The 72,089-nt window shown below is 33.9% G+C and overlaps 4 protein-coding genes across 6 annotated transcripts; 2 read left to right on the top strand and 2 right to left on the bottom strand.

Moving 5' to 3' along the window:
- The first annotated feature begins 28,672 nt into the window (after positions 1–28,672).
- On the top strand, positions 28,673–31,126 carry LOC133822053 (probable serine/threonine-protein kinase PBL28). Its single transcript, XM_062254256.1, has 7 exons — positions 28,673–29,226; positions 29,307–29,494; positions 29,634–29,832; positions 29,922–30,085; positions 30,185–30,289; positions 30,605–30,727; positions 30,817–31,126. The coding sequence occupies exons 1-7, from the start codon at positions 29,157–29,159 to the stop codon at positions 31,060–31,062; spliced, it is 1,095 nt and encodes a 364-aa protein (XP_062110240.1). The 5' UTR covers positions 28,673–29,156; the 3' UTR covers positions 31,063–31,126.
- On the bottom strand, positions 29,678–33,587 carry LOC133822054 (GCN5-related N-acetyltransferase 5, chloroplastic). Of its 3 annotated transcripts, none has more exons than XR_009887797.1 (4): positions 32,731–33,587; positions 32,045–32,317; positions 31,499–31,624; positions 29,678–29,813 (listed from the first exon to the last, which is right to left on the bottom strand). XR_009887797.1 is itself a non-coding variant. In XM_062254257.1 (3 exons), the coding sequence occupies exons 1-2, from the start codon at positions 33,459–33,461 to the stop codon at positions 32,065–32,067; spliced, it is 984 nt and encodes a 327-aa protein (XP_062110241.1). In that variant the 5' UTR covers positions 33,462–33,587; the 3' UTR covers positions 31,422–31,624; positions 32,045–32,064. The 3 variants fall into 3 exon arrangements, 1 of the variants encoding a protein (XP_062110241.1); XR_009887796.1 differs by lacking the exon at positions 29,678–29,813 and adding an exon at positions 30,241–30,998; XM_062254257.1 differs by lacking the exon at positions 29,678–29,813 and having other exon boundaries at positions 31,422–31,624.
- A 22,054-nt stretch (positions 33,588–55,641) lies between these two features.
- LOC133823623 (uncharacterized) lies at positions 55,642–57,639 on the top strand. Its single transcript, XM_062256484.1, has 2 exons — positions 55,642–56,724; positions 56,866–57,639. Exons 1-2 carry the CDS (start codon positions 55,642–55,644, stop codon positions 57,637–57,639), a joined length of 1,857 nt encoding a protein of 618 aa, XP_062112468.1.
- A 4,254-nt stretch (positions 57,640–61,893) lies between these two features.
- On the bottom strand, positions 61,894–64,165 carry LOC133822052 (xyloglucan O-acetyltransferase 1). Its single transcript, XM_062254255.1, has 2 exons — positions 63,696–64,165; positions 61,894–63,578 (listed from the first exon to the last, which is right to left on the bottom strand). Exons 1-2 carry the CDS (start codon positions 63,919–63,921, stop codon positions 62,473–62,475), a joined length of 1,332 nt encoding a protein of 443 aa, XP_062110239.1. The 5' UTR covers positions 63,922–64,165; the 3' UTR covers positions 61,894–62,472.
- Between the last annotated feature and the right edge of the window lie 7,924 nt (positions 64,166–72,089).

The following is a 72,089-nucleotide window of genomic DNA, read 5'->3' as shown; positions in this document are numbered from 1 at the left end:
GTAACTATTTTGTTATATATAGTTATGTTAAAATAAATTTATTAAATAATTTTTAAAATATAAATATATGAAAAATTTTATGTGTTTGTTGATTATTAAGTTTTTAGGTTATTAAATTTTTTATTGATTTTTTGTTTAGGTTATAATTAGTGGCGCATTGAAGTTTTTTTTATTTGTTTACCAATCATTTACTATTATTAGATATTTAGTGATATTTGTTTAGTAATATTTAACATATTAATTAATTTAATTTCATAGGTTGTGATTTTGGTAGTGAGATTTTAGAGAGTATTTTGCATCAAAATTCCTATATCAATCACACATTTGAGGTAATTAAGTTTCTAAAATTACAATAATAAGTTATATATTGCTAGATATTTAGTGATATTTTATTTATTATTTATTAATTTAATTTTATTGGTTTGTGGATTTAATAGCAAATTTGATTACTAAGTGAAGTAATTTTCCTAGCTTTTGGATTATTAATTGCAAGAGGTACATATATGTAAAATCCTTTTTTGGCTAAACTTTAATTTAGACAAAATATTTTAATTATTTAAAGAAAAATCAGTGGCAAATCTCCTTGTTGATATTCGGTTTTATTAGCAATATTCTCAGCTGATTTTGTAATGTGAAAAGATCTCTTCATGTGAATATATTTGTTACCTTTTTTATCTCAAATAATCAATTTTTGGTAACAATATATTTGTGCAAATATCTTGAGATTATTTTCAGGGATTATATGGGATTATGGTTATCCTGGAAATAAAGAAGGTGTCGAAAATGAACATGGTCAAGAGAAATGACCATGTTTGTTCTGCCAGATCAAACTGTTCACGTTGCTGACTCATCAGTTTCCTTTTCTGTCGACTCAAAATCCATCTGGCTGGCTGTTTTCCTAAATCAAAGGAATTCGCAAATTGATTTCCAAGATACCAAAAAATCATGGCCTTGGACGATTTCCCTTCCTATAAATACCTTGCCAAGGCCTTTGGATTTTTCACCTCTTCCATTTTTGAATATTTGTAATCGTTATGCTATTTTGAAGAGTGTGTTTATTTGTAGAGATTAAGTTTGTTCACCTTAATCTTTGTGAGAGTGCTGAGTGTACTTGTGGATATCTATCTAGTCCATTGTAAACAGATAGTGTCTATTGTGAACATGTTCATAAGGATCTTTGGGAGAGGATTCGATCTAAGTCTCACTTCGGGAGGAAGTGTGCACTCGCTGTTCTTTGAAGGGAGTTCAAGAGATTCAGCGTTTCATCAAACCAGATTCGTAGAGAAGAGTACAACAAGATTGCGGCAATAGTTTAAGATGGAGTCTTACATTGTTTAAGTCAATGCTTTTGTACACTTTGTTTCTTTACTAATTGGTTTATTCTCTGGGCGTGGCCCCAAGGAGTAGGATATCCGAAAGGGTTTCTGAACCTTGTAAAAATTCACTGTGTTCTTTAAATTTTGCACTGTTTAATTTTTGTGTTCAGTTCTGTCGTGACAAGTTCGGATTCTGTCTCGACAGAATTGCTTTCTGTGTAAACATCTAATTACCATTCCGCATTTTAATTAATTCATTGTTTAATTAATCTGGTAATTATTAAAAATGAAATTTCAATATATATTCTCTTACTTCTACTTTTAATATTATTAAACAAATGTTAGAGGAGTTTGAATATCTTAAATATTCATCCATAGTGAAGTAGGTTCTGAGATTAAAATTGTGTGCTGCGATGATAACGGAAGGTTGAGAACTTGTATATTTTAGTGAAGTAGGTTCTGAGAAATTTGGTTGTGTGCTGCGGGGCTATAAGGAAGAAAATTATTGTATGCTGTTTGAATTGTTTGTTTTGCTATTCACATGCAGATGGTTAGGTTACTATTATAGGGGAAATGTTGCCCGATTTTATCTAGGATAATAAACTATTAGTTTAATATAGACATCCTATAAGGAAGAAACTTATTGTATGTTGTTTGAATTGTTTGTTTTGATATTCACATGCAGATGGTTAGGTCACTATTATAGGGAAAATTCTGCCCGATTTTATCTAGGATAATAAATAATTAGTTTTATATAGACATACAACTTTATCACGTTCTTATTTAGTGTTGTTTCTTTACTTTTCCATAGACATAGGAGAATATATGGATAAACAGTGGATGTCAGCGAATAGGTTATGTTATCCAAAAGACAGGCACGGGTGACGTGGCAGACTTTTTAGCACGTGGCTGACACCTAGCAGAAGGTCCGCTCGACCATCGACCAGTAAGATTCTCCTGGCGTAACGTTTGAAGTTTCCTTACGACCAGCATGGTCGTACACTCCGCATATTTCAAGATGATCTTAGGTAAATCATAATGAATTTCGAGATTATCTCCGATGATTCCTGATTATCCGATTAATTAGGAGAAAATATATGTAACAAATTCATGTAATCCTCCTTGAGCCTATAAATAGAGAAAGATAGCTCAAGGAAGGGACTTTTGGCTATTGGTTGATTAAAGTTATACACTTACAAGAGAATTAGAGCTATTGTATTACGATTGTATTGTTTATCTCTCTCAGGTTTGTGAAACTCAGAGAACCCTAGTTCTTTGATCACTCCTTTGAGAACTCATATCAATAATAGCTTCAGTGGACGTAGGTCATTACCAGTTCTTGGGGCCGAACCACTATAATTTACTGTGTTCTTTACTGTTTTTGTCATTAAATCTATTCCAACACATCTATCCACATCAAACATTTGACTCCGTGTCAGTTGACCAAAATGAGGGTCAACAGGTTATCTACGGAATATAGGAACAAGGTTGATTTGTTCTTAAGGTTTTGTTCGAAAAATGTGAAAGACCCAAATTTTACTTTTTGTCCATGTCTTAAGTGTGGAAATGTTAAAAAGATTAAAGAACACTTATATTTCAATGGGATGGACAAGAGTTACACAATTTGGTATTACCATGGGGAGATAGCTCTGATTGCTCCAACTCTGCCAAGTAGACCAAAAGGAGTGAGGAGGAATATAGTGGAGGAGAACTGGGATCCATTAGATGAAATGATTGACGACGCACATTATGGATCAGGAGTAGACCCAAATAAATTTGAGACACTACTTAATGATGCCGAGAAACCAATTGACCCTGGTTCTACAAGATTTACAAAATTATTTGCGCTTCTTAGGTTGTACAATCTAAAAGCTAAACATGGTTGGAGTGATAAAAGCATTACTAATTTATTTAGTTTTTTGAAGGAGTTATTGCCTGAAGATAATGAAATTCCAATTTCATTTTATGAGGCAAAGAAGATGATATGCTCGTTGATGCTCTGATTGAAACTATAAATGTAATCCAACTTGACGAAAAAATTCTGACCAAAGTTGTAAAGGTCGGTAAAAATTTAGAAGCAACAACGAAGCACACACTGGTGGAATTTTTGAGAAAGAACCAGGAAGTTTTTGTCTGGTCACATAAAGACATGGCTGGGATAGATCCTGCAGTCATTAGCCATGTCCTGAACGTTGACAAAAGCTTTCCACCCATGCAACAAAAAAGAAGACTGCTCGATAAGGACAGGTCGAAAGCCTTAAAAGAAGAAGTTGAAAGACTGAAGGAGAATGGGTTCATCAGGGTGGCGTTTTATCCATCGTGGGTCTCTAACCCAGTTCTGGTTCCCAAGCCTAACTGTAATGCCCCAAATTTCCTAATAAGGTTTAGGACCTTGATTAGGAGGCCGGGAGGGCCATAATTGATTTATTATAGTATATAATGATTATATGCATGTTTACGTGAATTATATTATTATATGATGGTGAATGCATGCATATGGGCTCATATGTTAATTATGAGGGTAATTTGGTAATTTGGCCACTGTGGGCGTAATTGTATATTTTGGGTGCATGGTTGTGATTAATTAATATAGCCACATTATAAGGTGGATTGGTTTGAGCTAATCGACATGAGACGATCATGTGATGTAAGTGTTCGGTCTAGTCATAACGGGTTTAAGTTCGGGGCTCAGGGTGAGTCTCGGGGTGAAATTAATGATTAGAGCATTACCGGGAATTAAAGGGTAATGGGATATGATTTATTGGTATTTGGAAATATTGAGAGTAGCAGGAATTGGAGAGCGTTAATTATAATTAACGAGATAGGCGGGAAAGGACGGTTTTACCCTCGAAAGCTTTTAGAGGGATTTATTTGGCTTAGGGGCATTATGGTCTTTTGACCCTAAGGATATATATGACATGAAGGCTGTAGAAAATACAGAGTTAAAACAGAGCCTATCCTCTCTTTCTCCCTTCCTTCCCGTACAAGTCCTCCTTCACCCTCTTCTTTAGGTTTTGAGAGCCTATCTTGAGGAAAAAAGCTAGGGAGTCAAGCTTGGGGAGGTTTAGCTTGAGTTCAGCCATTAAAGAGGATTCAAATCGTGTTTGAGGTAAGCTTCAACCATTAGTTTCTGGTTCATACTCTGTTTTGAGTTTTAGTTTTTAACTTGTGAATCACTTGTGGAAAGTTTGAATTAATTGGGTTTGGGTGATGTTTACTTTGGGTTTTGTTGAGGCTGAGTTGTAGAGGATGTTTGGTGGTTAAATTGGGTGTTAGGTTGGGGTTTGGGACAAGTTTGAAGGCTTGGTTCCAAGGGAAAACGCAGGGGAGAGTTGGCTGGTGCGTTCTGGTTTCTTGGCTGATTTGCGAAATGAGTCGCGGCCTGTCTGTGGTGTGTCGCGGCCTGTGTTGGCTCTAAAGGTGAAAATGGCTCTGTCAAGAGGGTGAGCCGCGGCATGGCTGTGGTGATCCACGGCCCATCAAGGCAGATTTGGCCAAAAATGGGTTTTTGGCCTAGGGATGCTAGCTTAAGGCCTCGGGGTTGATCCTAGTACCCGGTTAAGTGGGGATTGATGTCCCGGAGGCTAGATATTGGTTTGGGAACTTATGTTGACCATTTTTATTGATGGTATCTTATATTTGGTTATGACTAGGTGACCGCTAAAGGACTAAAAGTTGATCGTTCTCAAGGGTCGTTCTTTTAATCGTTCTAGCTCAACTTTGAGGTAAGAAAGCTGCACCCTGTTTTTATGTGACATGCATGGCTATTATGATGCATGTTGGTTGATTTATGGGCATGACATGCATGGTTATTATTGATGCATGTCGGTTGACTATTATGTATGACATGCATGGCTATTCTTGATGCATGTTGGTTGACTAATAAACGTGACATGCATGGCTGTTATTGGTGCATGTTAGATTGCTGGATATATTGCATATGATGCTTGGGAAACATGTGATTAGGACATGCTTTGTATACTGGGTATGATATTGTTCAGAGCTTGAGCCTCTGTGGTTGTACATGGTCCTAATTGTACTGGTATATGTTTAGTAAGCATGCTAGATACCTTGTTTATGGATATTGAACATGTGATATATGTTTGTTGGCATGGCTTACCTGTGTATGGCGCTGACTTATTAGTCAGAATCGACAATGGTGTCAGATCCGTCTGTGAAGCTGTGACTTATTAGTTAAGTTCACCACGGGCTGAGCACTGGTCGCGTTTTACCGACCCAAGGGTCAGAAGTGGCAGTGCGTTGTGAACGCCGGGCCGATTAAAGATTAGCTCTAATCAAGGCCGGCATTGAATGACTCATATGGGGTTTTAATGCTGGACCGACCGAAAGGTCAATGAGAACTATAAGCGCTTGCCTGGTCTAAGACCAGATGACTATAGCCAAGGTATATGACCCCGGTGACCGTTTGTCACATGGCTAAGGGACATTGTCCATAGTTTCGACTCTAGAGTCGTGAGGAAGGTTATGTTGGTGACTAATCAGCTTGCACCTGTCCTAATCGAACTTATGAAAGGATCATTTATTAGTTAAGCCCTGGTGACCCTATCGTCACATGGCTAGAAGGAGCGATGCTCATTATTGTGACTTTTGGCTATTGTCACCTATTTGCTTGGACTGATAGTCCTGAATGATTATTATGATCGTTGTTGATATTATATCAAGCTTTATTTGGTTTTCTTGCTGGGCTTCGGCTCGCGGGTGCTACGTGGTGCAAGTAAAGGAAAGAGGAAGCTGGACCATCCTTGAGTTGGAGAGCTTAGGTGATGACATGTACATATGCAGCTGCTCGTCCGCCACGGCCGAGGTTTAAAGTGGAACTAGGGTTAAACCCTGTTTTGCCGCTTAGAACGGCTTGTTGTAAATATTTTCTGTAATAAACTCTGAAATTATATTTTCGGGATCCCAATGTATATATTAAACGTTCTAGTGAGACATTACATCTTAACCAAAATTTTTAATCCCTAAACTGCTAATCATACTTAGTTCACGATTTTGGCCAAATGACTCGGTTAGCGAGTGTAGCACTGTTTACGAGGCACACCGTAACGGTCTCTGGAGTTTTGGGCGTTACACTAACGGAAAATGGTGAACCTATGTGGATTTCACAAACCTTAATAAAGCCTGCCCAAAAGATTGCTTCCCACTCCCAAGGATCGACTAGCTGGTCGATGCAACTGCAGGACATGAGATCCTCTCTTTCATGGATGCATACTCAGGATACAATCAGATCAGTATGCATCCCCCTGACGAGGATCACACTAGCTTTCGGACCGATACAGGGTTATACTGTTATAAAGTAATGCCCTTCGGACTGAAAAACCCTGGTGCGACTTACCAGCGATTGGTTAACCACATGTTTAAGGAGATGATCGGAATAAACATGGAGGTGTACGTGGATGACATGTTGGTAAAGTCAAAGAAGGCAGAAGGACATGTGAAGGATTTACAGGAGTGTTTCAATGTTTTGAATAAGTATCAAATGAAGCTAAATCCTCTCAAGTGTTCCTTCGGAGTAAGATCAGGAAAAATTTTGGGATTCATTGTCAACTCGAGGGGAATCGAAGCCAACCCCGGAAAGATCAAAGCCTTGATCGACATGAAATCGCTGGTGAAAATCAAAGATGTACAAAGTTTAACTGGAAGGATTGCCGCACTCAGTAGATTTATTTCAAAATCGACGGATAAATGCGTCCCTTTCTTTAATCTACTTAGAGGCAACAAGAAGTTCGAGTGGACTGGAGACTGTGAACAAGCTTTCCAAGCCTTAAAAGCCCACATGGCACAGCCTCCTGTTTTATCAAAGCCTATAGATGGAGAAACTTTGCTCATTTACCTGGCGATCACTGAATATGCTGCTAGTGCGATGCTAGTACGAGAAGAAGAGGGCGTACAAAAGGCAGTTTATTATGTTAGCAAGAGGTTAATCGAGGCCGAATTGAGGTATCCTCCCATCGAAAGATTAGCCTATTGCTTAATTTTGGCCTCAAGGAAGTTACGTCCTTACTTCCAAGCCCATCCCATCACAGTCTTAACTGGCCAGCCCCTTCGGCAAGTTCTACGAAAACTAGAGGCTGCTGGGCGTTTGTTGAAATGGGCAGTCGAACTCGGGCAGTTCGATATAACATATTTACCACAAGCAGCAGTAAAAGGACAAGTCTTGGATGTCTCCTAGGGACTTCCCACATCTGCCATTGGGAGAGGTGAGTCACTTCCCACGTCTCCCAATGGGAGACGTGGGAAGTCTCTCACCTCTCCCATTGGGAGATGTGAGATATACACCTACAATGACCCTAGCAACTGTTGGATTAGCTTATACAGGATCTTTATTTATTTTCATGTATATCTAATATTAAACAAATTAATACGAGATAGCCTAAAACATGTTTCTAAAATTGAATTCAAAGAGAAACAAATAATATAATACTTACAGTATACGCAGCGGAATTAAAGAGTCATTCCTTCAGTTTCTCTAACTCTTGTATCATTTCTGTCGCAGAGTACTATCAAGAAACTGAACCAATCTTCTATTTTCTTCACGATCTTCCAATGTATCCTTAGAATCACCTAGACTAGTGTGGGCAATTCTCAACACATAAGATAGATATGGAGAGAATAAGAGAAAATAACAAAGAGGTTTAGAAAAGGACTAGTGTATAGAGAGAATCTAAAATTATCAGAAAATCTGACTTGTGACTTCTCAAACTTCTTTTATAGACTCAATTAGACCATTTAATTTAATTAAAAAATCAATAAAATAACAGCCATTTTGAAGCACTAAGTCGAAATTATCATGGGCTATAGGCCCGTGAAATTTCCCATTTGATTATAAGCCCATTGGACTTAAAATCAAGGCCTGTATTATTTTCTATTTATTTAATTAATTATTTATTTATTTAAATCCTTTATCAAATTAATTATTTATAATTTGAACCTTGATTTAAATTTATTTATTAATTTAGATACCAATTTATCTTAATTAATAAATCTGCCATAAATTCTCTTTTCTTCTCAAAATTACACAACTCTGTGAAACTATCCAAAATTGACCTGGTCAACTTTGATAATTCTAATTGATAATTAAATCAATTAATTGAGACTATCTAGATGATTTTATCCAAGGTACAATGGGGACCATGGGCCTATGAAATCAAGCTCCAATAAGTTATCATAAATCTAACAAATAAATTTACTAACTTATTAATTCCTCGTGACTCCACTATAGACTCGGAATTGCACTCTTGAATTCATAGAACGCTCTATAACAAATATAGATACGCTATTAATTATCCATTGTTACAACCATAATTGTCACTCAATCCTCTATAGACGGTCTACAATGAGACAGAACTAAAATATTGTTTTACCCCTCATTGTATTTTATCCTTAAAACACTTAGTTCCTTGTAAATGATATTTCAGTAAACTAATTTAATTACTGAAATAAGATCTCTATCATTTAACACCTTGAACCAAACTAAAAGGAAACCATCGTTTCACTTCTTCATCAAAAGTTATAGATGTTCATATCTATGATTAACACTCCCACTCAATTATACTACCGAGTTCCCAAGATGTAAGTATGGGCTAGTCCGTAGGGTAAGCTGGTAACGAACAAGTCAAAGAACTCAAATAATACAATCAGTTAGAATACTAACCACTCAGAATTGAGATTGAATTGACCTATGGAAACTATATGATATGACTATAATAGATAATAACGGTATGTTTACTTATCTTATCAACTGTCAATATCGGTCCTGTCAGATGTAACAAATACATCTGATCTTATCTACTTTGCTAATGTTCTGGAAAGAACATAACACTGTAATGTGTAAGTAGATCATATCGTAGATTGGCAAGTCAGTGTAAATCCAGTGCACTGACTAATCTTAGGACTAACTTATTTTGAACATATAATCATATTTATATTCCACTGTGATTACGTCACTATAAATAAGATTAGCTATATGCTCGGGATTTAATAGAAGTTTATATTAAACAAATAACCATGAAAATAAAACATGTGAGCAAAGTGATTGACCAAGTCAAAAAATGATTTCTATTCTTTTATTGATAATAAAATGAGATTACAAAGAATTTGGGTTTTAATTAGGGCATAAAACCCCAACAGCAACAACGTCTCCCCAATTAGGAGACATTGTAGACTTTCAATGTCTCCCAAATAAAGTCATAAAACCCTTATTTTCTTGTAGTGTCACTCAAATAAAACCAATCTCCATATTTATTTAAGAGCTTTCTTATCCTATGAACAAAAAAACTCATAAACAAAAAATAAAATCACAACATATCTGATGTCGTCGTCACCTGGTCTCCCGTTGCCAATGGTCTGCGTTATACCTCTGCCCAGCTTCTTATCTTCGAGTCCTGATCATATGCAACCTAGAATCCCTATCTTCGATGTCGACAAAAACCACAATGGATAATTGAAGTCGATGCCCTAAAAGACAATGAAGAAGCTGAAGGGTCTCAAAACCATTTCATGCGGTGATAGCCGGATTCAAAGGGTCTGAAGCACAGGGATTGAAAACGAAAAAAGAAGATGACCAATAGGATTAAGAAATCGCAATGGCAGAGAAATTCGGGGGTTGATGGCTAACAAAATGGCAAAGAGAAGTAAAGGACAAAATTACCTGATGCCTCTTGGCCTAGATCCGTCGCCCATAGTTGTGATGCCATCAATCCAGTTGTGCTGTCGTAGTCTATCAACAAAGAAGAGAAAGATAGATGGAGAGAGAGAAACCATTTCAGCAAGCATGTTCGGAGTTAGAAGATTAGGCTTCATTGGATGTTCTCGATTCTAGTATGTCCACATGAAGCTCAGGGGCCTGGATCTGGGGTCCGTCCACACGAAGGTAAATGATATGAGGAACAGGTTAGAAAGAGGCTGGGCAACGGGGCTGGGGAACACGAAGGTAAGGGTTCACTGATATTTTTTTCTCATTGGTATTTATGGGTTTAATTCCAGATCTGAAATTGGGTTAGGGGATGAAGGGAATGGGGAGACAGGGAAGAGAAAGACCGGAAGTGAGAGGAGAGAAAGAATATAAAAATGTATTAAATTATTTTTTAAATTGTAATTAATTAAGTTTTTAAATTTTTTAAAATTTTAATTATTATTATATTTTGATTATTGTTTTCAGTTTTTTTATAATTTAATTAAGTAATTCATAAATGCAAGAGTATTTGATCATATTCAAAAAAGAGTTTGATCGAAATTGGGCTCAGTGTATTATTTTGTTCCATTTTGCAAAACACGAGATCTGAATTGTCATTTAACAAAACAGATGGTTCGATCGGTAACTTTTGCACAACACAGGATCCAAAATGGTATTTACCCATAAATAAAACACATATCAGAGAAGAGTAATGATGTGTGCACCCAAAATATACACCCAAACATTATACACACGGATGTGGCAGTTTATGTTAGAGAATATATATTATTGCTCAATGGAAATATGGAAAAACCAATATACAACTCTATGCAAAAATACAATAGAAAAGGTAATTGATTAAATAAATATTACAACTCAATTTGCTCAAAATACAAGTAACCAGAAAGATGTAGAAGAAGAAGATTACAAACTCAAAACAATAATAATATAAGTAAATAAGATCAACAAGATCAAAAGAATGAAAATAAAACAAACTCTCACACAACCAATGTGTAGAGTAGTGGGGATCACCAACTTGAACGAGATTCAAGACCTTTGTCCAAAAGTTTATTTCCCCCTATTCTCTAAGCACTAAGGGATCTCTCTAAGAAATAACTCTCTGGAATAATCAAGCCTCAAGGTGAATTTTTCAGCCAAGTGCTTTGTGGATGAAAAAAATGGTGTGTCATACAAGTGAGCATTAGGCTCCTATTTATAGAGTTTGAGATACCCTTTGGATTTCAAATTCCACCAACCCCCATGGTTGTTACCAATGTTTAATTGGATGAATATGGAATTAAAATTGAGATTTGGGAGTTATTTGGGTTTTTAGAACCGTTCAACACATTTGGAAAAAACTAAAAATTTGGCCTGAAATGCACCTGTGGCCGCAGCCAGGGACATCAGTGGCCGCGGCCACAGCCCATTTTCAGCACTTGAAAATGTGTTGTTTTTCCAAACGGTTCCAAACTCTCCCAAATGATTTTGTAACTCCCAAAACACATTATTGGGGTTAAAATCATATCTCCAACAACCATATTTCATAATGGCTTTATGAAATCCAATCTCAAATGTGTAACATATAATATACACATTATTGGGTAATATTTGGGAGTTACAAATTTGTAACTCCAAAATATGTCACATTTTGGCACACACATGTGTCCAATTTTGTGACTCTCAATAATATGTTACAAGGTGTGACAAATCTCATTTTGTCACATTATTTAATCTAATATTATATTATATGAAATAATATAGCATTCCCCCACTAGATTAAATAATCACTTTTTGTAACACTTATTTAATCAATCAAACATTATATTAAAATATAATAGTTTAGTCTAGCCAATCACATTTATTAAAACTGGGACCCACTGTTTTAAAAAGGTCACTGTGTGTAATGTTTGGATCACATATCATTACTCATCAAAGAAACCTTTTGATTTTCATTAAGTTTATATATGGCTAAGGTGACGTACGTACGTGGAGGTGGCAATGTGTTATATTATTTCATATAATATAATGTTAGATTAAATAATGTGACAAAATGTGATTTGTCACACATTGTAACATAGTATTGAGAGTCACAAAATTGGACACATGTGTGTGCCCAAATGTGACATATTTTGGAGTTACAAAATCAGTTACAAATTTGTAACTCCTAAATGTTACCCAATAATGTGTAGATTGCATGTTACACATTTGAGATTGGATTTCACAAAGCCATTATGAAATATGGCTGTTGGAGACATGTTTTTAACTCCCATTAGGTGTTTGAAGGTTACAAAATCATGTGGGAAATGATTTGGGACGTTTTGGAAAAGTGACATTTTGTGCTGAAAATAGCCTGTGGCCACGGCCACTGACATTCCCTGGTCGCGGCCTGGGGGACGGAGCCAGTGGCCAGTGAAGCTTACAACCAATTTATTTTTTCAGTTTTTTTCCAATTTGAACGATTTTAACATCCCAAGTAACTTCCATGGTGTCTAAAGTTACTTGGCTCTTTGTGTATAGAATGGATAAATCTATACATGTTTGGTGTCTAAAATTATTGTTTGTAATATTTTGGTTCAAGAAAGAATCAATTTAAAACGTAAAGGAGAATTTTAGAAACAAAGAGGTTTCTAGAATTGCTATTCAAGAAAAATATTTATCTTGGATATTGAAGTATAAAATAGTGGAGATGTTGACTATGGTCAAACTCACTATTTTAAAGGAGTAACTATTTTAATCAAACTATGGCTAGCAACAAAGTTTGAATAAATTAATGATAGTGTTTAAGTATGCATACATGAGAAAAGAAATAACTCAAATGGAATCATTTCTACATCTCAAAGAATGGGACTTAGAATCCCTAAAGAGATTCACGATTGATGGTAACCTATCTTAATACTAGTAACCAAACTAGTATTAGGTTCAATAGGTAATAACAAGTCAATCAAGTGAATAATAGTAGTACTAAAATTTTTCCCATATGAGTTATGAGTACTAGTGTGTAACCAAAATGAGGGTTAAAACCGAAAGGTTTTTTTAATAGAACTCGGTCTTAAAAAGACAAGTATTTTAGGGTAACAAAATATTGTAAGAGTTCTACCTATATAAACTTAGGGGTGGTGTCGCCCCTCATGAGAATTGGGAGTCATTCTCAAGAAAAGTCTATGAATGGAATGTTCGCATGTCCATTAACGGTGCAAAAGTGAGACATTGAGGTCTCAAGTGAACATAGCAAATGTGTGTGTGTGTGTGTGTGTGTGTTATCACCGGTTTGTTATCAAGAGATAGTGGTTCAATGTTTCAGCAACCAAAATTTTCAACAAGCTTTGTGATAATTACAATAAGGTAATACTCAAGTCAAAAGACATTTTACTTTATATACCAATGCAAAGGTTTCTATAGAGAGTGATTATTTAATCAAGTGGGGGAATATTATATTTTGATATAATGTTTGATTGATTAAATAGGCGTTACAAAAAGTGATTATTTAATCTAGTGGGGGAATGTTATATTATTTCATACAATATAATGTTAGATTAAATAATGTAACAAAATGTGATTTGTCACACCTTGTAACATATTATTGAGAGTCACAAAATTAGACACATGTGTGTGCCCAAATGTGACATATTTTGGAGTTACAAAATCAGTTGCAAATTTATAACTCCCAAATATTACCCAATAATGTGTAGATTATATGTTACACATTTGAGATTGGATTTCACAAAGCCATTATAAAATATGGTTATTGGAGACATGTTTTTAACTCCCATTAGGTGTTTGGAGGTTACAAAATCATTCGGGAAAGGATGTGGGACGTTTTGGAAAAATGAAATTTTGTGCTGAAAATAGCTTGTGGCCGCGGCCACTGACATTCCTTGGTCGCGGCCTGGGGGACAGAGTCCAGTGGTTGCGGCCATTGATAGTCCTGGCCGCGGCCAGTGAGGCTGACAACCAATTTGTTTTTTCAGTTTTTTCCAATTTGAACGGTTCTAACATCCCAAGTAACTCCCAAATCTCCATTTTAATTCTATAAACATCCAATTAAACATTGGTAACAGCCATGGGGGTTGGTGGAATTTGAAATTCAAAGGGTATCTCAAACTCTATAAATAGGAGCCTAATGCTCACTTGTAAGGCACATTATCTTCTATCCACAAAGCACTTGGCTGGAAAATACACCCTAGATGCTTGATAATTCCATAGAGCTATTTCCTAGAGAGATCCCTTAGTGCTTAGAGAATAGGGGAAATAAGCTTTTGGAGAAAGGTTCTGAACCTTGTTCAAGTTGGTGATCTTCATTACTCTACACTTTGGTTATGTGAGAGTTTGTGTTTTTCATTACTCTTTTCATTATTTTGTTCTTCTTGTTCTTATTTACTTATATTATCATTGTTTTGAGTTTGTAATATTCTTCTTCTACATCCTTCTATTTACTTGTATTTTGAGCAATAGAGTTGTAATACTTATTTTTTCTATCATCTTGTCTTTTGTGTTATTTTGCTTAGAGATGTATTTTGGTTTTACCATTTCCATTGAGTACAATATAATATATTCTCTAACACAATGGACATTGGGTTCATATTTGTTTGATTTCATTTCATCAAGTTTTTTTTAATTAATTCTATTTTTCTAGTTTTTGAATTTTGGAGTGATAACAACAGATTATATATTATATGTTTAATGTAATATTAAATATTATACCTAGATTTTAAATTTAAGTTTCTTGCTAGTTTTAAAAAAAACAATTTGTTGCTAATTGACAGTAGATTATATTATATGTTTAATATGATATTTATCTAATAAGTGAATAAGTTATAAAACGTATGATTTTATTATTTTTAAATAATTATTATTGTAAAATATCTCAAAAATATCATATTTTAATTTGTTTAATTATTTATTATTTTTAAATAATTATCATTGTAAAATATCTCAAAAATGTCTTATTTTAAATTTTTTTAATTATTTATTTTATTTAAGGTTAAATGATGTTTTTAAACTACCGTTAAATATAAACATATTCTGTTAAATATAAAAATATTCCGTTAAAGTTAACATTAAAAAATAAAAAACTTTTCAAACTAATAATTTCCGTTATTTACACATTTTTTTCACATAGAAGGGATATATATTATTCAAATCAAATTTATTTAGAGTACCGCATACAAATATATGATATAAAATGAGGAAATGTAAGCCATTATTATTTGACAAGGCATACTAGTGGTCGTAGCTAATTGTTTTATGCCTGCTTTCCAGTGTAGACATCCAACTTGTTGAAGCCGTCGATTGCATATTCCCTGATGAGGGTTGGATCAGGACTATCATCAGCAAGCTTCTCATACTCACAGCTCCATTTCAGCAGACTTCCTTCATCGGCCTTGGGAACCACTTGAACACTCGCCTTGAAACTTTTGTAGTACTTTAGCAGATCTCCATCCATGATACTAAAACCATAAATCCTCTTTTCCTCATCAACAATTTCAATCTTCTCTTTCGAACTCACAATCGGCGAACCTCAACCAAAAAAACAAACATATTTGAGGTTAAATAATTACCTACTTTTGCGGTACTACATATATAATCTAGGTACTAATGGCAATGATATATATGGGATAGCATTTTTTGCCGTTAAGAGTTGCAAACTGTTCATCCCACAAATCGTGCAACGACTCGGATCAAAAATCAATCTTGTATAGTGCTTTTAAGATTAATTAACCGAAAATAGTCACTAAATACATTTAGTTTAATATATTACTCATTTTTATAATCACATTTCTCATAATAGCACTTGAGAAAGTATAACAGTAATAGCAACTATAATACTGGGTATAAAAGGAAAAATATTCAAAATATGGTTACAAACGAAAGAAAATCGCTTAAAATGGGTACACTTCTTAATTATTACTTAAGAAATTATAGAAAATGACCCAAAATAAAGACTTTAAGAAGCTAATGTGTCCTCATTTTTAAAATGGTAGAGAAATGACCATTTTACATTATTGATTACCTAAATTGTCATTTTTTATAATTTATTTATTTATTTAGGAATGTATGACTTTAATATAGTGGTATATGTATATTAGTTTTGTTTAATTAGTTTTTATTTTAAAGTTATATTGATTTTTTAAGTTTTTTTTAGGTTATTGGTATATTATTTTCCAATTAGTGTATATGTTTTTTGTGGTATTGCATATAATTTTTTTTGTGATATTTAGTTTCTATTTTATAATATACATAGTGGTAGTATATAATTTTGTATTATGGTATATGCATATTTTAATGGTAGTATATAACTTTGTTAGCATAGTACATATATTTTTTAGTAATAATTTTGTAAGTTTTGATGGTATATTATTTTTCAACTCAATAAATATATTTTGTGGTATGGTATATCATTCAACAACTCATAAAAAACGAAAAAAAAATCAAAATAACTTTTAAATAAAAATATTTAGAATAAAATAGTAATTTGTTAAAAGGCATATTTAGTAATATGTGATATTAAAGAAATTATTATATTATTTTACTATAAAATTAAAAATATGAACATTTACTTAATTTCACACACTATTAATATTCATTTTCGACCGTGCCCCATTATTACTTTTTATTAAATTTCTTATGAGAAGAGCAAGGAAAGAGCCCAAAATTCTGTGTTTTTCTTAGAGTCCAATTATTTTCAAAGTTGGCCTCTTCGGATCAAAAGATTATTAATTATTAGAAGATTCATCAAAAACTAAACCAAAGTACTTAATTTAAAACATTAAATAACCAAATGTATTCCTTTTTAAAATATATATATATCCAAATCATAGGAAACCTTTTTAGCTGATCTAAATTAATGGATTAATATTAATATTAATATTAGATTAATAATTAGTAAAAAAAACATGTAACATATATAAAGTTATATTATATATATATATATACCTTCTCCATATGTAAGGAGTCTAACAGAGCCAGGATGAACCCCATCACCTTCCAAAACTTGAACACTCTTGTAACTACCAGGAGGAAAGGCCTCTTGATAAACATAGATGAAATCCCTAATTGATGCCCAAATCTTATCTGCCTCAGATTTGACATTAATATCAGCATGAAGCTTTCCAGTTGCCATTTTTGTGAAGAAGAAAAAAAGGTGCAAAAGAGAGACTAAATAATTAATTAAACCAACGAAACCCTTGGTTTGATCATTTCAGAGTACTCAACTCTTACTATATATAGTGAAGGTTTTTCTTGTTATTATACTCTTGATTAGAGAGACTTTGAATATTAGATTCAACTCAACTACCATGTGAAAATTTAGAGAATCAAAATATTGTACATGTCACATGTGCACAATTTGAAAAAATAAAAACATTTACAAGTTACCAATTATATAATTGATGTTTATCATAAATTTATTTTTAAATATGAATCCAAAGTCCAAACACTATAATTTAAAGATTTTAATTTAGAAAGTAACATGAGAGAGGCCAGATAACTGAAGGTAGCTAGCTATTATATTCCACTAGTATTTAAATTTTGCTAAGAAATTCATCATGTGTATAACATGTTACCCATTTTTAAATATTGATTATTTCTAATATATTTTGTTAAATTTTTTTCTAATTTCTATTTGTCATTTTTCATATTTAACATTCTCATTTATAAAATTTTAATATTATTTCTTTATTGATAAACATATTTTACATAATTGATATAATTATTTTTTATTTTGTTAATTATAAAAAATGTATAAGATAATAAGCATTGACCTAAAGTTAAGCTAAGATCGTTTCCATAATATATGGCTGGGAGCCTGGCATTATCCAATGTATAATATATATTTTTTTATTTTAATGTCTAATGTTGTCATTCAATTATTATAGTTATACACAATAAAATATGAATCACATTAGTGTGTATAGTTTATTGTGTAATATTCTGTCATTTGAATTATTACAAATGTGAGGGACACTCTTCTAGCAAAATTGGTGGTTAATAGCTATGGTGACGTTTTATAATATGTCTAAAAGCAAAAGAGGAGCGCTGTGGTAACCTCCTATTTCAACATTTTAATCAGCTTTCAAATACATATGTCGGAGTATTTTTTTTTTTATATATATATATAGCAGTGTTTGTTGTAAATTTGTAGTTACAACAACTTTCCTGTAAATTTTTTAAAAATTCTAAATAGTTTACAGTGACGAAAATAGAGTTCCTGATTTCTTTATATTCTGATTAACCACGCATGTTCGAAAAAATACAAATTTATTTTCGATATTGTAAATTATTCGGAATTTTTTGAAAATTTGCTGGATATATATTGTAACTACAACAAATACTGCCATAAAAAAAATTGTAAAAAAATACTTTGACACGTATTTTCGTAGACGAAATTTGACTAATAGATTGAAATAGAAAGTTGTTATTAGCACTCCTCAAACCAAAATAGTCCAAACTATGAAAATAGATTTATATTGTCATGGCTTCTTATATATCTAATATATATAATAAGTGTGTAGGTAATGTAAATTTTTGGTTTTAACGGTTTTTTTTTTTAATATTAACTTTGACGGAATATTTTTATATTTAACAGAATATTCTTATATTTAATGGTAGTTTGTAAACCATTAAACTTAAATAAAATAAAATAAATAATTAAAATATGATATTTTTAGATATTTTACAATAGTAATTATTTAAAAATAATAAATAATTAAACAAATTAAAATATGATATTTTTGAGATATTTTACAATAATAATTATTTTATAATAATAAAATCATACATTAATTTTATAACTTAAATAAAATTTAATTAAACTTAAACTCACTTATTAGAATAATATCATATTAAATATATAATTGTTAGATGAGCTGTTCTTAGTCTGTTAGTTAGTTACATATTGTAACCATTTCTGTTATTGTACAGATGTATCTGTTATCAGTTATCACTTGTATATATATATAGAGCTTTGTCTCTAGCTGATCAATATATGAGATTTATTTTCATTCTGTTATAGTTTCCTTAACATGGTATCAGAGATTTCACTCTAATATTTCTTCTTGCTTCCGCTTCTCTCTAATCTTGTTCTTCTTCTCCTTGTCAATGGCGGCTTCTGTAGATTCTCCAACGACGGACACGGCGGCGACTACCAATCATTCATCCTCCACACATTCTGATCTGTTTCATCCAGTTGTGTTTTCGCATAAGATCTCAGTCAAACTGGATCAACATAATTTTCTGTTATGGCGTCCTCAAGTTCTCTCTACAATCAAAGGTCACCGTCTTCATGATTATATCTCCGCTGACCTTGTTCCCCCTGCAAAGTATCTTTCTGACGCCGATCGCATTTCTGGCACGATCAATCCACGTTTCTTGGAATGGGAGGTTCAAGATCAGCTTCTCTACTCCTGGTTACTTTCGTCCATGACAGAAGGTGTTCTAACTCGTGTTGTTGGCAATGACACGTCTGTTCCTGTTTGGAAGGCGGTTGAGGTATATTTTGCTACTCAGACTTCTGCCAAGATCGATCAGTTTGTCACTCAGCTTCAAAATCTCAAAAAAGGCTCGCTTTCAATCAATGAGTACCTCCTTCGTATCAAGTCTGTGGTGGATCGTCTTGGTTCTGTAGGCCACCATATCTCTGTTAAAGATCATGTTGCAGCTATATTCAAAGGTTTGCCATCCGATTATGATACATTTTTCATTTCTGTCAATTCAAGAAATACTCTATATACTGTAGCTGAGATTGAATCTCTGCTCTTGTCTCAAAAGCATCGAATGGAAAATCATAATAAAGATTTGGATTCTGTTCATATGGCTTATAATCGTGTTTTCCGAAGCAAGGGGAGTACAACTCCTGCTTTCTCTGCTTCTCATGATAACAGGACTTGCTACAACTCTACTCCTTCAGTTTCTGGTAGCGGAGGTCGGAATGCCTGGAATCCGTTTGTTGTTGCTCCCCGTGGAGGCTTCTCTAACACCAACTACTCTGCATCTTCCAGAGGTACTCAGTCATTGCCTTTTGCTTCTTCATCGAATTCTGGCACTCCTTCAGGGTCTCATCCCACCTGTCAACTCTGTTCAAAGCTTGGCCACATTGCGTCTAGATGCTATCAGAGGTTCAACATGGACTTCCCTGGTGTTGGTGTTGGTGTTGCTAATGTAGACAAACAATCAGCTAATTTGGCAACATCTGATACTGTTGTTGATCCAGCTTGGTATCCTGATTCAGGTGCGACCAGTCATTGTACTGCGGTTGAGTCTAATTTCACTCAGAAGGAACCTTACTATGGCTCAGAACAAGTTCACATGGGTGATGGCATGGGCCTTCCCATTCAGAATGTTGGTAAGCTTTCCTTCCAAACTCAGTTTTCCCCAAAAATTCTCCCTCTCAATCGTATGCTTCATGTCCCACAAATCACTAAAAATATGATTAGTGTGTCTCAGTTTTCTCTAGATAATGATGCCTATTTTGAGTTCTATCCTAGCCATTGCCTTGTCAAAGATCAGGCTTCCAAGGAAGTTCTCATGGAAGGACATCTTCGTAATGGTCTCTATGTCATTGATCCATCCCAGCTGAAGGTTCCTTCTCGAGTCTCCAATTCTGAGACATTTCTTTTTGCTGTTTCTTGCTCAATAAATCATGCTCAATCGAGCAATTCCACTGTACCAAGAATTTTTTCACTGTGGCATAGTCGTTTAGCTCACCCTTCTGCCAAAATTGTTAAATCCATCATGTCATTTTGTAATGTTTCCAGTGGTAATAAAACTTTTAGTGATTTTTGTACTGCCTGTTGCAAAGGAAAAATTCATAAGTTCCCATTTACTACATCTGATACAATTTACACTAAACCATTGGAACTTGTTCACTCTGACCTTTGGGGACCCTCCCCAATACTCTCTTCCAATGGATATCGTTATTATGTTCATTTTGTTGATGCCTTTTCCAGGTATACGTGGGTGTTTATTCTGAAAAATAAGTCTGAGGCATTGCAAACTTTCATTAATTTTCGTACCCAATTTGAAAAACAATTTGAATGTAGCATTAAGTCTTTACAATCTGACTTGGGGGGGGGGGGGGGGGGGGGGGGGGTTGAGTTTCAAGCATTTAAATCATATCTCCTTGACCATGGTATAAACCATCGTCTCTCCTGTCCAACCACTCATCAACAGAATGGTGTGGCTGAGAGAAAACATAGGCATTTAGTTGAGTCTGCACTAACTCTTCTTGCTCAGGCTTCCATGCCGTTACATTTTTGGGATGAAACAGTTCGTACTGCTGCCTTTATTATCAATAGGCTCCCTTCATATGTTATAAAAAATGCTACACCACTTCAGCTCTTTTTCAAAAAGGACCCTGACTACAATGCTTTAAGGGCGTTTGGTTGTGCCTGTTTTCCTAACACTAGGCCCTACAATAAAAATAAACTAGAGTTTCGGTCTGAACAGTGTACTTTCTTGGGGTACAGTTTACAACATAAAGGTTATAAGTGTTTGTCTTCTACAGGACGAATTTATATTTCAAGAGATGTACTCTTTAATGAATACTCATTTCCTTTTGTTGAGCCTTCTAACTCCTCCTCTTTTCCTACTGTTGAGTCAAGAGTTCCATCGTTATCAGCTACTATTCCTATAGTGTCTCATCATCATGTTCATGCATCACCATCCATGTCCTCTTCCCAATCTCTGTCTACTTCTCAGACACATATATCTCCCATAGGATCTATTTCTTCTCCCTTTCCATCACATATACTTCCCACGGGTACCCTCAGTAACTCCTCTACTTTACCCATCTCACCTTCCTCATCTCCAACCATCTCACCTGCTCCCATTGTGCAACAACCTACCAACACTCATCAAATGGTTACTCGGGCCAAAGCAGGTGTATATAAACCAAAGGTGTTCATGGCATCCAAGAACCTCTTACTGTTACTGAAGCTCTACAACACCCTCAATGGCAGTCGGCTATGCAAAATGAAATTCAAGCCTTGAATAAAAATGGAACTTGGACTTTAATGCCTCTACCTCATGGAAGAAAAGCTACTGGTTGTAAGTGGGTTTTTAAGCTCAAAGAACATCCAGATGGGATTGTTGCTAAGTACAAAGCGAGGTTAGTAGCTAAAGGTTTTCTTCAGCAATATGGTTTTGATTTTACAGAAACTTTCAGCCCAGTTATTAAACCCACTACAATTCGAATTGTTTTAACTCTTGCTCTTTCTAGTAATTGGTGCATAAGGTAATTAGATGTCAATAATGCCTTCCTCAATGGTGAGCTACATGAAGAGGTTTTCATGGCCCAACCTCCTGGTTTCACTACAACGTCTGATCCTCTGTTGGTTTGTAAACTTCACAAGGCCATTTATGGTTTGCGACAAGCTCCCCTAGCTTGGTTTGAGAAACTGAGAAATGCTCTGTTTTCCCCGGGTTTTGTAAGTGCTAAGTCAGATCAGTCTTTGTTCATATGTGTTGCTGCATCTCACACCACTTTTGTACTGGTTTATGTCGATGATATCTTGGTCACAGAGAGTTCTTCATCTGCTATCTCCACTCTAATATCTAGTTTACATGCTTCTTTTGCTCATAAAGATCTTGGACCTATTGACTACTTCTTGGGAATTCAAGTTCAGCACACTACTCAGGGACTTCATTTGTGCCAAAAGAAGTATATTATGGATCTCTTATGCAGGGCCAAAATGCAGTTTGCTAACTCTCTTCCCACTCCTATGACTGGTGGTGAAAAGCTATCTGCTTTTGGTAGTGATCCGGTAGCTGAACCTCGTTTTTCAGAAGTTTGGTTGGTGCTCTTCAGTATGTGACAATCACTAGACCCGAAATTTCTTATGCTGTTAACAAAGTTTCTCAATTTATGCAAACTCCTCTTGAGTCTCACTGGAAAGTGGTGAAGAAAATCCTCAAGTACTTGAAAGGTACCCTGGATTATGGTTTGGTTTTAAAGCCTGCTTCTGTTCTTCAAGTTACTGGGTTCTATGATGCAGATTGGGCATCCGATCCTGATGATCGTCGGTCTACCTCAGGCTTTTGTGTTTATCTTGGTCCTAACTTGGTTTCATGGTCCTCAAAGAAACAAAAGACTGTCTCAAGGTCCAGCACTGAAGCTGAATACAGAAGTCTTGCCAATGCTACTGCCGAAATTGTTTGGATCCAATCTTTACTTTATGAAGTTGGGATTTCAAACTCATCTCCTCCTACCATTTGGTGTGATAACCAAAGTACTGTGCTTATGTCTGCTAATCCTATATTGCATTTCAGGACCAAACACATAGAATTGGACTTGTATTTTGTCCGTGAACGCATTCTGAACAGACAGCTCTGTGTGAAACATACTCCAGCTCAAGACCAAATAGCAGATATACTGACCAAACCGCTTTCTCATACACGATTCTTATTCTTATGAGACAAACTCAGCTTGGTCTCCTTAGCCACGCTCAGTTTAAGGGGGGTGTTAGATGAGTTGTTCTTAGTCTGTTAGTTAGTTACATATTGTAACAATTTCTGTTATTGTACAGCTGCATCTGTTATCAGTTATCACTTGTATATATATATATAGGGCTTTGTCTCTAGCTGATCAATATATGAGATTCATTTTCATTCTGTTATAGTTTCCTTAACAATAATATAATTTACTATGAGTTAGCAACAAATTGTTTTTTAAAAAAAAACTAGCAAGAAACTTAAATTTAAAATCCACGTATAATATTTAATATTACATTAAATATATAATATATAATATCTTATTTTCATTCCCAAATTCAAAAACTAGAACAAACATAAACTTAAATAAAAATAAATAAATTATTTAATTAAAATAGGATATTTATTTCAAAATTTATATGACATTAATATAAATTTAATAAAAATAATTAATAAATTCTATAAATAAAATTAAACGAACGTGAATATTGTACTTTTTTTATATCTATTAAATATATATATAAATTACAAAGATGCTAAGACATATTCTCGAGCATTTGGAAAACTATACCAAACTTAAAAGCTAAAATAATCATGTATATACTTAACTTTTCTAGAATTAATTAATAAACAACAATTTATTTAATGAAAAACTACAATGAACTTGGATAATAACAAATGAGAAGATGTTTATAGTGGTTCATTACAATACATAACTTCCATCCACTTAATTTATTTTATTGATTTCTACTCTAAAAATCCCGAAATCAAGTAAACTTGAATTATTTGAGTTTCTTAAGATAGTTAAGATTTGATTACAATGAGTAAATACTCTCCGATACAATGGAGTCTTTAACCTTATTTTGATCTATGTTTTTGCATTTATAATGGAAATTCGAGCGGTCTTAGCTTAGGCACTTAGCCACTTATGACTAAATGTAGACAACTACCAACTGAAAGAAGTAAATGTATATACATAACATATGACGACTAGACTCTGCTCTTGTATGGCGATCGAATAGTCTTGAGTGAGGAACAACTTATTATTAATCAACATATTTTTGTCATGACATGTTAGAGAAAATATCTCACATGGATGGAAAGTGTGTAGGTATATTTAACAATTTATAAGAGTATGTATTACTCCACTCATCATCAATTGGTTTTAAGATGGAATCTCATGCTTCTTACTATACACAACTTTCCACATTCTAACATGGTATCAAGAGCAAAAAAAAACTCTAACGAGTATGTATTCGATCCAAAGAGCCAAATCCAAAAACCAGTCCAAAAAGAGAGCCAAAAGAGCACATTGTGATTGGGGGATAGTGAGCTAAAAAGAGTTCAAAAGAGTCAACGAGTCACTTGCGATCGAGCCGTCCAAGATTGATCAGCAAAAATAGCCACCATCTTGAGGGGGATGTTAAAGAAAATATCCCACATGGAAAGTGTGTAGGTATATTCAACAATTTATAAGAGTATGTGTTACTCCACTCATCACCAATTGGTTTTGAGATGGAACCTCATGTTTCTTACCATGCACAACTTTCCACATTCTAACACACCTTGTTAAAAATGGGTCTATCAGCATGTAAGTCAAATCCTCTAAATTTGTATCCAAAGTTAATTAGTCCCACTCCCACCCAATGAACATGTAAGTTTATTTGAGTTAATAAATTTGTATGGAATATTATAAGATAAAATTATCTAGTTTTGATGAGAAAATAATTTCAATTAAACATTTATATATACAAATTATACTACTTTTTTCCTTTAATTTTTTTTATAAAGAGACTTTGCATTTATATATTTTTTACTCTTTTTACTATAATTCTTCTTCTTTGAAAACAAGAGATATTCTTTTGGTCATTTCTTAGTCGACCAAAATTTTTTTCTTTTAATGACAATACTCTTTTTTTTTACTACGAAATTGTTGTAGTAAGTGCAAATATGTGTCAAGAGGCTATTGAGCCAAATATTGTAAAATAAATTAAAACACATTTTATGTTTATAAATAGATTAAAAATTATATATATTATAATTTTTACTTAATTAAATACAAAAAATTAATCTAATTATTTATTTATTTTTCATGAATTTTAAGTAGTTTTAATTATTATTTTCTTATTAAAAAATCTATATTACTATTGATATTGAATTACAAATAGGTAAAGGGATACATCCAGGGGCTGCTCATTCGCTAACTTATAGGCATGCTTAATCAATCCATGAATTATAATATCAAAATTGTGATCAACATAAAAAATGTTATTAAAAAAATTAGATAATAAATTTTTAATGTTAGAAAAAATAATTCTGGTACACTTCTAAATTATTGTTGATAGTCAAAACTGAGAAAAGAGAATAAGAATAAAAAGTTTAGAATGTAAGACCAATAGCTTAAATCCCAATTAAGTCTCACCAAAAGAGTGAAAGCTTCCACTTGAAAGCCCAATAAAATACTTTTACAATATACCAACAAAGATATGTAACATATTTAAAATTTATTTTTGAGCAAAAACAATTCAAATGATTAGTCTCTAACCAATGGTAGGTCCTATCTTGTTAAGATAAATTTCGTTACTAATCGGCCATAACAACATTGACTGAAAATATTAACCATAAAATAGTATTATTAGTAGTAGGCTTACCAATAATAATAATAATAATAATAATAATAATAATAATAATAATAATGGTATCAGTAAAATAATGAAGAATGATTATATAAGTGATAAAAACAAATTATAGCTCTAGGTATAGACATTATAGATAAGTTTATTTTGCATAATTTAGAAAAACATAGCCAAAACATACTTTGTGGAGATTTAGATATAGCTACCTTTACTCATTGGTCAGGCAAAAAATTGATAGCTCCAAGTTCAACTATATTAGTATAGACAAAGATGGGCAACATCCATAAATAGAGGTATGATATTCTATTCTGTCTCTTCTTTGTTCGAAAGGTTTCATGTTGGATCACATGTAGTGGTTGTCTATGAGTTCTCTTCATTCTCTCAAACCATACTAGCCAAATTACAATTAACATCTTCTCAAAAGATTCCTTTTCTAGAATTTCAAAGGCTTTGAATGAGATGTCTTCTTTTCGAGATGTAAAAGAAACGAGTAGTCTAGATGATCCCGTATGTACTAGAGGACAAGTACTCTGGGGAGAGATATTACGACGATGTAATCTATTAAGAGTAGGCAAGATTTCGTGAAAATGTCTCTATGTGAAGTGCAAAATTTTGTGTTGGATTTTAATTGCCCGAAAAGATTTCCACTATATCGAAAGCACTGAATTTGACGAGGAAGGTAAAGAGCTATAAATGGTCATAGCTAGATTGTATTCACTCTTGACTAAGTAATTTTCAAAATTGTTGTAATGACAAGCCACGAAACTTCATATTCAAAAAGACTAATAGGTATCGTTAATATAAACTAAGAATCTGGGGTATTAAAATATTGTTAAACTAGTCTTTTATTCCATGTGGCGGGTGAATCTATGAGATTAAGGACGTTAGAGTATCATATGTGTTTCTTATACTCGATAGAAAATAAGGTGATCTTGGTAATTAATTTAATGGTCATAAAATCCTTTATATCAAGTCCATTACATATTTGTCATCTTAAGCCCTTTGGTAACAGGTCTCTTCCCCAACAGAATACTACGCCAATTCATGAACAAGTAATTACCTTCTCTAGCATCCAAAATACTTGATTGTTGCAAATATTTAGCCTTTAGTGCATAATGAGAGACAAAGGATTCATCGGTATAAGCCAATCCTATTTTGCTAGCAATGTTTGGTGATATTGAACAAACCTTCTAAAACCTAATCATTCATTGTATTTTGGTTTACAAATCTTTTGTCAGGTAAGTAAATGAGTTTTTCTTTTAGATTTTAAAAATCTCAACCAATATTGAGCTACCACCTTTTTGACATTTTGACAGGTTCCTTCAAAATTTAGTCACATTTGGATTATAAAATTGGGTAAAAACTCATTTGGTACTCTACATTTTATCGAAATACATATTTGGTACCCTGTGCTTTCAATAATACTTATCTGGTACCTTGTAATTTAAAAGCGTACATATTTGATATCCCGAACTTAATTTTTATCAATATGAGTTTCAAATTCAAATTTAATTAGTTAATTACATCCAAATGATGGCAGTTTTGTCATATTGATAAAATTTTATTGTTTAAATTTAAATTCAGGGTACCAAATATGTACAATTTTAAATTATAAAGTACCATAAAATATTAAATATGTACTATACCAAATGGCTATATTCCCTATAAAATTAGACATTCAAAGCATCCTCTTAGTGTTTAGTATAACTCAGCCAAAAAGAAAATAATAAATTTTGTTAGCATCCTCTTTTCATTTTTTTTCTTTTCCTCTTCGTTCAAGGCAAAAAAGGAAAGGAGGAAACTTTAAGAATGAGTAACTTGACAAAATACACAATATTTTTTAATTAGTAGACTATATTCTCGCCTTTTATGTTTATGAAAAAAAAATGAGCCACTCAATGAAATAAAATGACCAAATTACCCTCAATAATTTATATGTCCCATACTAATTTGTAGTCTCCTCTCTCATCATGAAGATGAAGGAATATGAAACTAAAAGTAATGTCGTCATTTTATATTCCCATAAGAACATTTTGTTGAGAAACAATTCATGGGCAGTAAACCTATTATTATTATTATTAAATACCTACATTTGGCATATGAGCCTACATTAGGTAAACCAGCAGAGCATAATGAGCCTTACTTGAATCCAATATGGACCTAACCCCTTGTTTAAACAACCCTCTACAATTTATGTAGCCAAAATTCTCCTTCCATAGTCAATTTGAAAAAAGCTAAAGCTATTGGCTCTAAACACTTCTATTATTTAGAAAAAAAACTAGCTTAGCGCATCTAAATTGATTCTTTGCTAAAAGATTGCTTGAAAATAGAAAATTGGTATCCTTTGGACAAAAAAGACAAAAAAAAAACAAAAGGGTCTAGGTCCTTCCATATGGATGGTGATGAAATTATTGACCATCTTATTATCATGTCATTTTCAAACAATGACTATAATTATTGCTCTATCTTACGGAGAGAAGGTGTTTAGTGTAAAAAAGAACAATACAGAATAAATGAAATTATAAAATTATAAAAATAAACAGATGAAAACTCCCTCTCAACGGCTACCTTTCATTGCCATGAAATCTGTAAAAGAAAATAGAGGCGGGGGAGTGAGGTTGCAGCTTCTACTTCCTTGTCAAAGACATACCAACTTTCCTTTCTATTGCTTTTTCTTTTTCTTCAAGTACATTTCAAGCTCTCTCTCCATATCTTTTAATTCTCTAGTTGTTGAAGAGGTAGTGGTTGAGTAAATCTCCTAATAAAACCTTCACTTGCTCTATACGTACCCTTTTGAGAGAGTATTCTTATCTGATCAAATTCTCATACCAATCCAATCTTACATCTAATCTAATATACGAGTTTAGCATTCTTTTTCTTTAGTTTTTGGCTTGAGCAAGACTTTTTAACTCGAACGTGTAATAAAGTTAAAATGGTTTTCTCACTTGCTTTGCTAAGCTTTCTCTGAAGGGTGTCATGCAACTAACTTTCTCTATCCAATAGTCTATTTCATATGATCATAAGATCAGTCCTTTCATTTCGTAAAAACAGAGGATTAGTATATTCATTGGAGGGAAACCCATTATGCCTTTCGGTTTGCTCTCGGCGTGGAACAAGCGCCGGAGAAGCAAATCCCATGATCAATCAGACCCTTGTATATTCCCTTCTTCATCTTCTTCTTCTAAGAGTAAGCTCCATAGTTTTGAGTTTTAACATTTGCTACTCGTTTTCCAGGGGTTTATAAAACAGTGGAGCATTGGCAGCTTGAAGAACAACCACCGCGAGCCGCCAAACGACACCATGGATCATCAGTTTTCACATTGAGAGAGATGGAAGTGGCAACGGGTTCTTTCAGGGAAGAAAATTTTCTTGGAAAAGGAGGCTTCGGTCGAGTATACCGAGGCACTTTGCAGTCGGGAGAGGTATGGCCAAGGCACTTCCCAAAGATGCATAATGAATTTTCATACACCAAGCAAAATAATCAAAAGAATGTTTGTATTAGAAACTCATAGAAGGTTTGGTAATACATACTGATTTCTTACTGTTTTGGACAAAAAAAAGGTAGTGGCAATCAAGAAAATGGAGCTGGCACCATTTAAAGAAGCTGAGGGAGAACTGGAATTTCGTGTAGAAGTTGATATATTGAGCAGACTTGATCACCCAAACCTGGTTACTTTGGTGGGCTACTGTGCTGATGGGAAGGACCGGTTTCTTGTATATGAATATATGAAAAATGGGAATCTGCAAGATCACTTAAATGGTAAGTTTTTTAAGTCAAAATACTACTGAATATTTTATCATGTTAGTGAATAAATTCATGCTTTGTTACTGGGTTTTCTACTTGTCTAGGAATAGGGGAAGCTAAGATGGATTGGCCTAAAAGGCTAAGAGTGGCGCTTGGAGCAGCAAAGGGACTAGCTTATCTCCATTCAAGTACTGCTACTGGAATGCCAATTGTACATAGAGATTTCAAATCCACCAACATTCTTTTGGATAACAATTTTGAAGCAAAGGTAATAATATCGGTTGGTGTTTTTCTTCTTTCAGATAATGATTTGTGTGGACCAATCAAATTTGAAAAGAGATAACGTTCAAATTCTTTTTCCTTACAGATTTCTGATTTTGGTCTTGCCAAGTTCATGCCAGAGGGCCAGGAAATCTATGTCACAGCTAGGGTGCTTGGCACATTTGGCTATTTTGATCCGGAATATACATCGGTATGCATTGCTAAGCAACCATTTAATTTCAATTGTAGGTGAAACATGTCCTTTTGGAATGAACGAACGTTTGAAAATATTATATATTCTTTCCCTTAAACCCCATGTCAAGCAATATCATGTGGCCCCCAGGCTGTGGACTCAAACTCAAATTCAAAATGTTCTCATCAATATGTACTAATGCACAGTGTCAAAAGCATTACCATACTTTATGCCCAGAATTTGAATCATGTAATTGTAAAGACTTGCTTACTTATTTATCTTTACTAATCCAAATAAACCAAAACAGTGAAAAGTCCATTGCTTTGATGACAGACAGGGAAGCTCACTTTACAAAGTGATGTTTATGCATTTGGAGTGGTTCTTCTGGAATTATTGACTGGACGTCGGGCTGTGGACCTGAACCTGGGACCAAACGACCAAAACCTTGTTCTACAGGTTAGAAAAGTCTCTTCACTTTTTTACTCTTTGAAATTTGGCTATCAAGTTTCAAGACTCTGAGCAATGAAAGTTATGATGCATTCCAGGTAAGGCATATATTGAATGATAGAAAGAAGCTGAAGAAGGTAATAGATCCAGAGTTGAGTCGAAGTTCATACACCATGGAGTCTATAGCGATGTTTGCGAATCTGGCATCGCGGTGTGTTAGAGTTGAGAGCAGCGAGAGACCGTCCATGGAAGGGTGTGTAAGAGAACTCCAGCTGATAATCTATACAAATTCAAAAGGCTTGGGAGGGGTTACGTATGCTTTTAGAAAGCTCCAACAAGCATAATTGTAATAACTTCCAGGTTAAACTGTTAATATCATAATAATAATATGCTCGATCATTCCATTGATACTCTGATTACTTGTTGGAAGCTTGTGCCAAGTATTTTGAGATTATGACACAGAATTTGGTGAGGGTCATAGATAAAGCAATTGAGTAATTGTAAGTAGAAACAACAGGCTATGGGATTATATCTATAGGTGTTTCTGAATTGAATTTGAAATTCTGCAATGTGGGGGATTGATTTGTATTTCTAGTGCCGTGAATATCATATGTTTAAATGGTAAACCAATTACTGTGTATGTTAAAAAGTGGAGTAAGCAAATCATGAATGCAGTGTTATGTCAAAATTGAACTGGACTGAATGATAGAAGCTGTGAATTTGTAATTGTATTGGAAGTAAAATATCATGTATGAGGAATAATTTGCGTGAGAATAATACCTGCAACAGAGCAGGTTCCCACCTATATAATAGATACAAGCAACAATTACTGGATGCCAATTCGACTTTGCCACTCCAATAGCAAACCCCATATTTGTCAAAATCTCACTCAACTACATCCTTCATCTGGTTACAAAAAAAAAAAAAAAAAAAAAAACATAGATGAAACTAACAAAAAATGTAGGTTTGGATACATTTTCTATTTTGTAGCTTAAGTTAGACCCAGTATTTAGATTTATGATTTGAAAACAAATATTCAATCAAATATTCACGTGGGCTCTACCATTTTTTAGTTTTAGAAATCATAAAATTAAATTTGGATTCACTATCAATGGCCCTTAGAGACTCAATATTTCATAGGTGAAACTCACATGAAGATCTTGGATGAAGATAATGTGGAAAATAACAGTAAAGAAGTAATGGAGTAAGAGTTACTTAGAATTGGAATAAAGTATGAATATTAATCAAAGGCCTCTTAACAAGAGATTGATAAAGGAATATAGATTCTTTTGTAAAGAATCCATTTGTGCGAGTAGCTTAACATACCTCAGGCAAACAAGTTAAATTCATCTCCATTCCTCATCGGATTCTACGGGGCTCATTACAACTGGAAGCTTTTTGCACATCAAGTGCTTACGTCGCTGTAGCATCAATAAAATCAAAATGGTATCGGTCTTTACAACATGGTAACCTGCTTTTATGTACATGTTAAAGGGAGCTTCATCAATCATTCTGCAGTGCAAGTACACTTCCCTAGTCGAACTCATCTGAGAAATTAGTTCCTCCGATGCCTTCAGAAGATGCCACCCAATTCCTCTCCTGAAAGTTCCAAAAAGTAATTCAAAATCCAAACTCTATACACATATTGTCACTAAATGTCATTGGAGGATCCACGGCTAAAGAAGTTAGTATTGTGATTAACTAAGTGTTAAATACTTTCCCAACTCTAAACACTTGAGCTAACATGAGAAATACTCATGCTTATCTAACTAACACTTGCCACTTTCTATTTCCCTTATACCAAATAGAGCTAAAATGCAAATCCACATACAATTACAAGAGAAGAAAAGCAAACACACAACTAGACCATCCAATTCAAGTTAACAAAGTAGAAAGACCCATCATTATCTTCACATAGAAGTAGTCCACGCACAATAATGAATATATAGTATCAATTTAACTAAACATTGAAGTAGAAAAAGATATTGATAGAAAAATTATTATATGCTAACCTCCGAAGCTGATGCTTAACAGTCATGTTACATATATAAGGCGCATTCTTGGGAGGAGTTGGCGTGGGAGGAGAGGTATTAGCACCCCTCTTGTCGAAACTGACTTCTACGGTTCCCGCCAATTCCTCTGCTTCTTCTTCTTCGTCTTCTTCTCCGGCATTATCTTGCTTTTTCTTTCTGAAAAACCCAACGAGGGTTACAGCGTGCGGCATTAGAGCCCTTCTTTCGATCAAGTACTGCTTTATAAAGAACCTAAGTAGAGTGTCATAAGCCGTAGGCAAAACCATGGACTCGGCAAAGGACTCAGCCAGCAAAGCAATGGTCATATCCATTTCCTCTGCCCTCATGACCCGAACCCATAAAATCCCAGATTCCAATTCCAGAGAATACGAGAAACCCTCAAGGAATTTGAGCTTCTCGAGCTCTTCGTTGGTCAAGAACCGACCTGTTCCAAGTGTGTCTACGAGGTAAGGTGAGGCTAATTCTGGTTCTGGTTCTGGTTCTGTGTCAGGAGCCGTGGTTGAAGGAGAAGGCGGCGAAGATGAAGATGAAGATTTGACGATATAACGGTCGGATTTGGGGTTGAGAAGAAGTGGGTACTTAGGGAGGGGAGTGGGAGAGTTGAAGAGAAGCGTTTGATGGGGCTTGAAGTGGGTTCCGCAGCAGAAATGGTGAGGAAGCTGGTGCTGTGGATCTAAGGAGAAGGAGAGTGAGAGAGTTGCAGCAGCCATTGGAGTCAGAGTTGGAGTCCACTGTGAACAGTGAACAGTGAACAGTTGTGGATGCTAGGCTAGATCAGATTCATTTGGCAACATCTCCTTCGTCGACGAGCACCACTTCTTTCTTTCTTGATCAATTTACCACTATTAATATTTTTAATATATTTTCGGTACGTATAGTACTATAACTTAAAAAAAATCAAAATTAATTTCAAATAATTATGTATATATGTTTTTTATTAAAATTGAATTGTTGAGACATATAAAATTTGTATGGAAAGAGTTTATATATCTGATTCTTTTTGTATAAATAAATATATGGGATTTTTTATTTTATTTTTTTATGCCAATTTTTTAACAGACTTAGTTATAATTAGGGGTGCACACAAATTTTTGGGTTTTATGTGTATTGAGTTCGGGTTTTCTAAGTTTTGGATTGAGAAATGGGGTATCGAATCCGCTCCATATTTTTCAATTTTTTGGGTAATTTTGGGTTTCCAATCTGGTCGGGTCGGTTGGGTTTGGGGTGGGATTGGGCCGATATGGACCTTGGAAAAAAAAATTCAAAAATATCATTTTTTTAATTTTTTTTTTTTTACTTTTCACATATTTTTTTCAACTTTATTGTTAGTTTGATTGAATTAATTTTTTATAAATTGGGTCTTAGTAAAAAAATTTGAAAGGGTGGGGGGTTAGGGATTCTTTGTCATCAAATTTGAATTAAAATTAAAATAATTTTTTTTATTTGTCCCATGTATGAGTATTTACCACACCCAAACCGAACATACTCAGGTTCGGGTCTAATTCCATCTGAAATTAACGGGTTTTGTCAAATACATAATTTTCAAGTTTTGTGAGTCAAATGTTCACCCCTAGATATAATTAGTTTTAATTATTGTTAAGCTTGATTTTATAGTTTACCATATATATTTTTAATGTCATAACTTTCATTTTATTTATATATTTTTTCATTCTTCCTTTATCTCCTTTAATCTATTTTTTCATTTGCTTATAATGCTTCCTCATAATTTATTTGTGATCTCACACACTTTAGGAACTACCTAGATGATGGTGTTAAAAGAAATTTATATATATATATATAAAAAAAACAAATTTTCAACCTCAATATTTCATGGATATTTGTCATTTGCTTGTGTTGTTTATCATTGTTGTTCGGGTAAATAGTATTTGGGTCTCCAGGTTTTACCACTTGTATCACTTTTAGATCCCAACTTCTTTTTTGTAGCAATTAGATCCTCAATCATTATATTTTTGCTCATATATATCCCCAATATTATATTTTATTAAGTAAAGCCTAATTTATAAAGGCAAAATGAGATTTTTAACACAAAAAAAATATAGCACCCATTTTTTTCTTCTTTTTAACCCTTTTAATTAATTAATTATTACTAAATATATTATTTTGGTAAATTGACCTAAATATTCTTATCAAATATTAAAAAATTATTTTCTATTATATATTTATTATATCACTTGTATATTAATTAGTTTATCATTTTTAATAAAATAATTTACATACTTTAAATTTTAGAAGCATGAAATTTATTAAAGGTGCTTCTATCTACAACATCATTTTTTTTTCTCACTAGAGTAATTTCTATTTAAACTCCTCATAAATTGTTTCTCCACCTTAATAATTTATTGCTTAAATTTATTTTATATGTGTAGAATTTTTTTTAACAATTTATAAGGAGTTTAAATAGAAATGCCTTTAGTGAGAAAAGAAAATTAAGATATAGATAGAATCCTCTTAATAAAATTTATTATTTTAAAATTTAAAGTATATAAACATTTTTATTCAAATAATAAACTAATTAATATATATAATATATTAAATATTTTAGAGGTATAATAGAAATTATATTTTTTATTATTTCTTAATATTTTGGTCAATTACTAAAATAATATTTTCATTGAGTGACACGTGACACACTTTAAGGAGAATTAAGATTCCAAGTAGGCTGATTAAGTCTCCCATAGGCTATTCTGAGCTTTGTGGGAGGTAAGCATATCATTCACCATAGTTCGCCACCAGCGAAGGAGTACATCCTTCTAGAAGCGTCACTTCCCAAGGACCATATCCCAGGATGGTGCTCCAAGTCTCGGTACAAGACTCTCCTCCCTTCACTTCCTCCAGGTCTATGAGGACCTTCCTCCGGCCTAGGAGAAAGGTAGCCAGGTGTCAAGTGTAACACCCTCTCTAATATCAACCTTACTTTGTACTATTAAAGAGATGTTATGTTTATTACTGATTCTAAATTGGGCTCTTAAAATCACGAATTTTTTTTTTTTTTACATAAAGTATAATAAAACAGTTTCTCAACTTTATTTATTTTACATATTAAATGTCTCTAATACTTAATACATGAGTCTCATAATTTTATTTATCGTACATAAGTCATAAACAAACATATTTCCACAAGCCGTTAATACACAAACATAAACCACTCCCACACAACCTTTATTTATTCATATGTACAACCAAAGTCAGCACTAGGGTTCAGTTCACTAGTTCCATTACACATCACTATCCTGACCTGCAACACAAGACAACTGTGAGCTAAAGCTCAATAAGTAAAGTAATGCATGCAATGGAATATGTCTGCTCTACATAATATGCATAATTCTCTTATTTTTCTCTAATATTCTCCTTATCATCTTTGAGCCCTCTTATCTCGTGCACACTGTTTGATCAGGTCAAAGCCTGCAGGACTTGCTAAAAATTTATAAAATAAAATCCCATGGATTCTCCTCTGGCTAGCCATCACCACAGAGGGGCTCATTACTAAACCTTATTCCATCGTTGCCCCGTCGAGCTTAAGACTATAAGGCGACCACACTATACGGTGTCATATGACATATCTAATGTGGAGGAGAAAACTAAAACTTATAATTGGTTCACTCGAACTTAACTGTAACGCCCCATGTCACTATGGATGCTTCCTGGAATGACGACTGGCCCTGCAAACCAACACGAGTCTTTCCAGCGTGTTTTGTCCTCACTCGGACGCTTCCTGAGAAAACTTCCCTGGAGATCACCCATCATGAGACTACTCTAGGTCAAGCACACTTAACTTTGGAGTTCTCAAGTGATGGGCTACCGAAAATAATATGCATCTTGTTGGCATAGGTAGTACCCATCAATCCATTTAAGTCATCTTCAGCTATGTAGTTCCATACCTACACAGTCTTAGAATCATTACACTTGACCTTCCCCGGGAGATGTAGGATTACATAGCTTTTACCCGGTTATTCGCCATGCGGATCACGGGATTCTGACTGTCACAATCACCCCCTTAGGGGTTCGACGTCCCCGTCGGCCACACTTCTTGCTAGGTCAAGGCTCTGATACCTTTTGTAATGCCCCACGTCACTATGGCTGCTTTCTGGAATGACGATTAGCCCTGCAAACTAACATGAGTCTTTCCAGCGTGCTTTGTCCTCACTCGCAAGCTTCCTGGGAAAACTTCCCAGGAGGTCACCCATCATAAGACTACTCTAGGTCAAGCACGCTTAACTTTTGAGTTCTCAAGTGATGGGCTACCGAAAAGAAGATGCATCTCAAGTGTCGATGCATCATTTCAAACTTATGTTTTTCTTAAAATTCCTATTGTCGTATATATATATAAATATATATATATATATATAAACTCAACTCAGTATTTCAATCATTTAGCAAAATCCGAAAATCTTCATAATTCATCACAAAATTATCATATATTGATTTCGATAAAATCCTAGTTTTCAAAATCATCACCCAAATTAAATGAGTCTCCACACCTTTTCTAACATTTATAAACATATCAAACCTCTTATAAACTCAATCAAATCACAATAATCAGTTTATACTCCAAGAACCACAAAATTCTCATAAAACACAAAACCTTCACTTATCGATAAACTTTTTGGCAGAACAATCTACTCTAGCTTTTCTAAACTTCAAACCATTTGAGATCCACCAAGATATATCTTAGACTGTATAAAACATCATAATTAACATTTCAACCAAATTCAAAAATTTTATCTAACTCCAAAATACCAAAACTTATCGTTAAAAGACCAAAACTGAGCTTGATTCACTTATTCGGTTTGATTTTCACTAAGAACTCCTTGAAATCTCTTACTCCAGCCAATGAACGTTTTTCGTGAAAATGAAAAAGGATAATGATAATCATAAATTTTGAATGATTAAACTTACTTTTTACCAAACTTTGACATTTAACATCCTAATACCTAACTTTTTTACTATAAAACCTTATATCCTCATAATTTTAGCCTTATCATCGACTAGACTACTTTTCCTAATGTGTGAAACACTCACAACAAACCTTAGGTCCATATGAGTTCATATCCAATAATTATGCTTATCTGATTAAGCGTGAAGCACTTATACTAAGCTCATTTTGACTTTAGGTCTATACCACTAATTATGTATACCTCCAATCAAGACTTGATCCAAGGGTCATAAAGTCACTTTCATTTCATCAATGGAACCCTTACTATACCTCAAATATATTTGGTAAATCCACCAATACTTAATTTACACTGAAATGCTAGAAATCAACACTATACTATTTTCCACAGTTTAACATCTATTGCCTTCTATATCTCACTTAAATTCATGCATTGTCTATACTTTTCATACTTTCTCATATCTTGAGCACATTAAATTCCCATAACAAGACAACTTAAATGTTACAGGGCTAAAGATATAGAACAAACACATAGCAAACATATACACAACTTTCATGCTTATGCATGAAAACACTTATATAAAAAAAAAAAATATGTTGAAAGTGGGTTTGCTACTCTAATGATTATTTCAAAATTACTTACAATAATCAAAGAACCTTATACACAATGAACTCAATTATTGATCGAACATGAAACACTTGTAATCTTTCAAGAAGATTTATTATAGATCTGAAATCTTTCAAACAAAGTTTACAAAAACAACTTACAAACATAAATACAGAATATAGATTGAATGCACAATCCAATCAATCTATGTACACCAATTAGTAACCAATTAAGATCTACAGCAAAAACTTGACAGAGAACTTTCTTTGAACTCCCTTCAAAGAATTGACTGAACTCCCTTCAGTGAATGTCTGTACCAAGCTTTAGCTGCTCCTCTTCAAAAGCCCAAGTAGATCACCAGCTTCTTCTCCACACTTATCTCTGCACCACAAAGAAAAGTCCAAGAAACAAGATCTACAATATCTAGGGTTTTTTCTCCAAGAGTTAGTCGCTCTGTTTATCACAATGATCTATATATAGAAAGGACAGAATCAAGTGACAACAGCTTGTCACGTGTGGACTGCCAGCTGGAAAAGATCATTATTATTTTAACTAACAACTAACCTGTCAAAACAATGTTAACCCTTTATAATATTGAGATAAGACAGATCGAAACCTAGACAAGACAAGATGCATGATTTTTGACAACAAACAGCAAGAACTAAAAATTAACATTAACAATCTCCCCCTTTGACAAAAATTATGATCAGTGCAGAAATAGAGTCAGTAAAACAGCCACAAAACACAAAACAAAGATTACACCACCAACTTTTCAAACACAGCCATACCCTTCAAAGACATATACCCAACAGTATCTAAAAGTCTGCACAGAAAAACTAAACAACAACTAAAAATATTAAAACATCTCCCCCTCAGTGATCATAATTGCAGCCCCATTTTACTGAGACGAAGGTCTATTTAGAGACTCCCCCTGCACAGATGCGCCAGGAACAATGGACTCCCCCTGAGATGAAGCACGAATTTGAGCCAACTGAGCCAAAACCCTCCTCTCAAATTGCAATGAGTGTTGTCTATCCTTTTTGTAAGTAGTCACAAAATCATTGAAACTTGCACGAAACTGATGCATATAGTCAAACAGCATAAACCGCCAGCCAGAGGTTGGAAAACCAGGCAGCACATGGTCAGAGGCAGGGTCAGGTGAAGGGAAAACCTGAGGAACTTTAAGACTGCGAAAATTGCTATCAATTTCAGGAACAGATAAAAAGACTTCTTGAGCAGTAAACTCTGGAGAGATGGACAGAGCCAAACGATGAAGCAGACAAGGAAATGGTAAAAAAGACCTTGTGCCACGAGCAACAACCTCATTATAAATTCAATCAAATATAAGGGTAGACAAGTCAATAGAAACTCCAGTGCCAACAGCAAACATAAATCGAGCCAGTGAAGTACCAAGAGTAGACTTGTGAGTATTAGGCAACCAATTTGTGAGAGCAACCCGAAAAAGAAGTCTATAAAATGATGTAAGTGCAGTAGCAGGAATGGCACCCTTACTATCAGGCCATTTAAAATCAGGAATACCAGTTAACTCAGCAGCAACCAAGTTTAAGTCAGGGGAAAAATCAGAGCAAAAAACAGGAGATTTAACCACAGGCAAATTCAGAACTTTAGCAATAGTAGATGGAGAAAAACGAAACCACTTGCCCCGACAAAACACTTTAAACTAATTGGGATTAGAAGATTCCAAAATATGTTTGTCAATATTAGAATAAATTTCTCGAACAAGATTCTGAGATGGCATGAGTAGATTAGAGACCGAATTAATCCAACCCCTAGAAATCATGGACTCTTTAAAGCGAGGAAAATCATCTAAAATGACATTTGATTCCACATTTAACAGTCGAAACGACATACGATCTTTGTACTTCTGAAACTTCCTAGTGTTGAAAAAGAACATTAATGGGGGAAGGTCAGAACTACCACTAGGTGGAGCAGACACGGAAGGAGGATGAGACTTGGGTAAAGATGCTTTTTTTCTTTTTAACCACAGGTGAAGAATGAGGTTTTTTAGAACCCATAGAAGACCCAGATTTTTTATGTTGGACCGAAGGAGAAGGAGAATGAGATGTAGAGGGCTGCGTAAGCTTTTTCCGAGGGAGAAGCGACTCAGGACCTAAAGACCTCTTTTTGGAAGAACCTTTCGACAACGAAGGTTGAGAAGGGATAGATGGTGAAGGAGAGGAAGACACACGGACAAGGGTGGATGACTGGGACCGGGTGACACGCCTAGGAGGAAGGGATTTAGACGAGGGTTTATGGGCTACAGACTTAATGGTTCTACGCACTGATTTAACAAACCCAACAGCAGATTTAACAGGCACAACCTCAGATGAAACTAGAGGAATACTAGGGAGAACAGAGTCGGATGATTTACCTGAAGAGGGACCAACCGCAACAGCCACATTTGAACCGTCATCAGGGACGATCACAGAAGGAGGAGACTGAGAGACAGGCGAAGAATCCAACGGGGACCCAATGGGAACAGCAAGAACCTTTCTAGGAGAGCCCACAATGTTAGAAGCCATCAAATGAGCAACAGCAAAAGATGAAACTCAAAAACAAAGATGAATAAGATGCCTGGAAGAATAGTATGTATTTATAGAGCCACAAAACCCTAAATCAATATAAAAAATAAATAAACCAAAAAGTCACTAAGCAACAAACTAATAAAAGGCTCGGCCCAAAAACAAGAAAGAGAAGATGAGTAGACCCAAACCAATTGTGATATATCAAGATGATTCTGAGATATGACTGACAGACCAAAAAAAAATAATCAGACCAGATGAGAGAAAAAAAATAAGCAACAGAGAGCTCTTTAACCAAATGACTAGAACAAAACAACACTCATAACATAAAAATTTCAACAAGATGCTGAACCAGAATTTTTCATGAGTGTGTGAAAAAGTGTCCTCATGTGAGTCAAACGACTCACTCTCTCAAAAAAGTCTCAAAAGAATTTCTTTTTTTTTTATATTATTATATTGATTTTTTTTTTTTTTTATTTGATTTTTTTTTATATAAAAAAAACAACAACTAGCTATGGCTTTCACTCTTGACCAGGGATGTAGCCGTCTTCTCTAAGGAAGAAAATACTCAAGAAGAAGGAGCAAACTACTCAAGAGTAAATCTTAAGAGAAAGCTCTTCCCATTGCACCTGACAAGGTAGCCTTTTTAGCTGAGAAAAAAAACAGGTTCAGATGAACAACCAATCCTGGAAACAGAAATGAAATAAGAGTGTTCTAGATAAAGAAACTCAAATAGAGCAAACTCCAATGCATTTACGTAAATGAACAAAGGTCTGAGAGTTTAAAGCTTTGGTGAACAAATCAGCATATTGAGCTTCAGAAGACACATGAGATATCACAACTGATTTTGATTCTACCAATTCTCGAATAAAATGATACCGAATGTCAATATGTTTAGTCCTAGAATGCTGCACAGGATTTTTTGAAATATTATTGGCACTAGTATTATCACAATACATGAGTAAAGAGTTTTGAGGGTAACCATAATCAGCAAGCATCTTATTCATCCAGAGTAATTGAGTGCAACAACTGCCTGCTGCAATATATTCGGCTTCAGCAGTGGAAAGAGAAATAGAGTTTTGTTTCTTGCTGTGCCAAGATACAAGGTTGTTTCCCAGATAAAAACACCATCCAGATGTACTCTTTCGATCATCTAAATTTCCAGCCCAATCTGAGTCACTATATCCTACTAATGACATATTGGAATCATTTGTGTACCACTGACCAAATTCAACTGTACTAGCCACATATTTCATTATTCTCTTAACAGCTGTAAGATGAGACTCAGTGGGAGCGGACTGATATCTAGCACACAAACCAACACTAAAACAAATGTCAGGTCTACTTGCGGTCAAATAAAGAAGACTCCCTATCATACTACGAAAAAGTGTTCGATCTACAGGTTTGCTTGACATGTCTTTAGTAAGCTTAGAGGTTGTGCCTATAGGAGTTCTAGCATGCTTAGAATGATCTAGACCAAAAAAATTTAACATGTTAAGAGTATATTTCGACTGGGAAATAAAGATTCCAGTGGATAACTGTTTGATCTGTAATCCTAGGAAAAATGAAAGATCACCTATCATGCTCATCTCAAATTCGGACTGCATTAACTCAACAAAAAGATTTATAGCAACAGGGCAAGTAGATCCGAAAATGATATCATCTACATAAATTTGAGCTATGAATATACCTGGATGCAAATGTCTGATAAACAGAGTTTGATCTGCATTTCCCCTGACAAAACCATTGCTGAGAAGAAAAGAGGTTAACCTGTCATACCAAGCTCTGGGTGGCTGTTTTAGTCCATATAATGCCTTTTTTAATTTGTAGACATGATCTGGTAAATGAGGATCAGTAAAGCCCACTGGTTGTTCCACAAAAACTTCTTCTTGAAGAATCCCATTCAAAAAGGCACTTTTAACATCCATTTGATGTAGCTTCATTTTGAGGTGACATGCAATAGCCAGAAGCATGTGAATGGATTCAAGACGAGCTACAGGAGCAAATGTTTCGTCAAAATCAAGACCCTCCACCTGATTATATCCTTGAGCTACTAGACGAGCATTATTTCTAGTAATATTTCCAAACTCATCTAATTTGTTTTTAAAGATCCACTTGGTCCCCACTATATTAGACTCTGCAGGCTGAGGAACTAGCTCCCAGACATCATTTCTCTTGAATTGTTCAAGTTCTTCCTGCATTGCACTGATCCAATGTTCATCTAGCAAGGTTTCCTTGGCAGATTTTGGTTCTAACAAGGATAGATAACATGAGTGACTAATTTCACTTGCAGCTTTTCGCCTAGTCGCCATGCAGTCAGATGGATTACCAATAATGACTGATGGAGGATGAGCTTTTGGAATCCATGAAGGAGGACCATTTTTGTACAACGGAGCATGAGATGGGACCACTGTATCTGAATTAGTAGACTTTTGAGGATCAGAACTGGGAGGAGATTCATCTCCAATATTATTAGATTGATCAGACGAAGATGTTCCAACTGACTGGGAAGGGGAAGTAATTTCTTCAGTGATAGGTTCAGTGGGAACAACTGGTGGAATAGATAGAACAGGTGGGTCATCATCTTCACTAGATGCAACTTTATCCTCAGATTCATCAAATCTCACATTTACAGACTCCATGACGGTATGAATGCGCTTGTTGAAAATTCGATAGGCTCTACTGTTTACTGCATACCCTAGAAATATTCCTTCATCACTCCTTGGTTTAAATTTGGCCAGATGATCTCTGTCATTCAGAATAAAGCACTTACATCCAAAGATATGAAGGTGAGCTAGATTTGGAGTCTTACCCTTCCAAATTTCATAGGCTGTCTGAGTTGTTCCTGTTCTGAGATGAACTCGGTTGCTAATATAACAAGCGGTATTTACTGCTTCTGCCCAAAATCGAGTGGCAATCTTCTTTCCACAGAGCATCACCCGAGCCATTTCTTGAAGAGTTCTATTTTTCCTTTCAACCACACCGCTTTGTTGAGGAGTTTTAGGAGCGGAGAACTCATGAGCAATACCAAGATGATCACAAAATTCAGCAAAAAGACTATTCTCAAATTCCTTCCCATGATCACTTCGTACCCTGTAAACTTTCATAACCTTTTGGAGTTTTTCATTTTGAAGTTTAACGACAAGAGCAGAAAAAACTCCAAACGTATCAGACTTTTCTCTGATAAAGTTTACCCATGAGTATCTGTGTAACACCCTACTTCCTTAGAGCCGTTACTAAGTGAGTTTTAAGACAAAATAGTGTGCAATGAACTCACTAACCAAGGTTTTGAAACAAAGGTGTGACTAATTAAAATTTAAGGCTGTAATCTTAGAAAAATGCGTCGTTTCAATAAAACTTCTAGTATTAAACATTTGGGATCCCAAAAATAAGGTTTGAAAACTATTTACTTCTTAAAATAAGTTTACAATTGATCAGTTATAAAAATCATAGATTATTACAGCCATTTTCGAATAAACCCCCAACCAAAGCAGTCGGGCAGGCCAAACATGTACGCGTCGCTTCACGCCCTCCGTACTCATGGTTGGTTGACTCAGCCTTTGCCCTTACCTGCAACACAGAGCACCCGTGAGCCGAAGCCCAGCAAGAAAACTCATGCATTTCATAACATATGCAAAATATACAGTTAATCATATCAGATAATCCACAGATAAACAAGTCAACCATTAGACTAAGCAAACACGGCCCTGCCGCCCCAGAACCCTTACCGCAGCCTGGGGTCTCGGTCCTCACCGCAAGGATCTCACACATATCCTCTGGGTCCCGGGCCCTGCCCTGACCATAAGCATCCCATGTGCTCAGTGTTACTTCCGGCCCCGCTGCCGTTCTCGGCCTTGCCGCCCTCGGCCATAGCCGTTCATTTCACCATAATCATATATAGCATAAATCAAACAACATTCAAATAAATAACAATTCATTTAAATCTGCACCCTAACATGTAATGCAATATAGGGCCGCGCCCAACAATCATCTCATCATGCAACATGCAATATAGGGTCGTGCCTCGCAATCACACTATGGGCCCATGCCCTATCCTACGGGTGTTATAGTTTTCTTACCTGTATTCCGAGCTTTCCGATGCACCAAGGCCACAAGCACGGTCCTCTAGCACGAGCCTCACCGAAATCCTAGTCACAACACACACAAAACACTCTTTAATACTAACCAACCCAAAACCACTTCCCGGGACCAATCCCGCACTCTCGGGACCTCTAAATCCTTAATACAAAACATTGGAACCATCCCCTGAGTCCCCGGGCAAAAGCCCTAAAAACCAGAATTTTTGCCTGCCAAAATGGCCTAGGGCCGCGGCGCCCAGCGACTTGCCCCTATCCTGATGCAACATCGCGTCGCGGCGCTCATACGCGAACCCAGAATTTCTAGGTTTTCACTTGCGTTTTTCCCGAACTAAAACAATCCCAAATCATCCCAAACTCAAACCTAAGCCCAAAAACCATATCAAAACCCCAAGTAGACCATTCAATCAACCCATAAACATCATAACCCAGCTCAAGAACACAATCACTCTCAAAATCCACCCCTTAGATTCCTAAATTCAGCAACTCATACAAAACCTAGAAACTCAACTCAAGCTTTAGATTTCTCAAATCAAAACAGAAAAAAGCCCTAAATTTGCATGAAACTTCTTACCTCAAGTGGAGAATTCACTCTTTGCTTCCTAGATCCATCTCCAAGTCTCCAAATTTCAGCTCCTTCTCCTCTTCTTCTTCTTCTTCTTCTTCTTCTAGCTTTTCTTTTCTTCTCTTCTAATTTTATCAAAACCCAACATATATGCCAAGCCCAAACCATGTACCCCTATAACACAGCTCAAATTTGTCTAAACCCCTTGCCAAATGACCATTTTACCCCTTCATCAAAACCCTTTGCTAACTAAACCTCAAGGGCACACTAGTCATTTCTCCTATATTGCAATTCTACCATTTCTTTCACCTAAACTTGTTACTCTCAGCAGTAACTAACGGTTACCCAGGTTACTAAATCTCCAATAACCATTACCCGCTAAATCTCAACTTAGCCATAAAATTCCCGAGGTACCCCTGGGCTCCTCCCGAGCCGGGTATAGAAATCCCGTTGTGACTCTTAAGTAAACTAGCTCTCTAGGACCGTCTCGGCACGTGCATCACAATAATAACACCACACTCACGTGGTACAAATTACAGAATACAATTATCACATATATGCCCTCAGCGGGCTAAAATTACCAGTTTACCCCTATCACGCAAACGGGGTATACATGCATATTTATTTCACCTAACATGCATACTAACCACGTAGTCATGCATCTCGAATGTTCAATTAGTCATATAACATGCTTTAAATCATAACCATGCATTTAACTCATAGAATCACACATAAATCCCATCATGCCCTCCTGGCACGCTAATCAAGGCCCTTAAGCCTTATTAGCGAATTTGGGTCGTTACAATCTGGAATAGTCATCTACACACACCATCACATATCTTTTCCCACTTATGCTCTTTGTCTGCATGGGTCCCATCAAGTCCACATGTAATAGTTCTAAAACTCTTGAAGTCTGCAGAAACTTCACTGTAGGATGAGAGACTCTTGTTTGTTTACCTAATTGACAAGGCCCACAAACCTTTTCTCGACTGACTTTACACTCTGGAACTCCCCTAACTGCCTTGAGCTTGATCAGTTTCTGAAGATCTCTGTAGTTTAGATGACCCATTCTATGATGCCAAAAATCTGATTTTTCCAGAACAGTTCTATTACACAGAACTTCACTGTCTAGCTTATAGCAATTGTCAATTGATCTTTTGCTTGTTAAGACTGTACTTCCATCTGACGAAACAACAGAACAACAACTGTTAGAAAAATTCACCAAATAACCCGAATCACACAGCTGGCTTATACTGATCAAGTTTGCTTTCAACCCCTCAACGTACAGAACATCCTTCAAAGATGGAAGATTCTTCAAAAGAAGTTCCCATTTTCCTTGGATAACACCCTTGTTCCCATCACCAAACGCAACAGCTCCTTCTATCTTATCTTGGTAGTTGATCAATAGGTGCCGGTTTCCAGTCATGTGTCGTGAACAACCGCTATCAAAATACCACTCGTCATCCTTAAATGCAGATAGAGATATATGAGCCACACAAACTTTTGCATCCTCAGAACTTGTGTTAGGACAAATGTCAAAAGGAACATGAACAGTCTTCTCTGAAGACTTCAATCCCTCCTTTCTCTCAACTAACTTTTGGAGATAGTTCTGTAACTTGAAGCACTTTGGGCGTATATGACCACGTTTGTTGCAGAAGTGACAGAATGGAACAAATCTTCCACTAGTGAAATTTTTTTACATACTTGGCCTGCTCCAGGATTCATCTTCTTGAGTCTGAAAATTTGTAGATAAAACTGCATTTGACTGGTGACTTTTGGAAGAAGAGGGATCATCAATCAGAATCTCCTTTCCACATTTATTTAGAAGCCTTACCTTGGTTCGATACCCCTCTGCTTCTGATTCATCACAAGGTTTTTTAACTTTCAAAGCTTCAAATCGTAAGGCCTGCAACTGCACATTCTTATCGTCAATCTCCCTTAGCAATCTTTTGACTTTTCCCTCAAGATTTTTATTAATCAGAATTAATTCTTGATTTCTTCCTTCAACCTGCTTTACCTTCTTGATCATAGTCACCCATTGATCATACATTTGTTCATAAGCAGATTGTTGATCCAGACTTTCCACATCAGATTCTCCAGACTCATCATTCTCACTTTCATCCTTACGATTTGATGAGGCCATAAATGCAACCACGCATTTATCTTGATCTGAATATTCACTGCAAGATTCTTCTTTCTCTTCATCACTGTCACTCCACGTTACTGCCATAGCCTTTTTCTTCTTTAGAGTATTGGAAAATTCAGCTTAAATGTGACCAAACCATCACATTCACGACACCGAATTTCTCTATTTTTCCTTTCCTGTGAAGTCACAGATCTTTGATTAAAGGGCATAATCTTTTTGGGACCATTTTCTTTCCCACCAAAATTTCCTCTCCTCATATTTTTTTTCAAGAACTTGGCGTAGTTTTTCGTAAGAAATGCCACTTTATCTTCAGTCAAGCCGTCTAGCATATCACCTTTCTCTACCTCCTCTTTGTGTACGAAAGCAAGACTGTTGCTGCCCTTATCCTTGTCTTTTTCATGTTTCTCTTTGCCCCATCGTTTTAAAGTCATCTCATAGTTTTGTAAAGAACCTATCAGCTCATCAAGATCCAGTTCTTCAACATCATGTACCTCTTCAATAGAGGTAACTTTTGCTTTAAAAGCTCTTGGCAAGACAGCTAGAACCTTTCTGACAAGTTTCGTGTTTGAGTAAGTCTTTCCAAGGGCATACGACTCATTTGAAATGTCACATAATTTGGCATGAAACCCTGCAACAGTCTCTCCCTCCTCCATATTCAAGTTTTCAAACTGAGTAGCTATAGCCCTTAATCTTGCTTTCTTGACAGCTTGAGTCCCTTCATTCTTTGTCTTCAGTTTTTCCCAAGCCTCTTTAGCAATTTCACAGTTGGCTATGACTTTCATCTGATTTGTAGAGACTGCATTGAAGATAGCATGAAGAGCTTTGGAGTTGAAATTTGCCTTCTCAATCTCAGTTTCAGACCATTCACTCATCGGTTTAACAATTTCTACCCGATTTTCAGTAATACTCGGAGCTTTCCATCCATCCACCACTGCCATCCAGACTCTTTCGTCCACAGCTCTCAGAAAAGCCCTCATCTTGGTTTTCCAATAGGGATAATTTGACCCTTCTAACATTTGAGGTCTAGAAGTAGATCCCCCTTCTCTGAACATATCCATTTTCACCTGCACACAAGATAAGCAGATACAACACGAAAAAGAACAGACAGAACAACAATTTCCCATAAAACAGATTCACAGAAAAATCACTAAAGCAAATAAACCCAAAGAAAAAAAATATCAAACAGATAGAGATCGATCTTTAGTAACCATGCTCTGATACCAATTTGAAAGTGGGTTTGCTACTCTAATGATTATTTCAAAATTACTTACAGTAATCAAAGAACCTTATACACAATGAACTCAATTATTGATCGAACATGAAACACTTGTAATCTTTCAAGAAGATTTATTATAGATCTGAAATCTTTCAAACAAAGTTTACAAAAATAACTTACAAATAGAAATACAGAATATAGATTGAATGCACAATCCAATCAATCTATGTACACCAATTAGTAACCAATTAAGATCTACAGCAAAAACTTGACAGAGAACTTTCTTTGAACTCCCTTCAAGGAATTGACTGAACTCCCTTCAGTGAATGTCTGTACCAAGCTTTAGCTGCTCCTCTTCAAAAGCCCAAGTAGATCACCAACTTCTTCTCCACACTTATCTCTACACCACAAAGAAAAGTCCAAGAAACAAGATCTACAATATCTAGGGTTTTTTCTCCAAGAGTTAATCGCTCTGTTTAGCACAATGATCTATATATAGAAAGGACAGAATCAAGTGACAACAACTTGTCACGTGTGGACTGCCAGCTAGAAAATATCATTATTATTTTAACTAACAACTAACCTGTCAAAACAATGTTAACCCTTTATAATATTGAGATAAGACAGATCGAAACCTAGACAAGACAAGATGCATAATTTTTTACAACAAACAGCAAGAACTAAAAATTAACATTAGAGCGTATGAGTCCTGTCTTTTGACATGAGTTTCTCTGTTTTATACGTTTGAGAGTTTTTTTGTACCAGTTTCATAGTACTTTGATTGATTAATTATGGCTTCGTCAAGTAAAATAATGAGGGAATTGGAGGAACAATATGCTGATATCCACCTAGAAGAGGATGATGAGGGGGGTATTACTTATGAAGCGAAAGGTGAATCGGAAGAAATTGATTATCGTAGGTGTCTTGTTGGGAAATTTTTATCTGATCGTGTTATTGATTTTGATAAGATGAGACATCAAATAGCAGCCTTATGGAAGCCAGGTATGGGGATGGTAGTCAAAGAACTTCACACTAATCTATATTTGTTTCAATTTTATCATGATATTGATATTGAGAGAGTTATAGAGGGCAGCCCATGGACCTACGATAGAATGCAGTTAATCTTCTCGAGACTAAAAGAAGGGGATAATTCGAGGAAGGTGCCGATACATTATCTTGATATATGGGTTCAGATACACGAACTGCAACATGGTTTTAGGACAGAGAGGGTGGTGACAGATGTAGGGAATACGATTGGTAAGTTTATCGAATCAGATCCAAAGAATTTCAAGGGTGCTTGGAGAAACTTCTTGCGGGTTCGCGTCACGATAGACATCGAAAAGCCACTGAGAAGGAGGATGAAGCTTCGAAGGGAGAATTCTGAATGGTGTTGGGCCTATTTTAAGTATGAACGGGCACCGAAGTTTTGTTTCATTTGTGGTCTAATTGGTCATACCGATCGATTCTGTGCTAAATTATTTACCACCCCATTGGATAAGATTATCAAGCCATATGGATCGTGGATGATAGCACAACCAATCCAGAAAAGTAAGTTTGTTGGATCCAAATGGTCGAGGGATGAAGATTGGGTGCCGCCACCGGTGGAAGGTAGCGTTGGGGAAAGAGATTACCAAAACCGACGAACCAATATGGTAATAGAATCAGATACGGAATCGGAGGAAATGATGGAGCATGATGTGCGGGACGGAGTAAATATGGGCATGAGGAAGGGAGCAAATTGTGGAATTCAAAATTGCTTTGTTGGAAATGAAAGTCAACCATCGGTGATAATTACCAAATCGGTAAGAGTTATGAATGGAAATAATAAAAATTCCAATAAAGGTGGGTTGGTCATTAAAGAGTCAAAAAGGAGAAGACAATCAACAGATGGGCTTAGTGGTGAGTTGGGCCGAGAAGAATTTCAAGAGGATATGGGCCAAGAGAAAGATGTAGTTGGTAGTGAGGAGAATACTGTTTCAAAAAACCCAGAAGAGGCGGGCCTTGTAAATGGGGCTCGCCTATCATTGTGAGTATTCTAAGCTGGAACTGCCGCGGGCTTGGGAACCAGCGGTCTGTTCAGTTCCTTAATGAACTTATTGTTCAAAAGAGACCCAAATTTGTTTTTTTGTGTGAGACTTTGTGTGATAAGGAAAGAGTAAATTGGGTTAAACGATCCATTGGATTTGAAGGAGCTTTTGCAGTAGAAGCCCATGGTCATAGTGGGGGACTTGTTATGTTTTGGAAGGAAGAAGAGGATATGCGTTTATTAAGTTACTCAAAGAATCACATTGATTGTATGGTAATGAAGGAAGGAGGGGATGAGTACAGGCTAACTGGAGTGTATGGTGAACTGAATCGTAATTTGAGGAAAGAAACATGGGGTTTAATTAGGAGTCTTGCTGAGGATAATTCTTATCCTTGGTGCCTTGTGGGGGATTTTAATAATGTGTTGAGCCAAAATGATAAGAAAGGGGGTAACCTATATCCTTCATGGCTGATAGATGGATTTCAAAAAGTGCTTACTGAGTGTCAATTATTTGATTTGGAGTTAGATGGGTATCCTTATACTTGGGAACGAGGTCGTGGTTCATCATCATGGATAGAATTAAGGCTTGATCGTGCTATTGTTTCACATCGATGGCTGGAAGTTTTTCCTCAAGTAAAGCTGCAGAACTTGGAGGTATCAGTTTCAGACCATTGCCCAATTTTATTGCAGCCACAATTCAAATTAATCATGGGGAGCAGTAAAAGATTTAAGTTTGAAAATGCTTGGATTGGGGAACCTATGTGTGAACAAATTATACGAGATAGCTGGGAAGTTGAAAATGGTGGTGATATTCAACAAAAAATAGATCGTTGTGGTCAGCTGCTAGCTCAATGGGGGAAAGAGGTCACTGGGAATTTTAAGGACAAAATTAGGAAAACCAAATTGGAAATTAAGAAACTGAAAGGGAGAAGAGATGAAGAAGGAATTCGGTTATACTCAGAGGAGAATATGAAACTTGCTGAAATTCTCCAGCAAAAAGAGCTTTATTGGAAGCAGCGTTCAAAGAAATTGTGGCTGGAAGCGGGGGATCAAAACAGTAAATACTTTCATGCGTCTGCAAGCTCTCGAAAACGTACAAATTCTATTACCAGTCTCAGGAATGATAATGGTATTTTAGTAGATTGGGAACATGGCCTATCTGAGGTCATTCATGATTATTTTCAAGACCTTTTTAAGGCTTCGGATACAGACTGGAGGGAAGTGGTGGATTGTGTTAGGCCATCGATATCAATTGAACAAAATGAGGAGATTTTGAGACCTATTTCAGATCAGGAAGTTAAAAATGCGGTGTTTCAAATGCATCCAGATAAATCACCTGGACCTGATGGTATGAGTCCTGCTTTTTATAAAAAATATTGGGGTATTGTGGGAAAGGATGTGATTGAGGTGGTGCGGAGATTTTTTGAGAAACAAGACTTTCCAGTTTCTCTGAACCAGACAAATGTAGTTTTGATCCCAAAGAAGACGAATCCACAATTAGTCACTGAGCTTCGTCCTATATCCTTGTGTAATGTTCTAATTCGGATTATCTCGAAGGTAATGGCAAATCGTATGAAAAAATTGTTGGATCACATTGTGTCTATCAATCAAAGTGCCTTTATACCAGGGAGGTTAATCACAGACAATGTTATGGTTTCTTTTGAGATCCTGCATTATTTGAAGCGCAAGCAAAAAGGGAAAAATGGAGCTATGGCTTTGAAGCTAGACATGAGTAAGGCCTATGATCGGATTGAATGGGGATACTTGTATGTCGTGATGCTCAAGATGGGTTTTGATAATAGATGGGTGGAACTTATTCGATTTTGTCTAACCACGGTTCAGTACACGGTGGTGAATGGAAATCATGAGATTGGGCCGATTATACCTACTCGTGGAATCCGGCATGGGGATCTAATTTCCCTTTAACTCTTTATTGTGTGTGTTGAAGGCTTATCATCATTGATTCGAAAATATGAGGGAAGAGGATGGATTCATGGATGTCGTGTGGCCAGAGGGGCTCCTGTAATGCCCCAAATTTCCTAATAAGGTTTAGGACCTTGATTAGGAGGTCGGGAGGGCCATAATTGATTTAATATGTTATAAAATGAATATATGCATGTTAATGTGAATTATATTATTATATGATGATATATGCATGCGTATGGGAGTATTTAAAATGATAAGGGCATTTTGGTAATTTGGCCTATTGGGTGCACATTGTAATATGTGAATGAGATTTCATTATTATGGAGATATATTCAAGCTATTCGACATGAGACGGTCATATATAATGGATTAGCAGTTTTGTCATAACGGGGTCAATTTCAGGGTAATAGAAATGTTTATTTGGTGATAGATTGGGAATATTTGAGATCAGGGTGAGATTCTGGAAGTTTTGACTATAGTGTCCCCGGGGGTGTTTTCGGGACCCCGAGCACTAGGTTTTATTTGAGGTTACTTAAGCTTGAAGTAGCCTGACAGATAAGAACGTACGTTAGAAACCTCTCGTTCTCTCTCAAAGACGGTCCGTTTTACCGTTTGAGCGTTTTCGAAGATATCTTGAGTTCTAGGAGTCGGAATCAAGCGAGGGTCGAGGCATAGCGATCCTAGGAAAGAATAAAAGCTTCTTAGCCGAAGGATTTTACGGAAAACAACCCAATCAAAGGTAATTGAAGTTTAAGTTTTGAGTTATTTCGAGTTTCTAAGCTTTGAATTGATTTTGGTGAATCGTTGAGTTTTCGGTTTGTTTGAACCTTGTGTGTTTGAGGGTTTTGAGGTATTGGGAAGCTTGGGAACTTTGTTTTGATGATTGGGGAATGTTTTGGGTGTGTTTTTGGGGACTTTGAAGTGTTGGGAACACGTTGGAGAATGGTTCTGGGTTGGGCGCCGCGGCCCTAGCTCAAGTTAGCAGGTGGCCCTTCTGTTTCGCTGGGCGCCGCGGCCCTTGTGTGGGGTGCCGCGGCGCTTGCCTCTGGAAATTCTGGGGGCCACGGCCCAAGGTGCTAGGGCCGCAGCCCTTGCCCTGTTCTCACCCCGTTTGCTCGTGTTGACCCCGGGAACTTATGGGCCTCGGGAGTGTCCCTAATACTTGGATTAGTTTGGATTGATCTCTTGGGGGCTAGATATTGGTGTGGAACCTTTGATTATCATGTTATTAATGGTGTTCCATATATGGTTATGATTAGGTGACCGCCAAGGACTTAAAGGTTGATCGTTCTCAAGGATCGTTCTTATATTGGTACTAGCTCGAATCTGAGGTAAGAAAACTGCACCCTGTGTATATGTGACATGCATGGCTATTATGAATGCATGTTGATTGATTATTGAGCATGACATGCATGGCTATTATGATGCATGTTGATTGGCTGTTGAATATGACATGCATGGCTATGAATGATGCATGTTGCATGTTTAAATGTAAACATTGTTAGCATAATGAATGCTTGGAAAATCTTGTCCATTTGCATATGACTGTTGTTGAGGCATGCTGGATAATTAAGTGTGATGCATGTAATGCACGAGAAACATGTGATAGGGCATGCCATGAACGATGAATATGAGATTGGTCAGAGCTTGAGTCTCTGAGTTTATGCATGACCATGACTGTGCTAGAAACTGTTTAGTAAGCATGCTGAATGCCCTATTCTTGAATAATTGGCATATGATACATATTGATAGCATTGCTTACTTGTGTATGGACTGCATACAGAATCGACAAAAGTGTTAGTATCAGCTGTGAGGCTGTGACTTATTTGTCAGGCTCGGCAGTGTTACTGGACACAGGTCAGGAACTTGTGTATGGACTGAATACAGAATCGACAAAAGTGTTAGTATCAGCTGTGAGGCTGTGACTTATTTGTCAGGCTCGGCAGTGTTACTGGACACAGGTCAGGAAGCGCTGACTTACTTTTCAAAACGGCCTTAGCGTGTATCACGCAAGCCAACAGAGATTAGATCTAATCGATTACTAGCATTGAATGACTCAAGGAGCATTAATGCCTGACCGACCCTGAGGGTCGATGAATAAACAGAGCTTGAAGGCCAGTGGCTTACCTATCAGTCACTCTCTTGCTAGAAAACAGAGCTTGAAGGCCAGTGGCTTACCTATCAGCCACTCTCTCGCTAAAAGACAGAGCTTGGAGACTAGTGGCTTACTTAACAGCCACTCTCCCGCTACAAAACAGAGCTTGAAGGCTGGTGGCTTACTTAACAGCCACTCTCCCGCTAGAATCATGTGATGTGCACCCATTGGTTTGAAAGCTTTATATTCAGTGTGATTATAATGATAATCATTTGATAATGTTTATGAAAAGTGTTATGTTTTCTTGCTGGGCTTCGGCTCACGGGTGCTATGTGGTGCAGGTAAAGGCAAGAGGAAGCTGGACCACCCTTGAGTTGGAGGGCTTAGGTGATGACGTGTACATATGCAGCTGCTCGACTGCCACAGTCGAGGTTTAAAGTGGAACTAGGGTTGAACCCTGTTTTGCCGCTTAGAACGGCCTATTGTAAATATTTTCTGTAATAAACTCTGAATTTTATTTTCGGGATCCCAATGTATATGCTAAACGTTCTAGTGAAACGTTATATCTTAACCAAAATGTTTAATCCCTAACTCGCTAATCATACCTAGATCACGATTTTGGCCAAATGACTCGATTAGCGAGTTTAGCACTATTTACAAGGCACACCGTAACGGTCCCAGGAGTTGGGGCGTTACAGCTCCAATGGTGTCACATATGTTGTTTGCAGATGATAGTTATTTATATTGTCGGGCGACTATGGTGGAGGTAACAAGAATTATAGAGCTGCTTCAGGTTTTTGAGAAAGCTTCTGGACAACAGATAAATTATAGCAAATCATCTGCATTTTTTAGTACCAATTCAGCAAATGGTATTAGAAGGCAGATTTGTGATTTTATGGGGATTAAAGAAGCTGACACTAATAGTCATTACTTGGGGTTGCCAAGTATGATGGGAAGAAATAAGAATGTTGTTTTGGGATATTTAAAGGAGCGCATTGAGAAAAGAATTCATAGCTGGGATAGTAAATTATTATCAAAGGCTGGTAAAGAGATTTTAATCAAGTCAGTGGTGCAATCTTTACCAAGCTATGCTATGAATGTTTTTTTATTGACAAAGGAGCTGTGTCAAGCGATTGAGAGGAAGATTTCACAATTCTGGTGGAGTTCAAAGTCGACAAGAACAAACGGAATTTCGTGGAAAAGTTGGGCGAATCTTAGTAAACATAAGAATAATGGAGGTATGGGATTCAAAAATTTGAGAGATTTTAACTTGTCTCTTCTAGGAAAACAGGGGTTTCGGCTTTTAACTAATGAGAAGAGTTTGGTTGCTCAGATTTTTAAAGCACGTTATTACTCAGCGGGGAATTATTTGACAGCAGAATTGGGACCAAATCCCAGTTTCATATGGCGTAGTGTGTTTGAAGCAAAAGAAGTGGTGAGTCAGGGAGTTCGAAGATGTATTGGTACAGGATTGGAGACAAGCATTTTGCGAGTACCGTGGCTGCCTGATGAACATAATGGCTGTATAGAGTCAACACAACCAGCCTTAGAGGGAAGTTTGGTGAGATCGTTAATGGAATTAGGTGGTGGAGGTTGGGATGATGATATCTTACAAGATTTGTTTACCGAGAGGGACAAGGAACTCATATATCAAATACCTTTGGGAAGTAATGATAATCATGATTCATGGTATTGGCTCTATGAGAAGAATGGAGTATACTCTGTTAAATCGGCCTATAAAATGCTGCAGAAAAATAAAGGTAGTTGGAGCCCAAGTGCAAATTCTGGTTTTTGGAGAGGTATTTGGCAACTAAAAGTACCACCAAAAGTCAAGAATATGGTATGGAGAGCTTGTGCGGGATGTGTTCCAACTAATGTTCAATTAAAAATTAAGCATGTCCCAGTGGAAATGTTGTGACCATTATGCAAAAGTGAACCAGAAACTGCTTTGCACGTTCTGGTGGACTGCAATTTTGCACAGAATTGTTGGCGTTTGTTGTTTGGGGCAGCTAGAGCAAGTGCAGAAATGACATTTTCGGCTTGGTGGCAGCAGGCAGTTCAGACAGGGGATAGAGAGGAGATGGAATTGGGGGCGGTACTGTGTTGGGTTTTATGGAAGATACGAAATGAGCTCGTTTGGAACAAGATAAATCTGGTTGTTAATAAGGTGGTCTTTTTAACAAAACTTACTCTTAATCAATATAGATCTGCTCAGGAAAGGCTACAAAGATCCTCTAGCAATCAACATGATGACGAAGAGGTTCTAGAGCAATGGACGAAACCGCAAATTGGCATGATTAAGGTTAATGTTGATGGAGCCCTCTTTGACAATGAGGGATATTTTGGATTTGGTATGGTAGCTCGTGGTAGTGAAGGGGGGTTTATTGAAGCTTTCCAATCTAGTTCCAAAGGAAGAGTTATACCTAATATGGTGGAGGCCTTAGGGATCAAGGAGGCTTTAAGTTGGATAAAAAGAAAAGGTTGGTCCAAGGTAATATTGGAATCGGATTGCTTGAATGTGGTTAATGCAATAAAGAGTACATCTTGTATGGTGTCTCCATATGGGTTACTTATTCAAGAATGTAAGCAGTTATTATCTAAGTTGAATGATGTTTGTGTTATGTTTGTAAAGCGATCAGCAAACAAAGTTGCTCATAATCTTGCTAGAGCAGCTTGTTTTAAAACTGGTTGTACTATTAGTAGGAGTGATGTTCCTACTGATTGTTTGTCCTTGTTATTGAAGGATATCGTTTAATGAAGATTGAAATTACTTTTTCAAAAAAAAAAAAAAAAATTAACATTAACATATGCATATGCTCAAATTACAAAAACAATTGTATGACATGTAATGCAATGCAATCATGTCATTATTGGCTATGTGTTATCAAAATAACGTGGGTGTTATATCAAGCACAGTGACCCTGGACCACAGACAACTTTTTGACACCGACTGTCACACAGATCGTGGTGTCGACTGCGTACAAGTGGCAAAATGACTATCCAACAACGCCACTTGACATGGAAAAACATGCAACTACCACTATGACAGTGTCAATGATGTTTCCCCCAACAAAGTAGTGGGTTGACATTCCTCACATTGGGCCCATCAAGATATGTTCGAGTCCACCAGCTCATTTAAGCAAAGAATGTACATTTACCATGTAATAAATTCCCATTAAGGAGAATAATTGAAATCAGCTCCAATTAATAAGCTTAATTGCCCCAACAACCTATAAATAGGGATAGGATGCACACTGTAAAGGATCCAAATTTCTACTTTCAGAGTGAGCTCATATGCTGCCCGAAAACCAAAAGAACACGAGCATTGCAAGTTTTTAGCATCCTAATACAAGTGACTCGTGGACTAGGGTTGATTCACAACATGAACTACGTAAAAATTCATGTTTCAATCTTCTTTTCTTTAAGCTTTAGTTTAATTAGTTGTTAGCAAAAAAAAAACTAGTCAACAAATATATTTAGTAATAATTAATTAAGAAGGGTTTAAAGAGAAAAAAATAGATGCTATATTTTTTATTATTAAAATCATATTTTGCCATTATAAATTAGGATTTATTTAATAAAATATATCATTGGTGACCTAGGTGAGCCCAAAAATAAATATTTAGGATCTTATTGCTACAAAATAAAAATTGGAGACCTAAGTGTTACGTAAAATTTGAATACCTCAAGTGCTATTTATACTTGTTGATCTTTCAATATTTCTCCTATGTTTTCTATGATAAGGTTAATGACGAAAAGTTTTGGCATAACTTAACACAACAACTGTTTTGGCTTACATTTGCGATTTTTCTAGGCACAAGTTGTTATGCATTTTTTGTTAAATTTATTTGGAGACTAGTAAATTATTATCATTTTGAAAAACGAACTTATTATTATAGATTTTATTAGACTAGTAATTGGTTACCAGAGCTTGTACATTGTCAAATTTTGACAGACTAGTAGCTATTTATAACTTATTTGAGAAAAAAATTTATGACTGAAATAAAAAATTAAAAAAGTTCATTTTGTGGTATTTATTAAATAAAAGGAAAATCAATCAACATTTAGTTCCAATAAATTAAACGATACTTCAAAATGATATTGATTGCAATTTATGCGACAAGCTCGTTAGAGTATGAGCTTCCATAGTCAATGGAGTTACTGACGGAGCTAGGAGGATTCGGGTAGTCGTGGGCCGTGGCCCAACTTTTTATTTCTATATCTTTGTATAATGTGCTTTTGAAAAAATTTATTATAAATATAAGTAAAAATGTATATTGGCCCCGTAAAATTAAATACAAAATTATATATTTATATTATATTTGTATCTTTGGTCTCAATCTTTTCAAATCATATTATTTAAGTCTTTAAATAATATTTTTATTTCTATTTTATTTGAAAATACATTAAAAAAATATAAAATAAATAGTAAATCATTCTTAAAATATTTAGACATTTATGGTATGACAATAACAAACATGACACGAGAAAAAAATATTTTCATGGCATTTTTAAAAATATTTAATATTTTTATAAATTAAATTAATTTTTTATTAAAAAATATTATTACCTACATTGTTGTTTTATAATTAATATTAATAACTATATTATCTCGATTATCTTGATATTATAATTTTTTATTTCATATATTCTTTTTTAAACTTAATAATAGTGTATATAAAATTATTTATGTGCATATATATATGATTAGTTATAAGTTGCATTAGAGAAAAAATTTACAAAATAAAAAATAATTATGTACATTATAAATATTAATAATCTCGTGATAGTTCAGTAATAAATATTAAAAATTTATAAGTAAGCATTTTTTTTAATAAAAAAATAATTTAATTTATAAAACTAATAAATATTTTTTAAGATGTCATGAAAATATATTTTTTCAATGTCATGTTTAGTATTGTTATAAATTAAGTGATCCAATTTTTTTAAGATTGATTCACCATTTTTTGTATTTTATTTATGTATTTTGAAAGAAAATAAAATAAAATTGCATTTAGGGACCAAAATAATACGATTTGAAAATATTAGGGTCCTAACTGATACAAAATCAATTTTCAGGACTTAAGTATTACAAAGTGTAAATAATAGAGACTAAAGCGGAAAAAAGCAAAAAAAAGTATTTTAGCATAAAAACTTGAAATCTGCGTAGAGAAGTATGGTATTTTTATAATTAAAACTTGAGGTGATATTTTTGTAAATAAAATGTGTGTTGCAATCAAAGCTGTAATTATTCTAATAAAATTTCCCAACTTCTTTCTATCCCTTCTAGCTTTCTATGTTGTTTTTCTTTTAAAGGAAATTTACAAAAGTAACTAAGATTTTGAAAAAAATACTAAAAATACATAATTTGAAAAAAAATTACAAGAATACGAAGGGGAAAAATCATAAGCACGGAGTTTATTTTTTTAAACAAAATTTACAAATTTGTAACAATACAATTTTTTTATAACCAAAGTTTATAAATTTATAACTAAAGTTTACAAATTTGCAACAATATGTTACAAATTTGTAAACAATATTTACAGGCTAAATAAAAAATTGTAACAAGCAGTTACAAATTGTTGTCCGTATTTTTTTCATTTTTGTAAAATTATGTATTTTTCAAAAAAATTTAAAATTTACAATGGTAAATATAATTTTTACTTTTGTTAATATGCGTCAATCAACTTTCGAGACCCATTATTTTGGACAATACATAGACCCATAAAAAATTCCGTCTTGTTTTCTGATAATTTTATTACTCAAAAATAATATATGCTTATTAAATGTGTATTAAAATTGTATGTCATGTTCGTTAATTTGTATAAAAAAATAATATTCATTTTTTTTGTATGAATATATTTATATTTTAGCTCATTTTAATTAAAATTTTGCTATAATGCCTCTGGTGTATTTTTTATTTATTTAATTTTTACATATAATTTGTATACTCTATGCTTGTTCATATATATTATTATAATTTTTTTAATTAATACATACAGTACATTTATACATTTGACATAATTTTCAAATTTTCGCGGCCCCTAGACAAGATTCCTCAAATCCTGTTATTATCGCTTGCCCCTCCCTCTTCTTTATGGTTTCTTCAAACTCAAGCTAGCTCAAAAGTAACCTAGGATACTTTAAAGTTTACAAATAATAATGGAAGAAACATATCAAGTAATTGGGTAATTGGACACCTTGTGCCAGGCATCTTATATTTGGTTAGCAATATCTCATTATATTTATTAAATTCAAATATGTAAGACTCAATATTAGATTACACCAATATCAGTACGCCACTTACTAATAATTTTCGTAATTTTTTTTATCTATTTTGGCTTGTAATTTTTCTATCTATTTTGACTCTCGAGACACTTTCATTAGGATCATTGTGTATACGTTAAAATTGGGGCCATCCCATGAAAATAAAATAAAAAAGAGTAAACTAGCTAGGCATGGCATAATTTTTGTTAGGGTGGTGAAATGTAAACTTTATGTAGTGTTTGGTATAGAGTAAAATGAAGGTGAAAATGATTATCTAAAACACTTTACTGGTTCAAATTTTAAGAATAAAGTTAATAATTTTTGTAGACCCCTATGTAACATGTATTTTAAGAGTAAAGTAAACTATTTTATATAGTTGAGTTTAATATTACCTCTACTTAAGTTCCTCTATACTTACAATGTCACTCAACTATTCAAAACAAAAGAACAATGTCACTCAACTATTCAAAACAAAAGAGAAAATTCATGCCCTCCCAAAAAAACAAAAGGGAGAGAGAGAATTAATGTTCTTGTTCAATATAATAACCAATCCACATAATGACTCATGAAAACTTATTTGAATGTCTCAACAACAATAATAATAATCTAGAGTATTAGGTTCTAAAAAGCCTATCTTTGCTGCATTATGATTTGAACAATTCAAATACCATATATATTGATAAGATGCTAAGAATATTATATTCTATTTCACAAATCATACAAATTAACAAACTTATCAAAGTTTCATCAAAGTATATAGTTAATATTTTGCTCAAAGATGGGAAAGAAAAAAATTACAGACGAGACTTAAAAGTACATGAAAGAAAGAAATAAAGAAAGAGAGCAAAATACCTTCTATTCTCTACACATCCAAACAAACTCCTCAAGGGACAAAAATTTGAAGGCTGTCAAATTGCAGGAAACGAGTACGAGGCCCCAAAAAATAACTATATAATATACATGTGTATATAAATATATTATATATTTTTTCTGGATTCACAAAAAAACAGCAGAAGTGCCAATGACAGCAATGATAAAATTCTGTACTTGATAAATTTGAAAGCCCTGGTAAGTTTCACAGAAAAGGTCCAAAACCACTTTGGCACCATTAAATTCCATTGTCAGAAGTATCTCTTCACCAGAACCACTTTGGCACCACCATTGGCATTAATTGATTCTTTGTTTTATCACATAAGAGCTCATCCATAAAAGAACCAAAACCAATCAATCAATATCTTCCTCCTCTAGTGGCCATCATATACATTTATGAAAGGAATTTTGGCACTGTAATATTGTGATTAATAAAAACTCATTCTTCTTTTCAAGATCGACCCAGATTCCATTTCTTCATTACCTCTAATAATATCTCATTCCATGTATCTATAGGACCTGGCAGGCACCAATGAACGCAGTCGTTTTGAACCCTTTCAGTGACTCCATTAGCAAATGGAAATGGATGCATATAAGGTCCAGGATGACCATCTGGTCTCATCAATGACAGCTTAGTCACGTCCAAAGCCTCAACCCTAAACCCCATAATTCTTTTGGAGTTTTCTTTAGCTAACTCAATTTCTTCAACCTCAATATTTCTCATCTCTGCATTCATTCCTTCAGGCGTTTTCTCCTCTAATTCAGGCTCTGTTTTTGGACAAGCCCCGGCTTTATCCCAATCACCTTCGAAATGGGAAGGTGAAAAAGTAGTCAAAACGACGTCGATTCGTTTACCTTTAGCTTCTTGTCTTTCCATTATGGTCTTAAGAGTGGTCTTTACGGCCTTTCGTAGAACATCATAGAAACCAATCTCGGTGTGATTCAAACCAGGACAATAATGGCAGCCCAGAACAGAATCACCGTCATAATACACAGCCGGATGAAGAAACCAATGCCCAATCGAGAGCAAAACCTGGTCTATCGTATCCAATTCCGAGGCCCATCTCTCGTCAACTCGATCCAAATAAAGCTTGTTATGGTTTGGACCGTCGTTTGATTTTTCAACTCCTTGAACAAGAAAGGGTGACCAGTAGATTGAGAGGTTGGCATTATGGGAAGGAAAATGCCATCGACGGAACTTGTTATCTTCACCGCTTTTGTAAAAAAGATTAGGATTCGAAACAGTGGACAGCATACAAAGGAGGGACTCCAATTGGTTTCTGGCCATGGAGTCACCAATAAAGGCTATGTGCTTGTTTTGAATGAGCTCGAGAAAAGTGTTGGGGTTAAACCTTGGAATTGAGCATTGGTTGGGTTTCCACCTCCATTGGAGAAAACCCAGATCAGGTCTGCCATGGGAGATACAATTCTGACCTTCTTTAATTGTTCCACAACTCGTGCCATTGTACAGAGGGCCCTGTTTGTCAGGTACCCATTTCCCACTAGTGTAATCACATGTAGAAGAAGAAGAAGATTCATTAAAAGCTCCTTCATTTTCTGCAAATAAAGAATCGGCATGCACCAAAACCAAACACACCTTGTTAGATATAAAACAATCAAATCAAAATATGACAAGAAACGACAATAAAATGGGGTACGGCAACGTAATAATACCTTGAGAAGAGGAAGAAGGTGGAGGAGAGAAGGAAGAGAAGGACTTTGTTACAGTAATTGGGGTGGAATTAGGGAGCTGATCTATGGACGATTCAGGAAGGTTAAGAGGGTAAAAGTATAAACGAAACACAGCTATGGGGAGGATACAGTATATGGTCCAAGGTAAGAGCTTTTTGGTGAAAAAATGAGAATGATATTCTTTGAATGGGCTTATTGTTGTTCCCATCTCATACCCTTTTCTCTGTTCTCTTCTTTCTTTCACTCTGTTTATGGCTATGGTTATGATCTGGGGGAGTATCAGAGTATTCTTTAGCTGAGGAAAAGGCAGCTGAGTTTTTGGATTGGCAAATAACAGAGAGAGAAAAAGCTTTGTTTTTTCTTTTTTAGCCAAACAGAGAAAGAGAAAGAGAAAAAGAGTTTTGGTTTTGTGGTAAGGATGATGATTTAGTCAATGTGACATCGAGAATCCCATTATGTGTGTGGTTGGCCAACTAATTTTGGGAACGATTGGCGCTGCGACTGTTGTCCGCATGCCTGTTGGAACATGTGGTACTCTGCTTAGTGCTTTTCTTTCTTTATTTGTTTAAGCTTTGTTTGGTTTGGTTTGGATTTTATAAAATGGAAAAAATAAAATTATTAGATAAAAATGGAAGATACATGAAAAGGATTTTCTCAAATTTTATTTTGAGATTTTCTTAATTTTTAAAATTATATTGCATTTATATTTTATATTCTTACCAAATTAAAATGTTTTTATTTTTCTTCTAAAATCTAACACTATATTTGGTATAGAGAAAAAAAATAAATAATTCTATATAAAAAAAATGTGTAGATAATAGAAATTTTTTAGTTTTAATATAAATTTAAATGTTATAAAATATTATTATTATAATAATACATAATACAAAATTAGATATTTATTAATTATATTAAATAAATTCAAATGTTATAAAATATTATTATTATAATATATAATACAAATTTTGTTTGAATAAATATTTAGTAATTATATTAATATAAATTCAAATATTATAAAATATCATTATTATAATAATATTTAATACAAAATAAGATATTTAATAATTATTTTAATATAAATTCACATGATATAAAATATAATTATTACAATAATATATCATACACAATAAATACATTACATATAAGTATCATATATGTACAAATAGTATGAATTTGTTACTATATAAGAAATTAGAACAACATTTATCTTCTATCAAGAATAAACAAGTTTATTATCTAGTCATTAAGATGTGATTTGAATAATATCATGAATATTTTGTACCTTAAATATGGTAGTTTGTGATCTAAAAGTTTATTGTATTGTTTTTTTTAAATCATCAACAATATTTTGATTTAATTTTTCTTTTAATATATTTATGTCAAATTTTTATATATAATATTATTTTATTATTTAAAATTTATATGAGAATCATAAAAACTTAATAAAAATAATTAGTAAATTTTTAAATAAAATTAAACAAGCGTGTATTGGACATTGTTTGCAGCTAGTATTTATATGTATGAAAAAGAGAAAAGAAAATATTTTTCTTTTAGCCTACTGTGAATGACCATGAAAATTATTTTTAATTTTAATAAATATTAATGAGCGTAGTTTAGTAATTTATCGTTTTCTTTCTTTTTTTTTTTTTTTTTGGAGAACTAGTTTATGTGGGTGCTAAATTTATTTTTTTCTCTAAAATTTTATAAAATTATATTTGGTATAGAGGATATGAATAAAGAATGATGGAAAAATATAAGGAAAAAAATAGGTGAAGGAGAGAAAAAAAAACTTTTTTGCATGAAAATAATAATTCTTTCGTATAAATTATAATTATAAAAATAGTTTAGTATTTTATTATCATATTTCTTTCTATATTATTTCTTCTTTATTTAGGAAAATTAGTTTATGTGGGCCCTACATTTATTTATTTTTCTCAAATTTTTCTCTCCCATTAAACACGTACATTTTCTCTTTCTCTTCCCTTTTTTTCTCCTAAGTTCTCTTTCATCTCAACCAAACATAGACTAAGATTCAATATTTATTTGGAGAAAAATAATATTGGGAGGAAAGTGGGAGAATAAGTTAATGTTATTCTTTTTATCTAATTTTTATTTATTTTTCTTTTTTAATGTCAAATTGTTAAGAACCCACGTGGCCGGTCTTCCACTAAGACTGTGGGTATAGACATTTATGATTGCCCATTATTGTATTTTGTTTGTCATATTTTATTAATGATTTGGGTGGACACCCAGTGCCAATATATGTGCCTGGTTTTTTATGGGGGACATTCCTTTTTGTTTATTGTTATTGCTTGGTATTTGGTCTAAGATTACTCCTTCAAAATACTTCAATAAAACTTTAATTTTTTTTTTATTTTATATCAAATTTTAACAGTACACCAAATATTAACTTCTTTATATGGTAAAATTTTTGTATTTGAATTTTTTAAACACAAAAATAAAAGTATTATTTTATTTTTGTTTCTTTATTTTTAAAAAATAAAAATATGTTTGGTAATTATTTTTGTTTTTTGTTTTTAAAAACAAAAAATAATGAACGTGTTTGATAACTTTTATTTTTATTTTTTGTTTAAGAATATAAGGTGTTGATTTGAAAAAGAGAAGAAAAAAAAATTTAAAAATTGTTTAAACAAAATTTGAAAGTGAAAAAATTATATTTTTAAAATTTAATAAATTTTAATTAAAATTAAAAAAAAGAATAAATAAAAATAGAGTTACTAAATATATTTTATGTTTAATTTTCAAATTTTTAATTAATTAAATAAAAAACTATTTTTTTTAAGTATTACCAATCAACACTTATATTTTTACATTATTTAAATATTTTTATGAATTAAATAATCAGACAGAAATAATAAAAAAAGAAAAAAGAATAAAAAATTATTTAATTTTGAAAGAGAAAGAAAGAAAAATAATTAATAAATGTTTAGAGGAGCGCTTAAATCATCTCTACATTTAGTGGAGCTATTAATTTTTTTTAAGCTCCTCTAAAATAGATGCCTATATACATCATCTGCTGGAAGCATTTTTATGGTTCTTTTTTCAAAATTAAAAAAAAAATGGCTCTTTGAAGGAGTTGTTGTGACTGCTCTTAGAGCACTCACAATGGATGATGTATATTACCCAAAATTTTAAAAATAGCTAAAATTAAATAAAAGAGGCATACAATAGATGATTCATTTTACAAATATTTTTAGATTTATCTACATTAAATAACTATATCTAATGTCTACTGTTCATCATTCAAAATAATATTTTATTAATTTTTCATTTCTCCTCTCTTTCTCTATCTTCAAAATATTATATTATATTTAAATATTTTCAATTAATACTCCCAAAATATACTTTAAGAATAATAAAATTTCTTATTTGTAATTTTTTTAGATTAATTGATATTTTAGTTTATCTTATAAATTTGGATAAATTTAAATTATAATATAATTATGTGATATTGCATATGGGTAGATATTGTAAATATTAAAAGATATAAGGATATTATTGATAGTTTTAGAAAATATTTGAAATGAATAAAAAATGTTTAAAATATAATATTTAAATGATATAGAAAAAAAATAAAGAAGCAGATGTATGGTATAATGTAAAACTTAGAGGTAAAATTAAAAAATATGTGTTTTGGGAAGATATTTTAAAGAATGGAGTAGATCATTCATTAAGAGTGCTCTTCTACACCTCAAACTAGGTCTCACACTCTCTCCATGTATGGTTTTCTTTTCTCTTTTTGGAAATGAAAGTAATTATAATATGTTTGGTCAGGGTAATAGTTTCATTCCATTATTAGGAGGAATGACTTTTTTTTTATCATTTTAGTGGAAGAAATGTAACTCTAATACACACAAAAAAATATATGCATCTCAAAAGATAAAATAGTTTAGTAAGGATAAATAACTTTTGTATTCTTTAAGGGAATTGTGTTCTATAAATATGAGGTTGTTGCTAGCCCTCTCATACAAAAAAATTATTTGAATATTTGATATATATATGACATTTTAAAAATGTACTCAATACATGAGACTGAGTTCCTAATAAACTTATTTTATTATATTTTTTAACCTTATATAAATTAAAAAAAAATTCTTATACTTCCATATAAATATAAAAAAATAAGTCATATTTTTAATATAAGTCATTATATATTAAAGTATTAAATAAGTTTTTTAAATTTAATAATATATTTGTTTTATAATCTTTTATCGTTTTATTTTTTTTTTAAGATTTTATACATTTTTTTTAATGTTATTTCCTTTTTCTTTTTCTTCTTCTTAATTTTCCTGGAGTCCTTTTAATTTTAGTTAAATAACTATCATGTTTCAAAGCTTATTCATTAATGATTTTCTGTGCTTGATTGTTTTTCATAAATTTATTAATTGGTTACTCATATTCATAGTGGAGTTTTATTCTAATTTAGCATCAGGGCATTGATTTCGTCCATTTTTAGCTTTACTATACATTATTTGGGTTTGCTTAGACTCTTTGTTGTTTTTTCGTCGTCTCTAATCTTAAATTCCTTTAGTTTTCTCTTGGTTGAATGTCATTGGTGCAAATCTCACACTAGTGTTGCTCTCGGCAAGAGGTCATTGCTTGCATAAATTGGATGGGTTATTCTTATCCGGTTTTGCCTGGTCTCTTTTGGTCGCAGTGTCATCTCCCATGCCTGTCTTCGAGAGTCAGCTTCTTCCTAGTTTGGTGCGTAGGCTTCACAATATGGTGAAGATTGGTTTTTCGATATCGGCTTCGGTATTCACATGGGTTAGGACTGTCTTCTTGGTGGCCAATGGAGGTGGGGTCTGATGGTGCGGGTTGGTCCTTGTCCCTATTGAAGTTTTGATTGTCTCAGTGATTTTGTTTATTTGATACTTTTTTTTGTTGTTTGTTGATGTTTTGTTAATGTGGTCAGTTTCAATATGATATTTTCATTTGTTTCACACATCATTTCAAACAGTTCAAGGTTGTCGATCTAGCGGTGGTGCCATTGATTCGATAATGAGTATTGTCATTAGATTGTAATATAAAATAGATTTATTGTATCAATTGTATATCTATTTGGGATGTTAGATATGATTTCACCTAATTTATATGTTACTTGATTTGATGTAGGTTTTCATTGTACTTAGATTTGGTTAGCTTGTATCTCTTTGTGAAATTTGCAATCATTTTTTTAGACATATATGAACTTAGTTCTATTTTATCCAATTAATAAAATTCCATTTGCATTGAAAATAAATAAAGTTCAATGAGATATTTTGTATTGGCTAATCATATATATACCCTTATTTATTTAATTTTAAAATTAATACAAGCCAAAAATTAATTTCAAGCGAAGAATCTTACCTCCAACTATTATAACAATCATCAATCCAAACATCTAACATATGAATAATTTTAATTAAGAATTATTTTAGAAGAACATAATATATCATTATTGATTTGATTTAGTATTAAATTTTTTATAATTTAATTAAAATATGTGAAACTGATATTAAATTTCACAAATAGTAATATAGATTTTTAGGCATATTATGGTCCTCATTAGCATTTCAGACTATTTCAATCATAGTCACAATCATTTCTAACTATCATCAATTTTATTATTAGTTTTTGCTTAATTTCAAATTCTATAAAAACATATATTACACATATATTTAAAAATAAATAAAAAAGTGTCCAAGTTCCAACATAACCTAGCTTCATCTATTATTTTTATTTGATATACTATTCACTATAAATATGTGAGTGGTGCAGTCCCCATTCAAAAAGTGATTTAGTAGCAACATGAAGTAAAAACATTAATTGCTACCCTTGAACAGTAGGGTTACGATACAAAGTCTAGGGAGCTAGGTCCACAGGGGTTGCCTGTGCTACAGAAATTGTAAAAAGTAGTTCTATAAACCTAGCTAGAACAATTAGTCAGATCCATATATGTACAGTTCTCTCTCTCTTTCTATATATATATATTTGTAGTTGCCATAGGCATTAAATTATTCACCACTCATTGTTAAACTTGTAAATTACACATGTAATGTCCTAAGACATTTGTCATTGTTATATGATTCCCCAACAATAGTATGCTAGGGTTTTTAAATTAATGTGCTATGTATACGTACGTTTACCTAACCAACTGAGCCTAGCTAGTGTATTTATCATTATTTTTTGTTCCTCTAAATCACTATCGTATTTGCGGCAAAAATATTTAAGTTATTACGTTTGTAGTACTTAAGTATTTAAGTTGTTTTTTTTAGCGATTAAAGTACATTCCGTCCATATTTTAGCACAATTTGGTACAACTGTCAATATGTAAAAAGTTCGTCTGTAAAATATAAGCAAAAATACTCAATTAAAGAGATATTTGCGACGAAAGTACCCAATTTATAAAATATTTGCGGTGAAAGTACCCAATTTAAAAGATGTTTGCAGTAAAAGTACCCAAGTTATAAGCAAATTTTACACCATGTAGGCGGACTTAACGACGAAACAGACAGCTACACTCAAAACATGGTCGAAAGGTACTTTGACCACTAAAAATATAATTTGGTTACTTAAGTACTACAAACACAATAATTTAAGTATTTTTGCCGCAAATATTCATTCTTTATAATATACAAGTGTTGGTATTTGGCATAATCCAATTTAATATCCAATCATACATATATAAATTTAGGTAAATTTGAGTCCAAATTACTAAAACTTTCAATTTTTTACATTTAGGGTGCGTTTGAAAAGTCACTCTGCACTTATAATTGGGTGTAATTCGAAGTAATTACTCGATTTGGCGTGTTTTTCTGATCATGTAATTACACAGTAATTGGAGGTAATTGAGAGGTCCCAATTACACTATTCAATTCACATAGCCTCCATGAGAATTGGGTGCAATTACACTGTGTAATTACTAATTACTATCAATTTTAAATAATATTATGTGCCCAGGCTTCCGCTCTTTCTAAACGTTCTTCTTCTATTTTTTTCTCGTCGTTTTTATAATCATTTTGTTTTCCCTTTTTTCTCTATAATCGGAAATCTGAAATTCTGTGTTTTTCCATAACAAATTTTTCATTTTTTTTTTCACCGGCGAGGAAAAAGAAAAAAAAAAATTTGTCTATTCTGTCCAAAAAAAAGGAAGGAATGACTATTCGCTTGAAAGGATTTCCAAATAAGCGCTTTACGCCTTTGGGTGCGCATCGAGTTTAAATAATACTTATTACATAATATTATTTTTTTGTATAACTACTAAATATTTTGCCAAACATTATAATATGAATTCACAAGTAACTACCGCCTGATATCCAAACACACCTTATATTTTAAAATATAGTGTAATTATTACCCTAGTAATTACACAGTTGTTTCCAAACACGCCCTTAAATACCAAAACATTTTTGTTTGTGGTGAAAGTATCAAAACGTTACTTTTTCTTGCATTTCGGTACCAATCATTAAGTGTAACTTTTGACTAGTTAACTACCACGTGTCAGCTAACAATTAGTCCACGTTTTGGTACTTTCACTACCAAAAAAATAAAATTTTGGCATGTAGTCATAAGTAAACACAAAGTTTAGTTATTTTGAGCATAAATTTCTCTTATTTATAATGAAGATAAAAATACGTTTTTAAATTTTATTTTTATTTTTATTTTAATACAGATATTTTTTTATTTTAATTACAATATATTAAAAATATATTTTTGACTTGATAAATACCATTTTTTAATTTTTTTTTCTTTTTTCTTCATTTCAAAAATACAAAAAATACATTTAATTTCCTACAAAACAAACATAAATTAAATAAAAAATAAACATTTATATTTATGAAATATATCACATTAAATCAATAAAAAGTACTAATTAAATCTTAATTTATTTAAAAAAATTATTTCAATAAAAAGACATTTTCATGTTTTAATCGATGCTATGAAAAGCAAAATCTGATTCCAACTCTACTAACATTCCATCACTTACTTTCTTCCTTTAAAATAGAAATCATATTGTTTGTTTTTTTCTCTATTTTGTTTTTCATAGAGTAATTAAAATATATTTTAATTGATTTAAAAATGAAAAAATACATTAAAAATCTATTTTAGTTCAAATTAAAAATAATTCAGTATTAAAATAAAAAATTAAATTTTAAAATTATTCAATATTTAATATTAATTTTTTTAATATGTTTATATTATTTTTTATATATAATATTATTTATTTATTTAAAATTTATATTACAATCATAAAAACCAAATAAAACTAAGCAATTTGCTATGCATTTTACTTGAATCTAGTTTAAAATAAAATATGTGAAATTCTATTAAATTATGTCACTCCCTGTATGTGTGGCTTGTTTTTTTTTAGAT

Source organism: Humulus lupulus, chromosome 3, assembly GCF_963169125.1.
Source record: "Humulus lupulus chromosome 3, drHumLupu1.1, whole genome shotgun sequence".
Taxonomy (NCBI): domain Eukaryota; kingdom Viridiplantae; phylum Streptophyta; class Magnoliopsida; order Rosales; family Cannabaceae; genus Humulus; species Humulus lupulus.
This window is presented reverse-complemented; position numbering and strand designations above follow the sequence as displayed.

Bases quoted from the DNA above. Each gene is read 5' to 3' on its own strand.
- LOC133822053 (XM_062254256.1), top strand. From the start codon at position 29,157: ATGCCTTTCGGTTTGCTCTCGGCGTGGAACAAGCGCCGGAGAAGCAAA. The intron at 29,227-29,306 runs GTATATTCCCTT...CTCGTTTTCCAG, and splicing joins CCATGATCAATCAGACCCTT to GGGTTTATAAAACAGTGGAG. The intron at 29,495-29,633 runs GTATGGCCAAGG...GACAAAAAAAAG, and splicing joins GCACTTTGCAGTCGGGAGAG to GTAGTGGCAATCAAGAAAAT.
- LOC133822054 (XM_062254257.1), bottom strand. From the start codon at position 33,461: ATGGCTGCTGCAACTCTCTCACTCTCCTTCTCCTTAGATCCACAGCAC. The intron at 32,318-32,730 runs GTTAGCATATAA...TGGAACTTTCAG, and splicing joins GTTAAGCATCAGCTTCGGAG to GAGAGGAATTGGGTGGCATC.
- LOC133823623 (XM_062256484.1), top strand. From the start codon at position 55,642: ATGGTGGAGGTAACAAGAATTATAGAGCTGCTTCAGGTTTTTGAGAAA. The intron at 56,725-56,865 runs GTATGGAGAGCT...AATTTTGCACAG, and splicing joins CACCAAAAGTCAAGAATATG to AATTGTTGGCGTTTGTTGTT.
- LOC133822052 (XM_062254255.1), bottom strand. From the start codon at position 63,921: ATGGGAACAACAATAAGCCCATTCAAAGAATATCATTCTCATTTTTTC. The intron at 63,579-63,695 runs GTATTATTACGT...CTTTATTTGCAG, and splicing joins ACCTTCTTCCTCTTCTCAAG to AAAATGAAGGAGCTTTTAAT.